The 72,089-nt window shown below is 37.6% G+C and overlaps 3 protein-coding genes and 2 long non-coding RNA genes across 5 annotated transcripts; 2 read left to right on the plus strand and 3 right to left on the minus strand.

Moving 5' to 3' along the window:
- Positions 1-2,552: 2,552 nt before the first annotated feature.
- On the minus strand, positions 2,553-4,005 carry LOC110918386 (malonyl-coenzyme A:anthocyanin 3-O-glucoside-6''-O-malonyltransferase). The gene has a single exon (XM_022162718.2). It carries the CDS (start codon positions 4,003-4,005, stop codon positions 2,650-2,652), a length of 1,356 nt encoding a protein of 451 aa, XP_022018410.1. The 3' UTR covers positions 2,553-2,649.
- A 22,215-nt stretch (positions 4,006-26,220) lies between these two features.
- Positions 26,221-28,671, plus strand: LOC110920436 (probable receptor-like protein kinase At2g23200). The gene is made up of 5 exons (XM_022164649.1): positions 26,221-27,444; positions 27,586-27,722; positions 27,861-27,996; positions 28,079-28,241; positions 28,406-28,671. Exons 1-5 carry the CDS (start codon positions 26,221-26,223, stop codon positions 28,669-28,671), a joined length of 1,926 nt encoding a protein of 641 aa, XP_022020341.1.
- Positions 28,672-30,614: 1,943 nt separating this feature from the next.
- Positions 30,615-38,395, minus strand: LOC110915702. The gene is made up of 4 exons (XM_022160433.2): positions 38,136-38,395; positions 37,885-38,043; positions 37,677-37,803; positions 30,615-30,837 (listed from the first exon to the last, which is right to left on the minus strand). Exons 1-4 carry the CDS (start codon positions 38,355-38,357, stop codon positions 30,662-30,664), a joined length of 684 nt encoding a protein of 227 aa, XP_022016125.1. The 5' UTR covers positions 38,358-38,395; the 3' UTR covers positions 30,615-30,661.
- LOC110915703 lies at positions 32,024-34,310 on the minus strand. Its single transcript, XR_002579176.2, has 4 exons — positions 32,746-34,310; positions 32,472-32,653; positions 32,355-32,389; positions 32,024-32,256 (listed from the first exon to the last, which is right to left on the minus strand). It is a non-coding gene; the product is annotated as an uncharacterized LOC110915703 (long non-coding RNA).
- A 3,153-nt stretch (positions 38,396-41,548) lies between the features above and the next one.
- On the plus strand, positions 41,549-44,348 carry LOC110915701. The gene is made up of 3 exons (XR_002579175.2): positions 41,549-41,683; positions 42,794-42,883; positions 44,122-44,348. It is a non-coding gene; the product is annotated as an uncharacterized LOC110915701 (long non-coding RNA).
- Positions 44,349-72,089: the final 27,741 nt, after the last annotated feature.

The following is a 72,089-nucleotide window of genomic DNA, read 5'->3' on the forward strand; positions in this document are numbered from 1 at the left end:
GCACGAATGAAAATAGCATTAGGAATAGCTCGATCAGGGCCTGTCTTTCTTCCATAAGAAGGGACATCCAGCGTATAAACACTTTGAGACCATTGACATAATGGTGGAAGCGGTAAATCTTCCAGCGTATAAACACCTTGTATTTCAAAGTAACATCACCTATACATTCTGTGTTGGAATTAATCTTGATGTTTTGGACCATTTACGGATCATGAATTACGGCCACGGGTTGCATGTTCTAAACGGGTTTATCTTATATGAAAAATGGATCCTCATGAGTCAAACGGGTTAGATGGTTTGTTATATGGTTGACCGAGTTTGTTGGAGATGGAGTTATGGAGAAGTGTACCTTGGGAGTTGTTGCTACAAAAGAGGAGTTCGTGGGTTTTTTATGCATGTGACTTTATTTGTATGTTTAATTATAAATAGGGAGTAGCATTAGGTTTTTATTTTGTATCCTTTGTTTATTGAATAAAGAGAGTTTCATAAACATATTTACGTGAGTGTGTGTAGTGTGAGTGTAGTGATCAAAGGGGCCTGAACCAACATTCTGTTTATATATACCTCTCCCAGGAATACAATGCTCGACTTCAGGATTGAAGGTGCACAACACCATGTCTGATGTTCATTCAAACTTGTGTAGAAGTTCTTCACATTATGCCGCACCTAGGGGTTCCATTACGAATTAGAAGTATTAGACAGTATGGACATAGGACTTCACTTCCAAGATGGTATGTTTTGCTTTGAAACTGGTTTTTTGATTATGTTCTCAAATTTATGATCATAGGTTACTCAACTCCTTATCAATTAATTCAATTGGGCCTCCATATGCTAAAAGTGCATGGAAGTTGTGCACGCGTCAATGATTGACCCATGAATGGCCAATTTGGCAGGTTTTATGTTGAAGGGTGAGATCTATTCTTTTGGAGTGGTACTGCTAGAAATACTAACAGGAATGGTGTTTGACCAGAACAGACCAAAAGGAAAAGAAAATTGGGAAAATTACCAAAAAATCAGTTGACCAAAACATTTTTCAAAAATGTCAGTCTCCTGTGTCGGTGGAGAGGTGCATCCAGCGTGGGATGCGTCTCTCAAGCACGGGATGCGTCTACGGAGCAAAACTCAATAAAAAATAGATACGTGGCCACGGGATGCGTTCTTAGAGATAGGCATGATGCACGGGATGCGTCCGGCGAGTTTCTGAAGCGTCCGGTGAGTTTTCCGGCGAGTTACAGGTTTCCGGCGAGTTACAGGTTTCCGGCGACTTTTCAGGCGACTTGCAGGTTTCCGGCGACAGTCCATAGATGCCGACACATATTTCACATGTTTCGTTTTACTTGTATGTCCTCATTTTGAAACTTTCATCAAACCTTGATTACATGTCAAAGAGAAAGAGAAGAGAGTGAGGAGACAGAAAGAGAGGAGAGAGTCTAGGTCCACCTGCAAAACGCTACGTGTCCAATTTCTATTGAGTGTTTAAAGGGTCGGCATATGGACGCATCAAGCCATGATGAGTCACTTCAAGGACGCATGAGGGTGACAAAACTGAAAATAGTTTTGGTCATCTGACATTTTCGTAATTTCCCCAAGAAAATTTGTTTGAATGGGCTACTCCATTACTAGCACATGAGGCAAATTTGGGAATGATTCTGGACCCACTGCTACAGGAGAATAATCATCCTCCAAAGGGAGCATCCATGTTGGCTCAACTTATTTCAAGCTGTCTGCAACAAGAACGAGCTAAACGCCCATCGATCGGCGCGGCATATTGTCGGTCTTGAGCGAATGTTATCAAGAAGCAATATTGACTCCTTAAGCAAACAAAATAGATAATTTGATTTACTAAAAAGTTTGGGTTTCCTTGGAGACCCGGGTTCGATCCCCACCTGTTGCATTTGGGGGTAAGGGCAATGAGGGCGAGGAGACCTGTGGACACAAAGGACCGCGGGCCTGAGCCTGAGCCCGCCCCCGGTTTTCATCCGGCTGTTACTCTAGCGAGGCTTCTCGTGTGGAGGCAAAACGGTTTCCGGGGGAAAGCTGTAACCAAGTCTGATAACCAGCGCGGGCCCGGTTAAGACAACGTAGTCTGGGCAGACTTGGCTAGGGCCCCCCGGTTTGGGGGGTGTGGGAGTTGCTCTCACAACCAAAGTAGACTCTCACCTTTCAAAAAAAAAAAAAAAAAAGGATGGTGTGAGCACCCATATATGCTCCTGGATGGGTTTATAAGACAAGCCAACCATCCTTTTGTTTCTCCCGACAGCTTTAATTCAATACGAGTGTTGCTTCATGTTTGATCGAGCTTCGAAGTATATTTCTTATAATGTTGTTTCATGATTTACAATCAACAGGCAGATCAGATGCAATATTTTTTATGTTATTTCTTATAATGTTTAGCGAATTTTTTTGCATTTACATTCTATAATGTGAGAATGTTGGGATAAAGCTGGTTGAAACTTTCAATATTGATGTACAATATTGTGGTTTGTGAAACAATTTGGTTTGATTTGTGTTTGTGTATATGTAATGAATTTGTATAATGAAAACCCAAAAAATAAAATAATATTTTCTAAATTCTCCCAACAGCAATAAAACCACGGTATTCTAACAAGAATAATACATAAAACAAAACGGAAACAGTTTGATGAAAATCTAAATGTAGGGTTCTAGTCCAAGGTTGAAGACACGAACAAAATCTTGCATCTGAGTAGCCGTAAGGCAAACGCCTATCTCCAAATCTTGGTCGGATTCTTTGCCCGCATCAATAGATATAGATGCACCATAATCCAGCGAAATCCTCTCGAGTTTTTTTGGTTTTCCCCATCCAAAATCAATGTCGTAAAGTTTGAGCTTTGGTGTTCCCGCAATCGATATTATTGCTGTTGGTATCCCGTCAGACAACATCACTTCCAACGGTAGTTTATCCTTCACCACCCCATCTTTATCCGTTAACATTTTGTGTAGGTTCTCCCCGATTAACTTAGCAGCCGTTATGAACCCTTCTTTATCTGTTAAAAGAGTTGTTTTTGCGATCACTACACACCCCCAAATACAATTGCCAAAGTAGGCAGCTGGAATGGGTTGATCCATACGCGTCCTACAATCAAGGGGGATCGCAAATGCTTGGCGATCATCGTTGCGAGATTTTGCGAGACAACACCATGTATAGGCACAAGCAACTGTAAAAGATGAAACATATGGTAATGTTGGTAGTTTGTTCGTAACGAATTTCTTTAACTGGTTGATGAAGGTTCGGTTTAAGACAAACGTAGCTCGGACTTTATCAGTTAGACCCGAAAGTTTTGGAAGTTGGTAGTCTTCGTTAAAAGCTTCAAGCTTCGCGCGCTTTAGATATATTTCATCTAGCTCCGGGTATTTTACTAGTCTTTCATAAATTGGAAAAGTTCCATTAGCTAAAAATGACTCATCTGTCCCACATCGAGCAATCGATGTCCATGCCTTCAAGAAACTAAACTGAGTCGTAGCATCGACGAGGCAATGGTGCAAACTCATTCCAATCGAAATACCACAATTGGGAAAAATCGTAACTTGTAGCGAGAAAACGGGGATTTTAACATAATTAGATATTTTAGAACAGTCTCCTAGTAAAGGTATAAGATGGTAAAACTTGTCACAATCTCGGGGATGGTATCCCGTGAGATCATGGAAATCAAGATTGCATTCTGCAAAAGTAACCTTGACAGAATCACCTTCGACATAACGAATTTCTGGTTTTCTAGTTCGGTCAGGAAACACAATCAAATTACTTGCGTAAGGGAAAAAGTGTTGAAGGGTGATTGATAGGGAGTGTTTAAGATTGGGAACAAGAGTATCAGTGAATTGAGTTGTACTAAGTGGCAGATCATAGAAGAAAAGAAAATGAATCGGAGGCGCGCGAAGGTAAAAAATGTCGAAGAAAGTAAGGGGCAACGAAGTGTCGCTTACCGTGGCAGGAGGTGGTGATACTAGAGGCTGGTCAAGAACGGTCAACACCGGAAGAGAAGCCATCTGATGCTGTAAACCAAGTTGAGTTGTAATGCAAGTTATCTATAAGGTATACTTATAGGAATAGAGTATATATAATTCTCGATTTTAATTTCAGTTTTCTGGTCCCGACATGTTTTCTTTATTAGCCAGGGGTTGTTTTATATGTCTAGCTCATGGCTAGTCTTGTTATCTTCTTGTTTGTATGCAATATAATGTTAAAAAAAGTGCGTTTAAAAGAAATGTTAATTAATATAATAATATGACAAGAAAGATTAATTTCTTAACTGCCGGCCATATATAATAAAGATCCATCGTAATCAACGTCACAATTAATGGTATCATTTTCAGCTAATAATATTACTTTTTTAACAGAACTTTTTTAATTAACAGACTGCCTATAAGCGTTTTTGTGTTCTTCTTTCTTTATGATAACAGGTTAATCAACATCTTGTATTGTGAGCATTGTGGCCAACTTGTGATCACCTTTGGCGCCCCAACACAACATACGAACTTAGAAGGGCCTTTAGCACGGGGTGTGGGGCGAAGTAGGGCACCATTTTATTTGTTTGTTTTTTTCGAAAGGTGACTATTATTCACAACGCCCACCCCTAAGCAGGGGCGGCAAACAACAACAGCCAATTAGATCACCTTAAAATTATATCAATCATCCCAACTGATGTGAGTCCAAGTGTGGAGGAGCGGACCATCTTGTATTTGGAGGCCCAATGATAGAGCAAAACAGAAAAACCAATCACAAATATTGCACAAACTCGGATGATTTATTGATAATACTTCAACACTTTATAAAGGAAATACATGCAACGGCTAGAAACGTAAACAAACAAAAAATAACAACTAATACGTAAAAAACTGGATCAAGCCATAATATCAGGAACAAGCTTGACTATGCAATTTATTCTCATCCGATAACAACTTCAAACGGCTACTAGATAACGGTTACTTTAAGATTGAATTACGTCCAATACCCTCCTTTAATTCAATCTTTCTGACTCCGAGAGCTTCCCTAAAATAACTGAACTGGTCCGGTCCAAGTGGATTTGTCAGTAAGTCAGCAATCTGATCTTCAGTCTTGCAGGGCTTTAGCTTTATCTGCTTTGAGTCTACCATACTTTTAATGTAGTGAAACTTGATATCAATGTGTTTACTTCGGCTATGAAATGCTGCATTCTTTGACATGAAGATGGTTGATTCATTGTCACAATAGATCTCAGTTGCCTCTTCTTGTTTATAGCCCAGTTCATTTAGTAGTTGCCTTATCCAGATTGCTTGACATGCTGCTCCAGTTGCTGAGATATACTCAGCTTCAGTTGATGAAAGAGCCACAACTTGTTGCTTCTTTGAGCTCCAGGACACCACACTACTACCAATTGAAAACACATAGGCCGATATACTCTTTCTATCATCATCAGACCTAGCCCAATCACTATCTGAATAACCAGTTAGCTTGACAGTTACACCCCATTCATACCATATACCGTAATCAAGTGTTGCGGCCACATACCTCAGAATTCTTCTTGCTACTCCATAGTGTTTTAAAGTTGGACATTGCATGTATCTTGCAATGAACCCAACTGCAAATGCCAATTCAGGCCTTGTGTGTGTCAAGTATAGAAATCCTCCCACTAAGCTTCTGAACTCAGTTCCATCAACCTTGCATGAATCATCTCCTTGTAATTTTTCACCTTTATTCATAGGTGTTACTACACCCTTGCATCCCCACATGCCAAATTTCTTAAGAAGATCTGTAGCATATTTCTTCTGTGACACGAAGACACCATTCAATGTTTGATTGATTTCCAACCCAAGGAAGTAAGCTAACTTCCATAAATCAGTCATATCAAACTCTTGAATCATTTTCATTCTGAATTCTTCTATCAAATGTTGAGAGGAGCTAGTATATATTATATCATCAACATAAATGCAAACGATAATAATATCACCCTCATCAGTTTTCTTTACGTAAATAGTAGGCTCACTTGTGAGTCTCAAATATGAATTATCATTTAGATAAGAGTTGATACATTCATACCAGGCCCTTGGCGATTGTTTGAGACCATAGAGAGCCTTGTGCAGCCTGTAAACCTTATGCTCTTCTCCTTTAACTTCAAATCCTGGTGGTTGTGTCACATAAACTTCCTCTTGTAAAGGCCCGTTCAAAAATGCAGACTTGACATCAAGTTGAAAGATAGCCAACTTTTGTTGAGCCGCCAATGAGTGAATCATTCTAATTGTTTCGAATCTTGCTACAGGAGCAAAAGTCTCCTCATAGTTGATACCATATTCCTGGGCATATCCCTTTGTCACAATCCTGGCTTTATACTTCTTGATTTCACCACTTGCATCCATTTTTACTCTAAACACCCACTAGAGACCAATGACCTGTTGATCATGAGGCAGTTCAACCAGAGACCAGGTCTTATGTTCTTCTAAAGACCTTAATTCTTGTATCATAGCCATTCTCCACTGCTGATTCTTAGCAGCTTCCACATATGATCTTGGCTCCATTGATGACAGAACCAATTGACATTCATACAGCTGTTGCACTTGATCACTATTAAGAGGAAATGTTTCTTGATAAACCTGGTTCAATGACTTGATTCTAGGATTGTTGTTGATGCTGCTAGAGTAGGTCTCACTTTGATCATTGGTGATTTCACCTTCTTCATTGACTGAATTGTTACTGCCACTTTCATTAGTATCTCCACTGTCTTCAAGCTCCCAAATGGTAACCAATTCAGCAGGCAGTCCATGCTTATCTTCTTGATTATCGGTCCACTTTGCATGTTCATCAAATACTACATTTCTGCTGGTCACAACTCTTCTTTTTACTGGATCATACAGTCTGTAGGCTTTAGAGTTTGGTGAATAACCAATGAAAATACATTTGCATGCCTTTTCTTCCATCTTTCTTCTTTGCTGCTTGGGAATGTGGCTGTATGCAACACACCCAAAAACCTTTAAGTGATGAACTGAAGGAATGCGATTATACCATACCTGAAAAGGTGTAGCATCATCAAGAGCCTTTGTAGGTGACAAGTTTCTGAGATAAACAGCTGTGGCAACGGCTTCGCTCCAGAATACATTACTCAGATTCTTTTCATAGAACATGCTCAGGGCCATTTCTCCTATAGTTCTGTTCTTTCTCTCAGAAACTCCATTATGTTCAGGTGTATAGGGAGGTGTCAAATCCCTCCTTATTCCTTCTTGCTCCCAAAATGCCATGAACTCATTTGAACAGAATTCTCCACCTCTATCACTTCGAAATGCCTTAATCTTCCGATTTGTTTCATTTTCAACTTTGGCCTTAAAGACTTTAAACTTATCAAACACTTCATCTTTTCTATGCAAAAAGTAAACCCAAGTCATCCTGCTTACATCGTCAATGAATAATAAGAAGTACCTGCTTCCACCCAAGGATTTTATTGACATAGGCCCACATACATCAGCATGAATTAAGTCAAGAACTTCAGAGGTTCTAGTTCCTTGTGACAGAAAGGGAGCTCTTGTTATCTTTCCACTGACACAACTTTCACAAACATTCCAATTTCTGATTTTGGGCAATCCATAAACCAGTTGGCTGCTACTCAAGCTTTGCAAGCTTCGTTCATTAAGATGCCCAAATCTTAGATGCCACATGTAAGACTCATCAACAATAGTGGCAAAGGCTACATTATTAGCATTAGAAACATCAAGGGGAAAAGTATTATTACTGGCAACAGGGATCATGCACACCGTTTCACCAGTTTGCTTCTTAATAATTGTGCATGCACCTTCATCAAGAACCAACCTATGACTCGTTTTCATTAGTTGCCCAACACTCAGCAGGTTATAACCAAGATCAGGTGCATAATAAATATCATCTAATGTCTTAAACTTGCCACCTGCTACTTCAAGTCTTATAGTGCCTTTCCCTTCAACCATAATTATCTTACCATTTCCCATTCTCACGGCTACAGTTTTAGTCTTATCTAGTTTCTTAAATAATGATAACTGACCTGTCATATGGTTTGAGCAACCACTATCAAGAAACCAGATGTGAGAAGGATTGACATCATCTTTTGTTGTCACCAATACAACTTCTTCATCATCTTCCACAGCCATAAACAATTGCCCTTCTTCTTCATCATTATCATCTCCTATGGCAGGGGATGCTTGTGGTTCATTCCAGCAATCTCTACTGAAATGACCAAATTTGTTGCAGTTATAGCATTGAATACCTGCTTTTCCTCATCCATTTGTTCTTCCTCGACCACGACTCTACCTCTTGGAGGTCCTCTTCCTCTACTTCTCATAAACAGGCCAGCATCTTCTTCTTTGGCTTGTAACACTTGCTCTTCAGCAACATTTTCGTTTCCTCTGTTAATTCTTGCTTCATGTGACTGCAACGACCCCATCAATTGATCAAAGGTTAACACACTTAGATCTTTTGATTCTTCAATGTCAGCCACAGTATGATCCCACTTAATAGGCAAACTCCTCAATACTTTCTCCACAACCTTCTGATCAGATACGTCTTCACCATAAGCCCTTTGTTGATTAACAGTCTTCATTACTTTTGACAGAAACTCTCCCACTGGTTCCCCTTCTTTCAAATGTATGGTTTCAGAATCTCCACAGACCTTGCAACTTCACCATTTGAACCTTTGTGTCTCCTTCATACTCATTTTGCAAGAGAGTCCATGCCTGTTTGGATGTTGTTGCACCTGCAATACGGGAGAATAATTCATCACGGACACCAGATTGAATAAGAAAAAGTGTACGAGCATCTTTTCTCTTATTATCTCGGAGTCTCATTCGATCAGTGTCTGCTGCGTTGAAACCGTTCTCCACAAAATCCCAAAGATCTTGTGACATGAGGATGGTCTTCATTCGGATCTTCCAAAATTCATAACCTTCACCTTTGAAGATTGGAAGTGTTGCGTTCACGGAACTAGGGTTCATGTTATTCCAGGCCATTGAATGAGAAAACAGATTGAAAGTGAGAAAGATTATTGAGAGATTGATCAGAACCTAGTTTGCTCTGATACCAAATGATAGAGCAAAACAGAAAAACCAATCACAAATATTGCACAAACTCGGATGATTTATTGATAATACTTCAACACTTAATAAAGGAAATACATGCAACGCCTAGAAACGTAAACAAACAAAAAATAACAACTAATACGTAAAAACTGGATCAAGCCATAATATCAGGAACAAGCTTGACTATGCAATTTATTCTCATCCGATAACAACTTCAAACGGCTACTAGATAACGGTTACTTTAAGATTGAATTACGTCCAATATCCAAGATCGTGTAACAAAAGGGGCCTCACTAAAAAGGCTCTAACTTGGGCTACGGTGGTCCGTTTTGGGCGTGCAGGCGAAACGAACGTGAGAACGAGCTCCTTCTTGCTGCAAACGCCTACGGCGGTTGGGGTCATCGTCCGGGCCAAAAAAAAACTTATCTCTATTAGTTATTAACGTTTTTATGTTTTTTGAAGTGTTTTGGGCATTTTGTTTTTGGGCTTGTGTTTGGCCCATGGTTTTTTTAAGTCCCATTTTGAATTCTGTCTCTATTTACGTCTTTCTCTTGTAATTTGGATGGTCAGACTTGAATTTCGAATTTACTCAAATTTCACTTCAAATTATGTGTCGTTTGAGTTTAATTTTGGGGGTTAGCGAAGATCAACACGAGTATTCACAGAATCAACGTGTTTTGTTCTTTGTTGTCGTAACACACGCTACATCAGTTGGTATCAGAGTCGAATTCCTGGCTCAAAATGCCTCCGAGGAGAAACAACAACAGGCATCTCGATGAAGTGTATGAACGGGAATTAGAGCAACGACTTATGGCGAGAGTGGATCAACGTTTGGATCAAGTGGTCAATCAGTTGACTGAACAGATGGCTGACTTGATCAATCGTAGGAGGCAAGGACCCAATGATAGGTATGATTCTGATTTTAGTAACCCATTTGGTGATGGTTCGGATTCCGAAGACGAACAGGAAGAGCGACCAAGGAGAGAATGTGGAGGGGCGATAGGCGTTGGGATTCTGGGATAAGAGTTGATATTCCAGAAATTGATGGGAGTAGTTTGAATCCGGGGGGTTCATCGATTGGTTGGCTACCATGGAGGAGGTGTTTGAGTACAAGGAGGTTCCTGAAAATAAGCGGGTGGCTTTGATCGCTACCAGGCTACGTGGTAGGGCCTCTGCATGGTGGCAATAATTGAAGTTAACACGAAATAGGCTCGGGATGTCAAGGATCGTGACATGGGCCAAGATGAGAAATTGCTTGCGATCCAATTTTTTGCCTCACAACTTTCAAAGGTTGATGTACCAATGCCTGCAAAATTTAAAACAGGGGGCTAATCGGTTGATGATTATACCAAAGAGTTTTACCAGTTAATTGCTAGGAACGATATTCAAGAACCGGAGGAACAACTTGTTTCTCCGTATATTAGGGGTCTGAGGGTTCTAATCCTGGAGTCCGTGAATCTCTTTAACCCGTTAACCATTCCAAAGGCACACCAACGGGCGTTGGCCTTCGAGAAACAAAACCGTCGGGTGATCAGTTCATTTTCCCCTGCCGGAGGGAACGTTGGGTCGGGCAGTAGGGCACCTCGTGGTGGGCCTAGCCAGCAAAGGCTGGGGGTTAGCAATACAGGGCCTACTTCTAAGGGGGCTAGTAGTAGTGGTCCGAGATGTTTCAATTGTGGTGAAACGGGCCATCGTCAAGCTGAGTGTAAAATGGCTGGCAAAAAGCAATTGTTTGTTGAGACAGAGGATGATCACTATGAAGACTACGAAAAGAACCCAGTGTACGATGAAGAAACTGAATACGAAGAGGAGGTTGTGACCGGTGATGTTGGTATGAACTTGGTAGTCAGACGCTCTTGCTATACACCAAAGGCGGATGGGGATGACTGGCTTAAGCATAACATCTTCCACTCCACATGTACCATTTTGGGAAAGGTTTGCATGTTTGTTATTGATTCGGGGAGTTGTGATAATTTGATATCTGAAAAGGCGGTTCAAAAGTTGGCCTTGAAGACAGAGAGTCACCCCAAGCCTTATAAGCTTCAATGGCTTAAAAAGGGATGTGAAGTGACGGTATCTAAAAGAGCCCTTGTTTCTATTTCTATTGGGTCCACATATAAAGATGATGTTGTGTGTGATGTGGTCCCTATGGACGCCAGCCACTTATTGTTGGGTAGACCTTGGGAGTATGAGTGTAATATAGAGCATCATGGGTGGTCCAATACTTATAGCTTTCTGTTTGGTGGTGTGAAGATAACTCTTGTTCCTAGCAAGCCTAAGCAGTTAGCCACAAAATATTCGGGTACTTTGTTGACCATTAGTTAGTTTCAAGATGAGCTGAAGGAAACAGACAATGTGTTTATTTTGATAGGGAAGCCAGTGCTCGAGGAAGTTGAAATTCCTGAATGTATGGTTCCGTTATTTGAGGAGTTTGTTGACGTTTTCCCTGATGATTTACCTGCCGGATTGCCACCCTTACGAGACATCAAACATCACATTGATTAGGTACCGGGGGCCCAGCTACCCAATAAGCCCCATTACAAATGAGCCCAAAAGAACATGAGGAATTGCGTCGGCAGGTTGAAGACTTAATTTCAAAAGGGTACGTTCGGGAAAGCATGAGTCCTTGTGTTGTTCCTGCTCTGTTGACTCCAAAGAAGGATGGGACATGGCGTATGTGTGTTGACAGTCATGCAGTCAACAAGATCACTGTGAGGTACAAATTTTTGATTCCCCGACTTGATGATTTACTTGACCAAATTAGCGGTACCACTATTTTCACAAAACTAGACTTGAAGAGTGGGTACTACCAGATTCGACTCAGGCCTGGTGATGAGTGGAAAACCACCTTCAAGACTCGTGAGGGGTTGTATGAATGGTTAGTGATGCCTTTTGGCATATCCAATGCCCCTAGTACGTTTATGCGGGTCATGAACCAGTTGTTTATGCCCTTTATTGGTAAATTTGTGGTGGTCTATTTTGATGATGTTCTTATTTATAGCCCTAATTTTGATGAGCATGTGAAGCATGTACGGCAGGTTTTGACCTTGCTCCATAGGGATAACTTGTATGCAGCAAAAAAGAAGTGTGTCTTTATGGTCCCTAAGGTCCTATTTTTGGGGTATGTTGTTTCTGCTGACGGCATACAGGTGGATGAATCAAAGGTAGTGGTTGTTAAGCAATGGCCAACTCCAACTACGATAACTGAAGTACGTAGTTTCCATGGTCTTGCTTCATTTTATAGACGGTTCATTCGAAATTTCCGTTCTTTTATGGCGCCAGTGACTGACTGCATGAAAGGGAAGACTTTTATATGGACCGAGGAGGCAGAAGCAACTTTTCAGTTAATCAAGGAAAAGCTTACAACAGTTCTAGTATTGGCAGATTTCTCTCGAGTTTTTGAGTTGCATACAGATGCCTCGCAGGGTGGTATTGGGGCAGTCCTATGTCAAGGGGGGCGTCTAGTTTCCTATTTCAGTGAGAAGTTGACGGGGCCAAAGTTGCGTTATAGCACTTACGATCTTGAATTTTATGCAGTGGTCCAGGCTGTGAAACATTGGCATCATTATTTGTTTCACAAGGAGTTTGTTTTATTTACAGACCATGATTCGTTGAGGAATATCCGCAGTCAAGATAAAGTATCACATAAGCATGCCCGATGGATGGCTTTCTTGGAAAAGTTTTCTTTTGTTGTGAAGCATAAGTCTGGAATTTCGAATCGGGTGGCAGATGCCTTAAGTAGAAGGAGTAAGCTGCTTGTCTCTATGAGAGTTGTTGTACACGGGCAAGACAGTCTCATGGAACAACTCACAACAGATCCATATTTTTCTGTTATTTTGCAGGACGTGCAATTTGGGAAGAGGACAGATTTTCTTGTGCATGACGGTATTCTTTTTAAGGAAAATCAATTATGTATTGCTTATTCCAGCCTCCGCCTTCAAATAATTGAAGAACTGCATGGCGAAGGGCATGTGGGGAGAGACCGTATGTAACGCCCTGCTTTTTCATACTTTCCATAATTAGAAAGCTCGCCTTGTAATGCTATTTTTGGAAATCTTGTATTATTGTAGTCGTCTTTTCGTTGTAAAATCCGAGACTTGGATCATAAATAAAATTCGTATTTCTTTAAATTCACCATCTACATATTCATACATGTTCATACGTTCGAATTCATTGTACATCGAATCCTTATTTGTAATTCATACTTATACTTATTCACGATGCATGTCCATGCTTGTCCTTATATTGTTGATACCTAAAAACCCCTAATAATATGCTTATTTATACAACGGTTAATCATCTAATATGTGACATATACTTGTCACTTACAAACATGTTACATACTTGTACATTACACTTTTTACCTAGTTAAATCATGTTTTATTTCATATTTCACCTTGTTACAAGTTAGGGGAAACATTGTTGCATATTATTACACAACTTAATTAACAAAATTACTCATTATAATGTTTTAAAAAATAAAAAAAATAAACAAATATGGCAGCCCCAATTCAGCAAAATTCAGCCCCATATAGTTGGGTTTTGTGGGCTAGTTTCAAGGTGTAACCCCTTCTAAACACTTCCAAAGCCCAACCCATTGAAACCCTAATCCTTCCCCCTATAAATACCACTTATAACCAGCCTCCCTACCACTTTTGCAACACTAAAAACTCTCAAAACATCCTCCAAACCGTAGCTGAAAGCAAAGGTTCGAGCAGATTGACACCCCTTCACGAAAATGAGCATAACTCACTCAATTCTTATTCGATTCACTTGATTCTTTTTCCTACTTGCTTGGATAATCATGGGGTTCGATTCCTAGACTTCTCCTTGGAGAAATCAGACCTGGAAATGCCCCGAAATAGTCCATAAACTTTCTGTTTAATTTTTATGTTCTTCAAAACTTGTTTAAACCTATGCAACTTGTGTCTAACACATCTCATGCCTATGTCCTAATGCTTACAACTTATCCCATGGTTGGTTAAGCTTAAAAACAAGGTTGAGACATTTGAAATCAGAGGATTAAACCTCATAAACTTGGTGTTTTGTCTAGGGTTTCAACCCACAAATCATGTCAAACATAGTCTTTGATACATGAGTGATTATGGAACAACTTGGGTTGTCCAAACATACAATCCTCACATGATTTGATGATTTCTATTAGTTAGTTTACTTTACATACATGTAAAGACCTTAGTTCATGACCCTCCTTGGTTGTTTTTACATCAAGTGTAGTGGTGAACATCAAAGGGGTACCTAAATGGAAGCCTTGTCTTCCTACCCCATCCATGACACCCATGACTCAACTTGAGGTACCTAAATGAAGATGTAATCTTCTACCTCTTACTTGAATACTTGAACATTTGGACTTAATAATATGTGTATAATATACGACCTACATACTATCTATGTACACTCGAATCTTTGATGTTGAAATCATATTCATTTGTCAAAGTAGTAGGTTATCATCTAAGGACCTAAACCTTGTTATGATTCTTATGGGTGTTCAACTCATAAAATCATTATAACCCATGAGGTTACCAAGTGTCATACAAGTGTTATGTGTGAAGATGAATATTTTGATATAATATTTTCATGTCACTTTCATTCCAAATCTCGACTCTAAACATGCTTGAACTTAAACCCTTACGCATTCAACCTTCCAACCTCGGCAACTTTGTCACATTGGATAATCGGAAAACATATGCAAACTTTGTGAGTATACTCGTATTCCCCTTTTACTTTTATCACTTTTGGGGTGTAACATGTTTTATCTATCAACAAACTTACACGCGAACATTTTGCTTAAACACATGAACATTCCTATAACATGCTTGTATACGTGATGGCTTGATACTTTAAACTTGGGTGATTCTTATGTGTTGAACTTATCATTAACTTCGTACGAGCCAAACCGTGACATATGTAGCGCTATAGGATTAACCACCCACCCTTTATCATCGGTTATGTCATGAGCATATTGCGTTTTCTTGGTTTGATATGTTAGACACATGCCATGTTTAAATGTTTATCTTGAATCACATGCTTGCTATGAGGAATTGTTCAAACTTATCTTTTGCTATGTACGTATCAAACTTGTATACTCGCCTTTGCTTTTGCATTGAACTTTATTTTAAACATGTTACAGGTTGAGGACGATGATGCTATGAAATGAAGTAGCGTTGATGCCTAGATACACATATAGACGTTTAGGTTTAATCGTTGTATCAATGTTGATTATGTTGTATTGTATTTCCTTTGAACTTGATGTTATTTGATTTCTTTGTAATGTTGACAAAAGAATTATGAAATGAAATCGGTTTATTAAATATTGTCACAAATAGCGTTATGATGACTCTAGCAATCTTCACACTTCGTCTCATCCCGATGTTTCCGCCATTGGTTGGGGTGCGACAGATTGGTATCAGAGCCATAACTATAGGGAATTAGGAAAAGTAGGAATGCTTTAACCTAGTCTATAGTTCTAGAGCTTTATTCGTATGTTTTACTTGAAATTACTAGCATGCTATCTTATTTGCTTTTATTTATTCTCTTTTGATCTTGTAAGCATATGTGTCACTTGTGGGTTAACACTTAACATGCTATACTTGATTTTATTATGTGTTAATACTTGTTTCTTCATTTTATCCTTTATGTGTGTTCTTGACATACTTTTTATGCGTTAATATTCGTTTCATCATTTCACTTTTATTGTGATGTTCTTGACATGTTATACTTGTTTGTTTAATCTTTAATATACACTTTTCCTCACGCGTTTTACTCGATTATTCTAAATCCGACAACACACATATTACACAAACGAGACGAGTTCACCAAAATAGGCGTGAAACCCATAATTTGGTGAACAACTCTCAATCCATCCACTTTCCTTTCTTTTTACACGAAATTCACCATCAAGTTAGGAGTGAAATCCTCACCTTGATGGAGAAGTTCAAATTTCAAATTCTAGTGGACCCTCGTCAAAGTGTTGAAATTAAATTTTGACCCGACGAGTACCAACCACACTTAGGATATGAAACCGTCAAGTTAGGGGTGAAACCCGCACCTTGGCGACTAGTTCCACTCCTTGATTTTTTTCATAAATCCCGCCAAGTCTCGAAATTTCGATTGATTTGGGACATGTAGTAACCGGAAGGGTAAATACCATTAACGGACTTGTCGGCGAGAGTATTTTACCTATTAGGCCAAAGCATGCTCCTCAAATTCAAAAGACTTTTCGACCACTTTGGTTAGTCAAAGTTCTGTTTGGAACACTCCAAACTTTGGTCAAACATGTGTTTCTATTATTTATTTATACGATGCAATCTTTCAAACTCGAGTTTACGTTCGATTTCTCTTTTCACACACACAACATATTGAACCTTTTCCATACATTTATACATATGCATGATTTCATATAATTTAAATTCGTTTTCCTTGTAACGACAAGTGGAGAAATATCATCGAGATGGGAGTGACTTCCTTACCTTGACGATTAGCTCCACTCCCTTTTCCTTAAAACGACCTCACCAACGAGTTAGGGGTGATTCCCTAACTTAGGTGACCGTTACCAAAACTTCTCTTTCGAAACATCTTATTATGCAAACTTGATCATACTTTATACCCAAATTGTTTAATGTTATTTAAAAATACCCACTCATACAGATTTCGAAATACATTGTTTTATCAAACGTACTTTTTATTCTACAATCTATTTTCACTCAACTCATATACGCGAAATTCATAATTATGTCTTAAAACGTTTTATTGCTCGAACTTCAAAACCTTACGAAATGCTACCTATCAATTTAATCGGTTCAATGAAACTCTTGCCCATGAACTTCATATTCGACTTAATCACTAAAACACGCCCACCTTCTACTTTTAATCAAAATCCAACCAACCTTTCCCGAATACTTATAAAATCTTATAGAAGTTATATGATTGTTTTACCAAATACCCTTTCCAACACCAACAAATCAATTGTTATTTTATTTTTATTTCTAAGTCCTTTTGCTAAATTTCCCTTCTAAAGATCCTAGTTTTCACAAGGACCTCCTAAATTCATAATTTCTTATTTGATGAAACGAACTTACTTTTTAACGAAAACCTTTTTCCTACACCAATTTACAAAACACGCGGGCAAGAAGTCTTCATGGGAACCGACAATCTTTGACTTACATGAAAAAAAATTTTTTTAACAAAAGTAGCATTTCAATCATTACAAAAATACATTATGCTTAACCAATTAGTACTTTATATCCTCTTACATACACAACTATATTCTACCCTTTCAACCAAGGTCAACCTAATTTTGATTCGATAAACTCAATGTTTCATTTAAACAACTATACATGCATATCATCGTACACATTTTGGTCGATACCTCGCGATAACATCATTTATATCATTCGTATTTACATACTCGACCTTTTGAATGTTTTATACACTTAGATCCGTGGTGTCCCAACAAACACTATTTACGCAATATTTATTTTTCATACATACACCTATGTTCATACGTCTTATGCTTGTACTTATACGCATACTACTTATACGTTTTACGCTTCTACTTGTACACATACTACTTACACGTTTTATGTTTATGCTCATACATACATGCGTATTCATACTTAAACTTATGCTCATACTTTCATCCTTACTCATGATTCATACATTCGTACCTATACGCGAGCGCAACCCGAGGGATTCGCTTGCGTGGGTCCCACACATACTTAAACATGGACTTGCTTATATACTACATTCTTGTACGTACACATTCTAAATTTTTTTTATGTATACCCCGATTCATACACAACTAGTACAAGCTATGCGGATCATGCGACGATCAAAATAATCACGGGTGCACACGGGATTATAGTGATAGGCGTATGAGAACCATAGAGTGTGCTACTGCGTATGGTAATACACGGAACGTAACATGACACCGAAGACGAAACGGACGTAACATGGTCAAAACATGGTGGATACGCCGCTGGTACTTCCTATATATAAGTGTTTTCACCATGTTACCAAACTTTCATAAAACGTGCCATGAGAAATTCAGTGTTTTACAGACCTTTTGGACCTAATACAAGCTTTAAACAACTCACAAACGCATCATATCCGATTATCCATGCCGAGACTTCATCTTTAACACGCTACTTTCGTCTATCTAATACTTATATCATTCATATACTTGCATTCATTTAGTGTCAATTGTTCACCCCATACTCCTATTATTCTCCATTATCCTTTCTTTCATATGAACCCCGTTCACATTCAAACTTATTTAAACTCCTTTGCCTATGCGCACGCATACCCGTTTTACCTATGCTTAAACGCCTCAACCCATTTTAGTCAAACAAATTCCTATCCTATCGTTCTTCAAAATTTCGTACTTTTCTAAACGTTTCAAAACTCCCAAGTCTCGATTCTTTTAGCCAAAATGCTTTTTCTCCAAGGTCTTCCTCTTGAATAAATTTCGGGACGAAATTTCCTAAAGGAGGGGAGACTGTAACGCCCTGCTTTTTCATACTTTCCATAATTAGAAAGCTCGCCTTGTAATGCTATTTTTGGAAATCTTGTATTATTGTAGTCGTCTTTTCGTTGTAAAATCCGAGACTTGGATCATAAACAAAATTCGTATTTCTTTAAATTCACCATCTACATATTCATACATGTTCATACGTTCGAATTCATTGTACATCGAATCCTTATTTGTAATTCATACTTATACTTATTCACGATGCATGTCCATGCTTGTCCTTATATTGTTGATACCTAAAAACCCCTAATAATATGCTTATTTATACAACGGTTAATCATCTAATATGTGACATATACTTGTCACTTACAAACATGTTACATACTTGTACATTACACTTTTTACCTAGTTAAATCATGTTTTATTTCATATTTCACCTTGTTACAAGTTAGGGGAAACATTGTTGCATATTATTACACAACTTAATTAACAAAATTACTCATTATAATGTTTTAAAAAATAAAAAAAAATAAAGAAATATGGCAGCCCCAATTCAGCAAAATTCAGCCCCATATAGTTGGGTTTTGTGGGCTAATTTCAAGGTGTAACCCCTTCTAAACACTTCCAAAGCCCAACCCATTGAAACCCTAATCTTCCCCCTATAAATACCACTTATAACCAGCCTCCCTACCACTTTTGCAACACTAAAAACTCTCAAAACATCCTCCAAACCGTAGCTGAAAGCATCACTCAATTCTTATCTGATTCACTTGATTCTTTTTCCTACTTGGAGAAATCAGACCTGGATAATCATGGGGTTCGATTCCTAGACTTCTCCTTGGAGAAATCAGACCTGGAAATGCCCCGAAATAGTCCATAAACTTTCTGTTTGATTTTTATGTTCTTCAAAACTTGTTTAAACCTATGCAACTTGTGTCTAACACATCTCATGCCTATGTCCTAATGCTTACAACTTATCCCATGGTTGGTTAAGCTTAAAAACAAGGTTGAGACATTTGAAATCAGAGGATTAAACCTCATAAACTTGGTGTTTTGTCTAGGGTTTCAACCCACAAATCATGTCAAACATAGTCTTTGATACATGAGTGATTATGGAACAACTTGGGTTGTCCAAACATACAATCCTCACATGATTTGATGATTTCTATTAGTTAGTTTACTTTACATACATGTAAAGACCTTAGTTCATGACCCTCCTTGGTTGTTTTTACATCAAGTGTAGTGGTGAACATCAAAGGGGTACCTAAATGGAAGCCTTGTCTTCCTACCCCATCCATGACACCCATGACTCAACTTAAGGTACCTAAATGAAGATGTAATCTTCTACCTCTTACTTGAATACTTGAACATTTGGACTTAATAATATGTGTATAATATACGACCTACATACTATCTATGTACACTCGAATCTTTGATGTTGAAATCATATTCATTTGTCAAAGTAGTAGGTTATCATCTAAGGACCTAAACCTTGTTATGATTCTTACGGGTGTTCAACTCATAAAATCATTATAACCCATGAGGTTACCAAGTGTCATACAAGTGTTATGTGTGAAGATGAATATTTTGATATAATATTTTCATGTCACTTTCATTCCAAATCTCGACTCTAAACATGCTTGAACTTAAACCCTTACGCATTCAACCTTCCAACCTCGGAAACTTTGTCACATTGGATAATCGGAAAACATATGCAAACTTTGTGAGTATACTCGTATTCCCCTTTTACTTTTATCACTTTTGGGGTGTAACATGTTTTATCTATCAACAAACTTACACGCGAACATTTTCCTTAAACACATGAACATTCCTATAACATGCTTGTATACGTGATGGCTTGATACTTTAAACTTGGGTGATTCTTATGTGTTGAACTTATCATTAACTTCGTACGAGCCAAACCGTGACATATGTAGCGCTATAGGATTAACGACCCGCCCTTTATCATCGGTTATGTCATGAGCATATTGCGTTTTCTTGGTTTGATATGTTAGACACATGCCATGTTTAAATGTTTATCTTGAATCACGTGCTTGCTATGAGGAATTGTTCAAACTTATCTTTTGCTATGTACGTATCAAACTTGTATACTCGCCTTTGCTTTTGCATTGAACTTTATTTTAAACATGTTACAGGTTGAGGACGATGATGTTATGAAATGAAGTAGCGTTGATGCCTAGATACACATATAGACATTTAGGTTTAATCGTTGTATCAATGTTGATTATGTTGTATTGTATTTCCTTTGAACTTGATGTTATTTGATTTCTTTGTAATGTTGACAAAAGAATTATGAAATGAAATCGGTTTATTAAATATTGTCACAAATAGCGTTATGATGACTCTAGCAATCTTCACACTTCGTCTCATCCCGATGTTTCCGCCATTGGTTGGGGTGTGACACCGTACTTTACGATTGGTGCAGTCTTCTTACTTTCGCCTACTATGCGCAGGGATGTTGATCGGTTTGTTAGACGTTGCAGGATCTGTCAAGTTTCAAAAGGCACAGCTACCAATGCGGGGCTTTATATGCCTCTACCCATTCCTCAGCAGCCGTGGGTAGATATTAGCATGGATTTTGTGTTGGGATCACCCCATACTCAGCATGGTAATGATTCGATCTTTGTAGTAGTGTACCGGTTTTCGAAAATGGTGCACTTTATTCCTTGCAACAAGACGACAGATGCAGTTAATGTGGCTCAATTGTTCTTTCGGGATATCTATCATTTGCATGGTTTGCCATCCTCTATTGTTTCTGATCGGGTCACTCGTTTCTCGAGCCATTTTTGGCGCAATCTATGGAAAATGGTGAACACTCAACTCAATTTCAGTGGTGCCTACCACCCACAAACTGATGGGCAGATGGAGGTTGTTAATCGGTCACTTGGTAACCTTTTGTGGTGTCTTGTGGGTGATCCTGTGAAGTCTTAGGATCAAAAGTCGTGTCAGACTGAGTTTGCTCATAATCATGCTGTTAATCGGAGTACTGGGTTTAGCCCGTTTGAGGTGGTCTGTTCTGCTAAGCCTCGGGGTCCTCTTGATTTGATGTCACTTCCTACCCTAGGTTCTGTCCCCAAGAAGGTGCAAGATTTTGTGGTTGGGTTACATGAAGTTCATAAAGCTATGCAGGATCCCTTGGCCCATGCTAATTCAAAGTACAAGCAAGGTGCAGACCAAAAGCGTAGGCAAGTTGATTTTGAAGAGGGTGACTTTGTTTGGGCCATTTTGACTAAGGATCGTTTTTCAGTTAGTGAGTACAATAAGTTGTCAGCCAAGAAGATTGGGCCAGTGGAGATTGTGCAGAAGATAAATTCTAATGCCTATCGTCTGAAGTTACCCAGTCACATTCGTTGTTCTGATGTTTTCAATGTCAAGCATTTGCTGCCTTTTCATGGGGATTCGTCTGATGATGAGATTGCTACAGATTTGAGGTCGAATTTTGTCTACCCAGGAGGGAATGATGCAGGTCCAAGTGTGGAGGAGCGGGCCATCTTGTATTTGGAGGCCCAAGATCGTGTAACAAAAGAGGTCTCACTAAATGGCTCTAACTTGGGTTACGGGGGTCCGTTTTTGGCGTTCGACCAGGCGAAACGAACGTGAGAACGAGCTCCATCTTGCTACAAATGGACTATGGCGGTTTGGGTCATCATCCGGGCCAAAAAACGCTTATTTCTATTAGTTATTTACGTTTTTATGTTTTTTGAAGTGTTTTGGGCATTTTGTTTTTCGGCTTGTGTTTGGCCCTTGGTCTTTTTGAGGCCCATTTCGAATTTCTGTCTCTATTTATGTCTTTCTCTGGTAATTTTGGATGGTCAGACTTGAATTTCGAATTTACTCAAATTTCACTTCAAATTCTATGCCCTTTGGGTTGAATTTTGGGGGTTGGGGAAGATCAACACGGGTATTCACAGAATCAACGTGTTTTGCTCTTCATTATCGTAACATACGCTACATCACCAACTAATAGTTCTATGCAAGATCTGGTTCTAACCATAAGTACCCAATAGACTTAATATTTTCAATGATCTTTTCCGCTTCGACTGGTATGTTAGAAAACCTCCTCTCATTCCTCGCCTTCAGATGCACCAACACGCTACCATAATAATCCCTTTAATCGCCTCCTTCTGCTTTCCTTCGCTAATATGCTCATCGAACTCAATGAAGTCTTTAACCGAATATGCGTAAATCGAACTCACTTTACACCACCCGCTTATATAATTCCAAACAATCGAAGCAACAAAACAACCACACAACACAACAGGGGGTCTGCAGATTCCTCCCCATCATGGCACATCATAAACCTTGGGTCACCATCAAAACAGATCCTAGCTTGGAAAGCCAAAAGCGATGGAATGCGATTTCTGACCGCCTGCCACATAAATATAATAATCTTTTTTGGAAACCACTTTGTCCACTTGAAAACATACCTGGAACTATGATCTTTGTTGCTCCAAATAAACTCCTTAGCAGCCTTAACCGAAAACACATTCTGATTACCAACGCTCTAAACCCACTTGTCGCGCCCACTTTATTTAGACACTCTATCCAGCATTTCAATGAAAAAATTCCATTCACTAATTTCTTCAGTCGTGCTTGGATTTCTCGCCCATCGCCATCGACCCATAAAACACTCGTCCATCGAATTGAAACGATTATCCACCAAACATCTTTTTGCAGTCTCTAGTGTGAATAAAAGGGGGAAACCATCTTTAAGAGGCTTAGCGAAACCCAGGGATCGAGCCAAAAACGGATACTTGACCCGTCCCCGAAAACGCCTCTACACATGTGATTAAACCCAAGCCCCGCAACTTTCACCTTGTCGATAACATTTACTAAAGACTTCCACACACCCTTTTGAGATTATCAAGCATAACAACTCCTGTTTTGTATCAAGCCTCCAAGCTAAACATTGGATATTTATTCGGGTCCTAAAAGTATAATGAAATATCATGTTTAATCTTTTTAAGAAAACTATTAACAAAATGAACCTTTTCCTTTATCCGCTATTGGAACATACAATGATAAAATGAAGTTTATAGTTAGTAGTGCTAAGATAACCATCACTAGTACTCTAGTGGTGGCCACGGGTATTTAAGTTTCACCTATGGTGAGCCCGGATGAGTTTTCCCCTCCAGGTCTCAAGTTCTAGTCTAGGTGATAGGGGTTTCTCATTGAGTGGTTTAAATTGAGGATCTATTGTGCGAGGGGCTCTCTTGTTGGATATTGAATACATGTGCAGCGGAAGTTGTTTGAATGTGAGGCTTCATCGTGTTTGTGATGTGAGTGTGCAATGAACAAAGATTTGCAGGCAAGAATGGAGAGGACAATTTCGGTTGTGAAATGTCTTGGTGCCGGTTATCTTTGCCGGCAAACTATATATATAATGGTGGTTGTTAACAGTTGGTTTTGGAGGGAATGATAACCGTTTGAAACGGTGCCAACCAAAACAACATAACCTTTCACATAATACATCGTTACATATACATATACTTATATCATTCGAATATTAATTACATATATATATAACATAAATTAAGTTTATATTTACTAATAGACTCCCCATAAACTTAATATTTCTTCCGAGAGTGCATTATCACGCTATCATTAGCTTCATTAACCGCTTTGTCAGCTCTCTTGAAATCGAACCTCTTCCTTCGTTGCAGCCTTTTAAGTCCGTACCAGTCATTTCCAGCAAAGAAGGCATAGTGTTCCTCGGCTGCTCCTTCTTGTTCTGCACCAGACCACCTGCTTGATCCTTCATTCTCGTCCAAGCTTTTGCTCCTTCTTGCTTCTGCAACATCTACCTTAATCTCCTTTTCGGCTACTACTTGTTGAGTAGATTTGAACTTATAATACTAAACCAGTACATCTAAGTACATAGCATACATAAGTCTCGTAAATTCTCCTTCATTGTAATCGAATCCCATGTCTTTAGAGATCACATCCCACATATTATTTTTAGTCACTCTCCGGTGACCACCTTCCCTTTTAATAGACATGTATAGATCCAATAAACTCACTTTCCTATTGTTTTCAGCATATACAGGAAGTGGTCTTGTAGTGATCTCTAATTTGCCTTTTAGAAACCAATCAACCATCTCCTCAAACTTCTTTTCTATATAAAACTTGTATTTGCCGACATAACTGTCATCCTCTAACATGTCTAAAAGAGCCTTTCAGTCTTGGAAGTCTTTGAATGACATTGTTTGAATTATCAAGACATTCTAATCAGGCTCATTCGATGATATATTCAGGCTTTCGAAATATTGGTTTAAATATTCAGTTTTGAAGGTTTCATACTCCGGTTCGGATTTTAACACCGTTTCTTTCTCTCTATTACCAATCTCATCTTCCTTAGAGAAACCAGATATATCATTCTTCTTATTCATAACAGGAACATTAAATGTAGGGAAAATCTTGCATGAATCCCCGGTAAACTTAACCGTGTACCCTTGGGTGATCAATTGATCCAAACTAAGTATGTTCCTATCAATGTCAAGAGTAAAGAAGACACTTTGAATTCGAATTCTTTCAGATCCTCTCATTTATTCAACAATCCCTATTCCTTTTATGAAATAGAAATTATTCTCACCGGTTTGTGTTTCCTCATCAAACATACTTTTAATTCTTTTGAACATGTCTAAGTTTCTGGAGTAGTGCCTTTTGAAAGATTTACTAACGTACCATATTTCGGACCAGAATCCGCCAACAGTTCCGGTCACTATGTACTCCACTCTCTGATCATTTCGTTCACCATCATTTGATTCTTTCTGTTGTTGCGTCCCTGTGTTAATCGCTAGACGTATGAGTTGTGTAGCCTCATTGTTTTCTTTCTCCTTGCATGATGCAATCTAATGCCCCGGTTTGTTGCAATAATAAAATTTCCTCTGCAACCATCTTCTTTCCTTCTTCTCGTCGGAGCAATGTTTACACGGCAGGGTCGTTGATTTCGTCCTAGGATTCTCATCATTTTCGGTAGTGGCTCTGATACCACTTTGTTGGATATTGAATACATGTGCAGCAGAAGTTGTTTGAATGTGAGGCTTCATCGTGTTTGTGATGTGAGTGTGCAGTGAACAAAGATTTGCAGGCAAGAATAGAGAGGACAATTTCGATTGTGAAATGTCTTGGTGCCGGTTATCTTTGCCGGCAAACTATATATATAATGGTGGTTGTTAACAGTTGGTTTTGGAGGGAATGATAACCGTAGCGGTGCCAACCAAAACAACATAACCGTTCACATAATACATCGTTACATATACATATACTTATATCATTCGAATATTAATTACATATATATATATAACATAAATTAAGTTTACATTTACTAATATCTCTAGCGCGGACCCGAAGACAACGTATGCTAGACCTCCCGACATTCGCGAATAATTCACACCTTTCAAAAAAAAGTAGTGCTAAGATAATAAACGATAAAAGAATATCAGTTATAATATATAAAACTAAGAAAATGAATATACATTAAACTAAAAGTAATAACATTTTGGGTGGCTTCCATCTAGCCCACCAGAAAAGAAAAGAAAAGAAACAAGGAGAAGATCAAAAAATCAACGCTTGCCAACTATAGCAATGAAGACTTGAAGTTGAACAAATACATTTGTTGGCAAGCAATTCTAAAGTACCATTAATTCATTACTCACTGAACAAATACAGATCGAGGAACGATGTTACCTGCACTTATCAAGCATAACAACTACTGTTTTGTACTGCCAGATCAAACATGTCAACGTCTTACACTTGCACAGATTAAACTGGCGACAAACAACTTTGACGAGGCATTAGTCATCGGTCATAGAGGATTCGGCGAGGTTTATATATCTCTGGAAAAGTTTGATTCAGTAAACGATATTGCAATTAAGCGGTTGGATTCTACATCCAACCAAGGAGTGACTGAATTTGAGGCCGAAGTTAAGCTCCTTTCTAAACTGCGGCATGGTAATATGGTGCCGCTGGTTGGTTATTGCAACGAAGGAAACGAGATGGTCTTAGCTTATGAGTTTATGCCCAATGGGACCCTTGAAGATCATCTCCATAAAGGTGATACAGAGTTATCTTGGTTACAACGGCTAACAATATGTATAGGCGCTGCCCATGGATTAGACTACTTACACACGGGTACGTCAACTCAACATGGGGTGATACACCGAGATGTGAAGACCTCCAATATTTTGTTGGATTCTAACCTTGCTGCAAGAGTTTCTGATTTTGGATTGGCAAAAGTAGGCCCAATAAATCAGACACGAACTCATTTGAGCACTTTAGTCAAAGAGACATTTGGATATATGGATCCATGCTACTTCCAAAGTGGAAAATTGACAAGAAAGTCTGACGTTTACGCCTTTGGGGTTGTCCTTTTTGAGGAATGTGGGAAGCAAGTGGTAGATCCATCACTTGGTGACGATGAATGGAGTTTAGCAGATTGGGCTAAACACCACTACAAAGAGGGAAGACTCAACGAAATTATTGAACATAGACTGATTGGACAAATATCAAAAAAATGCTTGAAGGAATTTGCAGGCATAGATGCCCATTGCTTACATGATCAACCAAAACAACGCCCTACAATGGCGGAGGTTGTGGTCAAGCTGGAGTCTATAATGTCACGAGAAAGAGAAAGAGTTCGTTCTGGTGTTGATGATGGAAGATTCATTAACAAGGTAAGATATATTTTCACAGGCAAAGCTGACTTGATGCAGACTCGTGCAAAGGGAAGCAAATCTGAAATCAGGGCTTGGTATACTCAGAAATCAACTGATCGAGTAACTAGAACTTTCACATATGGTGAATTTGTAAGGGTAAGAACTAAATGGGATTACCACAAGTTCTTCACGGAATCTGGTGTTGGCTTGGCTATGTACGTTAGGGAGAGGGATGTTGGAACTTCTGAGGTAATTTCAGATAGACACCTCTTTACAATTTAAGAAACGATCATCTTTGCTAGCATAATGAATGAATTTCAACATAATTGTTTGCATTTTGGCCTTTCAAATAGTGCAAGCATATTTAATTTACTGAATTTTGATATGCAGCTGGGTCTCAAACCTGAAGAACTTAATCATCCCAACCTTGTTAAACTCTTAGGATATTGGTTAGATGAGCAAGTACTGTCTTGTGTTTACGAGGAAATTCCTGGCGTGAGTTTAGATAAGCTTCCTTTTGGAGGCCGGTAAAAAAAATCGGCATAGTCTTCTTTATGTGTCCAAACATAGTTGACTCTATTTTTGGGTCATTATGTCATAGTCTTGTGCAAATATCGGTTGCCTTTGAGTCGTTCAGGCATAAAGTATATGCTCTAAATATGCAGAGCCAGGTACGGCTTCACTCTCTTAGGTTGCACGGCTGAAAATAGTAGGAGCAGCTCAGGGGCTTTCTTTCTTGCATATAAGAAGGGGCATCCAGCGTATAGCCAAATTAAGACCTCTTGTATAATGGTAGACGAGGTAAATAAGATTGTCGTTGACATGCTTAATTTATTTCAACTTAACATCAATTTTACATTCTTTATATACATATACCTCCCAGGATTACAATGCTCGACTATGGGATTTTGAGGTGGACAACTCATTTGTGGCTCTTGGTTCATACGCGTTCCAAATGGATGCACCTTATGTCGCGCCTGAGTGGTTTCGTTACCAAGCAGATGTGAAATTTGAGGGTACTATCATAGCACATCAATGCGAAGACGGTATTTTTTACTTTGAACCTGGTCATTTAGTTACAATCTCAAAACTAATGTTCATAGGTTACTCAATTCCTTATCAATCAATTAACTCGTTTCCTCTTTGCTAAAAGGTACTAAGCTAGTTGTGCACGCAACAATGGCTAACCAATGAATGACCACTTTGGCAGGTTTTGGAGTGAAGAGTGAGATCTATTCCTTTGGAGTGGTATTGCTTGAAATACTAACAGGAATGAAGGTGTATGATTATGACAGACCAGTAGGAAAGCAAAATTTGGTAAAATGGGCTACTCCATTGCTAGCACATGAGGTAAATTTGGAAATGATTCTGGACCCGCAGCTTCAGGATAATAATCATCCTCTAAAGGGAGCATTCATGTTGGCTGAACTTGTTTCAAAATGTCTACAACCAACACAAGATGAACGCCGTCAATGAAAAATATTTTGCAGGTTTTGAAAGAGTGTTATATAGAACAGTTTGACTCCTAAAAGACAAACAAAATAGATATTTATTTATGTATTTGGTTGTAACTTTTTTGTATGATAACTTTCTTATATAAAACCAATCATTTTGACTTACAACAGTCAAGTATGAAAAAAAAAAAAAAAAACAATGTTGTATGTTTTACCAATAATGTTCAGAGGTGATTGCACGTCAACCATATTACCATTCTCAATGGTTCCACGGGAACGTTAAACATGCTCTTCCAAGCTAGATGATTCAGAAAACAGTAAACCTTTTCAGGGACGGTTATTTCATGAGTAAAATTTCAATCAGTTGAAAAAATTTCTAATCTAACAGGTGAAGCGTTTACTTGGTCATGTTGATCGATGGGTGAATATGGTTTTTGAATCCGACTTTGAGAAGAGATGCCTACATTGGGAGAGAAGTGAGATTAAGATATTAACAAAAGTTTAACCTTTGTGTATTTTGTCAATATACATATCCCAATAAGTATGCCAATGACTCATTACAAAGGTTGAATGTAAGAACAATAAGTAATAAAATTTGGGAAGGAAAGAAACACAGTGCCATAAGTTGTTCATCACAGACAATGCCTCTATGTCCTTTCAACGTCTTTATTTATAAACTTTGACGTATCCACCTCTATGATCCAATCTTGGATCTCATTCACCTCTGTGCTCAGTTGTCGTATATTGAACCTTGAAAAAAATAGCCTGGATAATCAAAGACTATAATTACATGATTTAAAAACGTGTAACGAGCTGAGTATGGAAATTTGTTCTAACAACGTGCGTACAAGAAATAACCAAAGACGTGTCACAAAGTTTTTTTGAAACAACACAACTCTTCGTGAAAAAATAAGTCAGTTGGCGACTAAAACCATTAGCTGTTATTCAATTACATCAGCCGGAAAAACTTTAGTGGTAACTAAACTCAGTGACGGATCAAGGATTTTTCGTCTGTGGCCCCTGTCACATCACCCCCATATTTTCCCACACACCGCTGGATTTGATCAAAATATGCTTGTTGACCAGATGTGTAAAAATTAGGAATTCCTCTTTCACTTCTCCAGTCAAATAACGAGCGTTAAAGGTAGCGCATTTGGGGGGGCCACATGAATGATATCCAATCAGATTTCATTTATTAAGTAAAATTTTTTTTCTTTTATATTTTATATAGTTAAAGGGACTTTAAATTTCACACTGGGGGCGTCATTGTTACTCTAAATCTATATGGCGTGATAAAGCCCCTAGGGACTTGATACCACACCATGCAGTCTAATCAATCGTCCGAACAAAGAATTCAAAGTCCCCCCGCTTCTATGTAGAAATTAAGCCATACGTAACACTTTTAGATTTTACCTTATTGTCACTCTATGTATGGCGCAAGAAGAAGAAATGAGAATAAATGTGTCTAAAACATTTTTGGATGTAGAAATATTTTTTTTAAACCATTGAAATTTGTCAATGAATTTTTGGATGTAAGTAGAAATTGTAATTTTGTGTTTCATATCATAAAAAAAAATATTTTTAAATTACATATAACTTATTTCTTAATCCTCTTTTTAAATATTTTTTTTCTAAATATCAAATAGAATTCGGTTTCTTTTTAAACCTACTGTTCTATTAAATCGTGTTATATCAGTTAAGGGACGGGTGGCGGATCTAGAAAAAAAAATGTTAAGGGGTAACGTTTCAAAATTTCTTTTCTATAGGGTAGTGAAATAGAAAAAACGTCAATTTTTTCCAAACTTTACACTACCGCCGGAGCTACCCCTTGTTATATGGTTTGTCCGCCGTTGTGCAATGTGGTTATTTTACCTTGCTGATCAGACTCAAAATCATAGGATTATTTTTTAATATTATAATATCTATTTTAGCCATTATTATATATTGTAATTGTTCCTAATCATATAGGAAATGGCCATACATATAAGTTTTATTTTTTTAACATAAGTTAATTAGTATGTCCATTCTGCAGGTAAAAGCAGTTCTATAGGAATCTCTTCCATATCCTTACGACCATCCTTCTTCGCAACATCACCAGCCACAAAAGGTTTTGCGACAATGTCTTCTTGCATCATTTGTCCACCACGACGTTTCAAACCATCACCACGACGACCACGAACATGCATACCTATCACAAAAAGAATAGCTTTGGATATAAAGTTTGATAACATATATCGTATACTAGTAGCCATAATATATTCATTTATATTTTTTTGTTAATTGTATTTATTTAAGGTGTTTAAGGTATCATTGATTTAGTGTATATGAGATGTTCAATCAAAGTGATAAGAAGATGACTTTTGACCAACAAAAATAAGTTTATCGAACACATGTAAATGTTACACCAAAAATAGAGAAAATGTGAAGAATAAAGTTTCCATGAGTACAAGTTAAAATTTTGGAAATATTCACGAACCTTTATACACTTAGTTTATTATTTTGAGAAATTATCTAAATCCACACACTTTTTAATAGAATTTTTTTATTTACCAGAAGAAAAGAGAATACATTTTATTAACTTTCAAAAACACTCTCAGGACTGCCAGCAGCTAGAAAATTAGTTACATTTCAAAATGTGAAATTTTCCATTTGAAGGTGAAAATATTTTACAAACTTATAAGTATAAAGTAAAAAAAAAAAAAAAAAAAAAAAAAAAACTTATTATTTTTACATGTTCACACACTACTACAGAAATAGGTATTTGCTATGGCCAAATTCGTAGCAAATCCGTAGCAAACACCCATTTTGCTACGGATTTGCTACTGATTTCGTTCGTAGCTACAAGTCTCGTCGCTAATTGATTTGCTATGAACTTTAGCTATGGAAATTATATTTGCAACGATTTTAGCTACAAAAAGGGGCGTTGGTATTTTAGCCACGGATTTGCTACGAAAAAGTTTGCTACGGAATTTCGCTATGACTTTTTAGCTACGGAGATTTTTAGCTACGAACTTTTTAGCTACAGAGATTTTTAGCTACGTAATTTTGCGACTGATTTTTTGTTACGAAGAAGTTTTTGCTACAAAATTTTGCTATTAAAGAGTCATCGCTCTTTGATCTTTTAATTATGAATTTGCTACGAAAAAGTTTGCTACGGATTTTGCTACACTCTTTTAGCTACAAATTGGACTATGAAATTTGGCTACAAAATTCACCATAGCTTTGGCTAAAATTCTTTTTGCAAAATATAAAAATAAAATTGTTACCTATTTCTGCAAAAGCTATAAAATTATATAATTTAATCGTAAATATACATATACACATAATTCAACCCAAAAATATATATAATTCAATTTTATATAAACCAACAAAACTGTACACATTATTCAAATGAAATACAAAATTATACAAATTATGTAAGTACGATACAAATTGTATTCTCTAATCACAAGTTTGTGTTCATAAATTCTGTAACGTCTAGCAGATCCACATCATACAAAATTACACACCACCCAATTGATGGGTAAAGTTTATGGATATTGATATCTCTTGAACTTTGAGCACAAGTTCCATATGCATCCATCGTTGCCATGCTCATCTAATGAAACTATTTTTACATATAAAAAGTAGCAAATTCATTAGTACTTAACATGTAAATTCTAAATGTAGGAAGAAAAGGATTTGATAAATTTTAATAAGGTGTACCACTATTTTGTGCGAGGCATACGTCCATCGTTGCCCTGCATAATCATTAAAAACCATTAAAAATAACACTTTTAATAATCTAAATACATGCCAAGAAATTTTGTTAAAAAAATAAACCATTGCCAAGGCTTCTTTTCCAAGACATTAATAAACTACTTTGATGTACATCTCAATCAAACAAAAGAAAGTTGAAGCAGACATGAACGGTTGTCTCCTTGTGTATCCCCAACATCAACATCTAGTTGGGGCAAATTATCAAACAGTTGATGTGCCTGTTGTTCATAAAGGTTTTAGTACTCCTACAAACCAAAGTAGATAGATCAAATAGAAGTAAAGTATAATGAAATTAACATAATAGAAATACTTATCATATATCAAAAGACATATATACCTGTTGTTCGGTGACCCGGCGACCCGGCCCTAAAGAGGGATCGGTATTAGTGAGAGGGAAGGGAAGAGGATTTCAGGGAGGCACGAATCTAAAGACATGATAGTAACATTATTGATTGAAATAGGGGTAATATATGGGGGGAATTACTGAATTGTGTTTGAAATTAGGAGGGAACTAAAGTAGTTTTAGGGGAAAGTGGGTTAGTGGAGGAAAAAGTGGTTCTACCGAGGTAAAATGAATTTATAGGAGGTTATAAAATATTTTTGTATTTTATTAACAATTAAAGTAACCAATCACAAAATATTTTATAAAATATTTTATTAACAATAAAAAGTTGAAACCCAAATAATATTTTTTAACAATAATACATAGCAAAATTTGCGACCAGTTTTATTTCATGACAAAACTTCATAGCAGGTGCCTCTTTTTGTAGTAGTGAAACCGAAACAAAAAACGAAACCAAACCGAAACCCGTCCCGAACCGAAGCTCGTCTCGTGCGAAAATTCATGTCGGCCTAAAACCTGTTGCGATCCAAAACCCGTCTCGTGCAGAAACCCGTGTCGGCCCGAACCCGATCCTAACCGACCCGTTCCGATCCAAAACCCGTCTCGGTCCGAAATTCAATTCGAACTGAAACCGTTCCGAACCAAAACCTGTTTCGTGCCATAACCCCTCTTGTGTGTATACTTGTGCCGACCCGAAACCCATTCTGATCCAAAACTTGTCTCGTTTCTTTAAGGTGCTAACCCACATCGACCAATTTCTTTAAAGTTGTCGACCCGCTTTGACCCGAAAATAACAAGATGAAATTTCAATTGACCCGTTGTGACCCGTTTAGTTAAAATATCTTACCCAAACTAACCATATAATTTTAAAAGCAACCCAAACTAACCCACCTGAAAGCCTTTAGGTCAGGATTGCCACCTCTAATTAAACATGATTAAGTGTTAATTGCATATAGCTAAATCGATATTATATATGTAAATGAACTAGTTTTATGTCCTGCCCGTTTTGCGGGATGCTAGACCGAATATTTGTTTACCAATTAAACAAAACAGTATCGTAGCTTTGCTAGATAAAAAAAACTAAAACAATGGCAAAGCTATAACTTTTAGCTGGGGGCAAAACTGAAATTTGTCAAAACAATGAGCGAGTACAAGGCAGCTGGCTGACACGAATATAAATTATATCGAGTCAACCAATTAAAATAAAACACAACCATAGTTTTGCTTAAAAAAACTAAAACGGTGGGTAGAACGTAATTTCGAACTGGGGGCAAAATCATAATTTTTAACTGGGGTAAAATCATAATTTGTCAAAAGCTAAAAGAGTGGCAAGAATGTAAATTAGAATGAGGGACAAAATCATAATTTTGAAAAGGGGGAAAATCGTAATTTTAAATTGTGGGTAAAATCGTAACTTGTCCGGGGCAATGTGGGAGTGACGGGCAGTTGTTTGGCACTGTTCCCCCTCATGGTCTTTGTAGTATACTAGTTGACGCCCCGCCCGCGTTGCGGGGCGATGGCCGAATAATGAGCGAGTGTTAGGCAGTTCATTGACACGAAAAACAAATAAATCGAGTCAACCAATTAAAACAAAACACTTTTATAGTTTTAAAAAAAACTAAAACAATGGCAATATTAAAATTTTTAACTGAGTGAAAGTTGTAATTTTTTACCGGGTAAAATCGTAATTTGTCAAAAGCTACAGTAATGGGAGTACTATAAATTTAAACCAGGAGCACAGTTGTAAATTTTCACAGGGGCAAATTCGTAATTTTGAACGTGGGGTAACAGCGTAATATAAATTTGAACTAAGGGTACAATCGTAATTTTAAGCTGGAGGCAAAAGCACAATTTTATTTTGAACCGATGGCAAAATCGTAATTTTGAGTTGGGGTCAAAAACATAATTTTATTTTGAACTGGGGAAAAAACGTAATTTTGAATTGAGGGCGAAATCACAATTTTTTAAACGGGGAAAATCACATTTTTGAACAGATGACAAAATCGAAATTTTTAGCTGGGGAAAAAACAAAATTTATTTTGAACTGGGGGCGAAAAGGTAATTCTGAGTTGAGGGCAAAACCACAATTTTATTTTAAATAGAGGGAAAATCGTAATTTTGAGCTGGGGACAGAATCATAATTTTATTTTGAGCTGGGAACAAAACCGTAATTTCAAATAGGGGCAAAAACGTAATTTTAGAATGGATATAAAATAATAAACTGGTTGGTCCAATGGGGGAGTGCCAGGCAAAGTCGTAATTTTGAATTTAGGGCAAGATCGTAATTTTGAGATGGGGACAAAAAGCGTAATTTTATTTTGAGTTGGGGGCAAAGACGTAATTTTAAAATGGATATAAAATAACAAAACGTGTTGGTCCAATGGGGGAGTGCCAGGCAGCTGCCTAGCACTATTCCCCCATCTTGAAAATGTATAAGAAGTAAACTAGTTTATGTCCCACCCGCGTTGTGGGGCGCTCGGCCAAATATTTCTCTACCAATTAAAACAAAACACTATCAAAGTTTTGCTAGAAAAAAAAACGAAACCGATGAAAAGACTGTAATTCTGAATTGGGGATAAATCGTAAGTTCAACTGGGGTATAATCCAATGTTTTAAAAACCGGTTCAGACCGGCCAGTTATATCGATTGAACGATCCAGTAAAACGGTTAAACTGCCCGGTACACCCGATTAAACCGCTCTATACACTCGGTTAAACCGTTTTTGAGCCAAATCCGGTATGGTATAAAAACCGGATTTTAAAACATTGGTATAATCATAATTTGTCAAAAGCTACAACGGTGGCAACGTTGTAATTTTAAATTGGGGGCAAAATCGTAAATTTGACTGGGGTAAAATCGTAATTTGTCGAAATCTTCAACGATGGTAAGACTGGAATTTTGAATTGGCGTCAAATCGTAATTCTAAGCTGGGGTAAAATCGTAATTTGTTCGGGCCAGTGAGGAAGTGCTAGGAAGCTAGCTGCCTGATTACTCCCCTCCATGGATTTTGTATATTGACTAGGGTCCAAATCATAATTCTAAGCTGGGGTAAAATCATAATTTATTCGGGTCAACGGAGAAATGTCAAGTAGATGTCTGGCACTATTCCCCTCCATGGATTTTGTATATTTATATATGAGTGCAAATAATATGAAAACGTTATAAAAACCAATTACCAGAATGATCTAATATGTTTAACTAGGGATGAGTTCGGTGTCAACTGGTACTGAAAATCCCACGAATGGGCATCGGTACTGAAAATACCTGGTACGGTACTTGTATTTGAGTGGTAAAACTGATAAATACCGATATCGTACCAAACCGGTACCAAAAACGTCAAAAGTCGGTAACGAATATATTCAGTACCAGTACCCAACACCATTTGCTCATCCCTATGCTTAATTTAGTACGTATTATTTATATTATTTGTATGAGATAGCTATATTAAATGTATTTATGTTCACACGAGTGCGTGTAAAATTGACTTTTTTTAACTATTTTTAACTAATTAATATTTTTACTTTTGAATTTTCTGTTGTTAATATTATTAATTATTTTTTAGTATTTCTTTTGTTCATTTTTGCTTATGGATTTTGTTACGCGTCTTTTTTATTGTTTTTTTTTTTTTTGAATATTTATTTTGTTAGTTTTGCTATGGATTTTGCTACCACTATTATTAATTAATTTTTTTTTTTGTTTTCGCAACGTATTTTGCTATGGATGTTGTGATGGATGTTAGTAAATTATTTTTTTAATACTTTCTTTTTCTTATTTTGCAATGATTTTTTTATGGATTTGCTACAGATTTTGCTACGTTAGTTTTTAAGAATTTTTCTAGATTTTGCTAACAATTTCTCTACGGACTCTATTTACTTACCGTTTTCGCTACCGTTTTTTTAAACCTCAGTTTGTTAGTTTTTAAATATTTATTTTTATGATTTAGCTAAGGACTTTGCTACCAATTTTACTAAGTTTTTTTATTATATTTATTTTCACAATTTTGCTATCGATTTTGCTACAGATTCTATTTTACTTTTTTTTAGTTTATTTCTAAATACTTATTTTCATGGTTTTGCGACGGATTTTGCTACCGGTTTTGCTACATTATATGTTTTATATTAATTTCGTCAATTTTGCTACGGATTTGCTATGAGTTTTGCTACGGAATTCCTTTGCGACGGAAGTTCGTAGCTAATCCGTAGCTAATTCGTAGCAAAATTTGTTCCTAGCTAATCCATAGCTAACTCGTAGCAAATTTTGCCACCAATTTTTTCTGTAGCAAAATTTCATAGCAAATGCCTCTTTTTGTAGTAGTGACATAAACCATGAAAACAAAAACTTTAGTTATTACTTACAAACTTATATGTATAAAAAAAACTTATTTATTTATGTCATCCCTAATACGCGTATTTGCATTTAACGCATACGTCAAAAAAGTAGATATGTAACGTATGTAATACGACATGAATAATTTATTCTGAAATACATAATAAATCAATTATGATGTACACAATTTATTAATCATGTGAAATTCATAAGAGAGAAATCAGCAAAAAAAAATATGTTTTATAAAACTCACATAGTTTGTCTTAGTTTTTATGTCTTATTTTTATCTTACATGGGTTATAGTTGTGAAAAAAAAAAGTTGTGATGTATAACACAGTTTGTATTTGTTCAACAATACAACCGTACACTGCTACTAGCATAAAAGTAAACACAAAAAATGTGAGATAGTATTTATTTCTTTCATTTTAGAAAGAAGTCTTTCAAATTCAAAATAACACATTAATTATTAGCAGTATTACTTCTAAATTCGTTTTAATGATTTATAATTTTGTATAGATTTTATGGGTTTTATTAAGAATAAAGAGTAGATTATTGTCAACTAGATTTATTATAACAAATATTGTTGTTCACACCATCACCTTTTCTACCACGGATCCTCTTCGGATACGCCGGTAAGAACACACCGGTTCCATTACTTGCCTCCTCCGGCAGACATGATGGTCCGATCATCGGAATGTTCACAAAACCACCATGATCAGTTGTCATCTAAAACAAATGAAAGAGAAATGATTGTATCTTTTATAAAATAAAAAAAACTAAATTTAGTACAGAAATTAATAAAGAGACCTGAATGTTGATCGGATCCAAAGCATCAAACAGTTGTAGCGGACGAGCCGCGGTGTAGTCTACAGTATTGCGAAAAGCCAATCCACAACATCCGTCGCCAATTCCACCGTGAAAACGGTAGTAGGCCTTCAAACCACCGCGCCTCCATGTCCCAACACGCTGGTTGATCAAAAAATAATTAATGATCAACCCATGCACAATTTTCTAAAAGAAACGAATAAATTAATTAAAGAACAATAAAAAAATTATACCAGATTGTTGGTGGATGGTAGTGCGGCAAAACTAGCAAAATTGTTGCCAGACTGGTAACGATGGTGGGGGAGGTATCCTCCACCATCGTTAACAGCGAAAAGGTTTGGGTAGTAAAAGAAGCTGTTGAAAGCATAAGGCATGCTAGGTACAACATTTCGGTCGGACCAGTGACCGAGCCATGGTAGTTGGTGGTAGCGACGGCCAGAGAAGTAATCAGACATTTTCAGGGTAATTGTGATGTTGAAAGCACGAGGAGTTCATTTTATAGGGAGGGAGCAAAGAGAAGTGTGTGATCAAGGGGATTATAGTGGGATGATGGAAGTCACGTGACTGATTGCTCACATGCCACGTAGGATATTGTTGACTTGTAGGACCATCTCACTTGTTTCCCCATTATGACAACTCAGCTTAATGAAAAAGGAAGGAGACATGAGTTTGACTATCTTTAATTTTTAATATCATATGTCACAGAAAGAATAAAAAAAATGCAGAAATAATTGAAAATCTTATTTAAGAAAGTAACCACCACTTGGTTGGCGGACTAATGTAAACCTTTAAATGCGTGGGGTATGGTGGGGCGAAGGTTTTGGGTATGAGTTGACACGTGGACTTCGAGGGGCACCGTTGGTCAGTTGCATGCTGGGTCGGTATGGCGGGACGTGGTTAGCCCGTGTGGGTTGGCCACGTGGTATAATTTTTTTTTCAATTATTATAAAAATACACACATAATTAAAAAAAAAATCTAGCCACCTATAGCCTAGTCAACCCAGCCAATGAGAGCCGGCCACGGAAGACCGCTAGGCCTGCGCAAAGCCCGGGCTGAAACCTCCGCCCAAGGGGCCAAGCCCACCCGGGGTGGTGACTTGGGCGTTTGTACCCAACCTCTGCCCCAACCCCCGCCCCATACCCCATAGTCTAAGTGTAAAGTTTTGGGTTCAAGTGTCACGAGAAGAAAAAATTCGTCGTTAAAAAAATTAAGAAACTAACCAAAAGTTTAATTAGAAAACCATATTCTAAAGGGTACATGTGTTATTTAATACTAATAATATCTGTTAAAAATAAATAAAGATATAATTTTTTTAACGGTAAATTTAGATCACTGACGAACCACTGGAGTATCATGATGCCACAATCAGATCAACCTGATCATATTCATCTCCACTAGACATAATGCCTATACACCAATTCAAGAAAAAAACCAATAAATATGAGAAAAACACCGCTTGTGAGAATCAAACCCATGACCTCTTCATCCCAAAGCCTTACCCCACCCATATAAATATATAATAAGTTTCATATGAACATATTTATCGGTTGTCTAGATATGTGAAATTTGTGAAATATATTTTTCTTGTATGTTGTGTCTATATGTGATATGTGAACGCCTAATATGTTTGATTTATATTTCATGTAATGGGCTAATGGGTCTGAAACGGTTTATGTGGTCCACTTAACCTATTTAAAAATTAGAAATTCTAAATTAGAACTAATTTTGGTACACAACAAATTTACCCATATCAATAGTGTAACTATAGAAGAAACAAATTTTAGTTTGTAAATTGATCAAATAAAAATGTGTGTTTCCTTCTAGGATATTAGATACGATTTCACACAAACAGATATCTGTGTGTTTAGATTTTTATCTTACTTTTTATGTTTTAATTTATTTTATATGCATTGCATCGTATGTTTGTACTGAGTGCCAGAATATATGATATTATATTATACGGCATAACTTTATAATAAATGTGTTAGGACAAAAATAGCGAATTTGATCTAGTATTAGGCATATTCACCAATAAATTTTCTTATAACATCATAGGGCTGTAAACGAGCCGAGCTCGACCTGTCTCGAGCTCGGCTCGAACTCAATTCGAGCTGGCTTGGCTCGAGCTCGAATTTCAAATCGAGCAGAGATTTGAGGCTCGAGCTCGACTCGATTAAAATTCGAGCTAGCTCGGCTAGGCTCGATCTAGCTCGAACTAACAAATAACCGCAAAATTTACTACTTAAAAGCCCTAAAAATAAATCTTTTCATAGACTAAGGGCCATAATTACAATTATGTTTAACCAAATGGCTAAATATACAAGTATAATAGTTAACTCACTTTGTACACTTTATTTACCTTCTTTTATAGGGGAGATACTCCCTTAGCTTTTGTCTTATGAGCGATGTGAGACAAAAAAATGAAGGATGTAAAACTTATCGAGCTGGCTCACGAGCTCGCGAGCCGAGCTGGCTCGTTTACAGCCAAGCCAATTTTGAGCCGAGCTCTTTTCGAACTTTTTTCGAACGAGCTGCAAGCCACGAGTTTTTTAAACACCCCTATAACATCACAGCTGACTGAAATTTTCAAAATAAGTTAAATTTAGTTTTATCTCGTCACTACAGTTTTATTCATTTAATTTTCACCATTCTAGGCATTAAATACGTGTACGTCAGCTTGATCGGAATTATTTTATACGAGTAATAAATACATTATCGGAGTTTATCGTGTTTGTCGGCCACCGATAAACTCAATTCGATGTGATAAAAGCATGCAATCAAAATAGATATAGCACCTTTGAGAATTCTCTATGACAATCAAATCCGTATTAAGTAAATTTCTTTACAAGACATGATATTAAATTAAGAGTAAATTACAAGTTTTGTCCTTTATGTTTACACCAAATTGCAGGCGGTGTCCTTTGCCTTTAAAATTGATAGGTTTTGTACTTTATGTTTCAAAATCCTACACATTATATCCTTTATGCCTAACCCAATTTATTTTTTCAGTTAAATAAGAACATGTGCAGGTCACATGAGGATAGAAATGTCATTTGCTAATCTTATCTTTTCCCCCAATATAACCATCCTAAACCCTAGTCTTTCACATTTCCCTCCAAACTGAAATCAACCTGCCAATTGGGGGAGAAAATTAGGGTTATGTTTACAGAAGTTGGATGAGGCTGGTGAGCTTGGTTTCTGAGGGTGGTTGCCGTTCTCCGGCCGGTGATTACCATCAACAACCCTCCTTTATTTTCAGATAGAAACGAGAAGCGGAACTGATTTATTCATCTAGAAACCTTGATGTAAAAGTGTTTAAAAAGATTCAAGTATTTGTTAACAACCTCTTTGGAGAACCAGTTCGACGGTGACTGATCATGACTGTTATCTCTGTTGAGCAGAGAGCTAATAGTGTTACACCCCAAAACTCGAATTATTAAATTCGTAGGAATGTCACCATGTGTAATTAAATAAAATACAATAACTAAGTTATTAAACTTAGTTAAATGCCTAATAAACAAGTTAAGGAATGAAACTTGTGGCAACTATAATGGAATGTTAAACTTGAGGGACTTAGATTGCCAAAAAGGAAATATAATTTATTAAAACAAAAACAAAAAAAAATCACACACACAGGGTGTGTCTGCGTACGATCACAGGAGAAGGGGGAAAAGGGGGTGTAAACTCTAACCACAAGAAATCATCAATTGAAAAGGAAATCGCGGGCTGATTGTGTGCATGAACCAAGAATGATGATCCCTTAAGCGTTTCTCACATCAAGTAAGTCAAATTTCATGATTTGGTGATGATTGATGAAACGGGTTGTGTGTAATCCATGATTAAATGTGTGATTAAACCTGAATGTTACATGATATGCTCATATAGAAGTTGTATTATGTGCAATTTTGATTATATTGATAGTTTGAAGCAAAACCCACTTGTATGTCAAAAGATGAATGGATATTGTGAAACCCTAGATGCTAATTAGTATGGTATCAATGATTTAAACAATGTGTTGATGAAATATTGATAAGTAATTGATGTTACAACCATATGTTCATAGTTAGGATGAAAGATTGTTATGAATTTGATTGATTGTTAATAAGTTATGTGAAGAATTAGTAGGAATCATGCTTTAAAAGCTTGTACATAATGTTTTACAAATGCGAAACCCGCCAAGTGTTCGATGAAATGCTTAAGAAAACAAATTAGATGAAAACTAAATCTATCAAGAAAGTTACAGCCGAATGTAATCGGCTGTAACGGGGTCAAATCTTATCAAAAACTGATGTTTATTGAGTTTGTGATGAACTTCCAGGAAATATCTTTGAAACCCCACTGGAATCGCATTTTTTGACGAAAATTGAGCATTTTATGAGTTTTTCCGTATCAAAGGTTCAAGCTGCGTTTTCTGGCAGAATTTGCAGCCCATTATGAATGTCATAACTCAATTTAGGAATTTAGTTATGATCTCAAATTTTTACTGTAGATAGTTTTAAGCGATTAAAAGAATTGCCAATTGGAATTTCGTCAATCGGGTAAATAAGGAATTTTTAATGAATTTTTCCGTAAGCTGCAGTCAGAAGTGACGAATCTGATTGCAGCTTAGTAAATGAATATTTATAAATTTTTGATAGAGAGTTAGACTCTAAAAATTTAACACAAGGATAACCCCTCCGAGGGGCACGTCGCATAAAAAGATTGTAATTTTTGCAAGCTCGTAAATACAGTAAACGGACGTCCCCAAACAGCCTATTTTCAGTGAAATAAGCTATACATGTTAGTGAATGAATGATTAATGCAAGTTGAATATGAAATTATGCAAATGTATGCTCGTTATCAAGTACAATGATGTATGCTAACAAGAATGTGTTGATGATAACCTGAAAGCGTAGGAGCCATGTCAACATGGACACGAGCATGGAAGGGCAATGGGTCAAAGGTAAATACGGAAGCTATGCACGAACTCGGACACACGAGGTAAGTGATTTTCGTAATCACTTCTTATTTTGTTTAAGTAAGGTAGCGTTAGTTTATCGAGCATGATGATGATTGAGGTTTGATATGGTTTTGGTTGTATAAAATCGGTAACTTTTACTACGTAGACCAAACGGATTAAAACAATGTAGTAATGTTATGTCGGAATAATGCTTAAGTAATGGCTACAGTTTTGTAACCGGGTAATGGGTAGAATTTCATATAAGAATTTTAATCGAGAAATGGGGACGCTAATGTAGACAGAAGACTCGGTTGTGAGTACTTGAATGTGTTTGGAGTCGTGTTGATTTAAATAGTCTTATTGTTGATCCTAAGTTCTTTTTACAGTTAAGGTGGTTTGATACAAATTATTGAATATGGTTCAACTTAATAATAGCGAATTGTCTTGACGGTGTTTTGGGGGTTTAAACCCATGAAAAAAGGAGTGCAAATTGTTATGGGTCGAGATACCCAAGTGCAGAAAATTCAGCTTATTTCCAGATTTTTGCTAGTCTTCAAAAATTCATAGAAAATCAACCGAATGTCCGTTCGGGGCGTGTTTTATATCCACGGAAAGGTCTCGGAGTCACCGTTACTAATAATTTTAGTTTGAAGTGAAATACTCAATGTAAACAGGGGAAAATACTGAATTACTACAGCTGCATAAAGCTGAGTGAAAAACATAAATTTTCTGGTACTTGCATAATCTTAAGGAATTTTTAAGGAAACAATCGGATGTGATTATGTTGTTATTTTAAAACTCAATGTAGTTATGTATATTTACATGAGTTAAAGTGAGTGATTCCTTGAATATGGAATTCTTATGCTAAATAAAAAAAAGAAAATCATGTAGGTATGGCTCGTTAATTTCAAACAGCGCGAGAGCTTGTATGTATGTGCGCATGTATGAATGCATGCGTATATGTGTAGAGGTATATGATTATATGCATGTGGGAATTTAGGAATGTGAACATGTGTGAATGCGAGATGTCATTTATGTATGAAGGAGTGGTTCATTATGCTTGGTTATTAACGAATACTAATGATTTGTCTTGAGATTGGAATGTAATACAGGTATGAGAACATCAGGTTCAAGAAGTATTGAAGTCAAACACGGAACAAGAGATATCAAATGGATTAAGTTTATATTGTTGAATGTTATACGGATTTTTAATTGTATGATAATAATGTTATATGATGTTGACGATGATTAATGGTTATGTTGTGAATGATGTCCACAGGTTTATACGGATTTCTTCTACCACGAATGAAGAGAAGCGGGCATGGATCGAGTTGATAGCGAGGATTGTACGGGAAAGAACGGTCACCTAGCTTGGATTATGTAACACTTGTAGAATTGTTTTCCATGAATGTTGTTAAATCAGTTAGTAAGTGTTAAACGTTTTGTGACTAAATCTATACGTAAGCAATGTATTTAGCAAAGTAAGAAAAAAAATTAAGGATCGTTTTTCCGCTGCGTCGTTTTTATGTTATTACGTGTTAGGGTGTTTCAAATGGTGACCTCTTCGATTTCACATTTCATCTCCTCCTTGTCTGATTTTGGTTTATGGTTATGAAACCCACCAATGAATACTCGAAAGGGAGACCTGGGGGTGTTTGTATGGGTGGTTGAGTCTAGTAGTAATATTTTCCTTTATTGTTGAAAACAAGGGGAGGAGAATAAATGTGATTTGACTTTAAATCAGTGCCATCCAAGTTTGAAGATTGGTGATTAGTGGTGACTGTGAAAGCCACTAATCACGTTGACTGTTGGGTGTGTGAAGACTAAATCGAAGAAGGAATTTTCATCTTCGAAGTCGCCGCTGTGGTTATGGGGTCTCCGTCTCCGGCGTTTCGCCAGAATTTGAGAAGGCTCAAGACAAGGATGTTTATATTGGGGGAAAAGATAAATGGATTAACAAATGACATTTCTACCCTCATGTGACCTGCACATGTTCTTATTTAACTGAAAAAAATAAACTGAGTTAGGTCTAATGGACATAACGTGTAGGATTTTAAAACATAAAGTACAAAACCTATCAATTTTAAAGGCAAAGGACACCGTCTGCAATTTGGTGTAAACATAAAGGACAAAACTTGTAATTTACTCTTAAATTAATGGTACAAACCCTAAAGTCCTAAACTCATATATTCTTTTATGAGTGATTACTGATTATCCATTTAACAAAGTATCATGCATTGAGTAGTTTTTAATGTACAACATTAAGCCCATAAAATCATAAACAGGTGGCCCATTAGCCTGTGGCATACTGGCATTTATCTAAAATTTGTTGTTTACGTTTCCGGTATACATCTTAATTTTTTTAACAACAAACTTTTACCCATTAATATCATCGATTTTGTATGCAGGAAATTATACACATATCATTTTTATAGAGATACGTATGATACCACTAGATCACTAAGGTAGTGTTTGTTTTTTCTAAAAAAATATGCACATACTCTTCTGTTTGCGCCACGCAGACCACTCACAGACATTTTACGAAGATGTGCGAGCTCTTCTTGGTGCAGACTTAGGTCAACCACTTTTAAGATTTTCTAAGGTCTGCACAGGGTTAAACACCACCACCGTCCATCACCACCGCCACCACCACCGTCCACCACCCCTGTCCATCACCACCACCCACCGTCCACGTCCACCACCCACCGTCACCCTTTGTACACCGCCACCAGTTTATTTTAGAAGTCTACATACATTAAAAAACAAACAATATTCACAATAAAAGTTAATGGGAATTTCGTTGAAGTCACTACACACTCGTGAAATAATGGTTTAATTAAAGCTCTATTGCCTATGTAGTAATGACATGACATTACGTTATTCACTTTTTAATGAAACCATAATTTAGTCTAAGAGCATTCATAATGAAGACCTTAAAAATATGTGAGTGAGTTTAGTTATATTATAAGAAATGATTGTTAGTGTTTTTGAATGGAAGAAATAGAAAATATATGATGTTAGTGTTCATCTGTAAATATATGCGGGAAAAAAAAGGAGAGAGAAAACCTTATAAATTTTTTAATATTTTTAGAAACGGTTGTGAGTGGATGAGAAAGAAAATATGATGATAAAGGTATAACAAATATTATTTAATTGAAAGGGATAGAGAAAAAGTATGGATACGGATACATAATTCATTGTGAATGCTATAAGTGTTTATTAAATGAAACCAACACACCCTTTTTTGAACGACGAATTTCTTTAACCCTGTTGTTTATAAGATTTGAACACGGAATCTCTACCTTCCAAATCCAGGTGTGCTTTTCCTTTACCGGTAGAGAAACCAAAACACACTTAGTATAAGGGTGTACGAGGCACTAGCGGGGATGGGGATCGGTGACCCCATTCCCCGATCGGGAACACCGCCGCCATCACCGCGGGGACCCAAATGGGGGGGGGAGACACCGCATATGAAAGCACAAGGATCGATGAGGAGAGACGTTGGGCAACGGTCATTTTTTTTAAAAAAAAAAATCAATTTTAACAATATAAATAACCAACTTAATCTAATTTTTTACCACACCCATTCTCAAACTCACTCTAAAAATCTATCAAATACAACATAAAATGGATTCCAAGTTCCCGTTTTTTTCTCCCCTACCCGACTTTCCCGACGATGAAGATTCATCGTCAAGCGATGGTAGCTTAATTTTCTTCCAAAATCTCATCCAACAAGCGGAGCTACTAGACACGGCATCGTCTAGTAAAAAAAATTGTCCGTCGAGATCGTGTGGGAGGCCATGAGACACTCATGGCCGATTATTTTGTCGAAAATCCAAAATTTAATGCCGATTTTTTCGTCAGAGGTTTCGTATGTCCAAGTCTTTGTTCCTAAAAATTGTTAGTGACGTGGAAGCGAATAACGAGTGGTTTCAAGAGGGCTTGGACGGGAGAATGAAGAAAAGTTTCACGCCGTTGCAAAAGGTTACTTCTGCGATTAAACAACTTGCAACTGGTAACCCACCAGACGAAAACGACGAGTATTTAAATATGGCTGAAAGGACCTCTTGTGAATGCCTTGAATATTTCTGCGAGACGGTTTGTACAATGTATGCCGGTGAACTTTTACGTAGACCAACGAGCCACGACGTTGCGCTATTGTATCAGGCTCATGAGGAGAGACATCACCTATCTGGTATGTTGGGTAGTCTGGATTGTACACACTTCGTCTGGAGAATGTGCCCCACAGAATTGCGTGGACAATATATGAGAGGCGATCATCAATACCCGACGGTGATCGGAGTGTCGCGCTCCGGTCAAAGATAATATTTATAAGCCCAAATTACCCTTAACAATGTGTTAGTGGTAGTAAGGGGTCGATCCACGAAGAGTATGTGGTTTGTGTATGGATTTGACTGAATTATAAAGAATTGTCACGATTATGAAGCTTGCCAGATATTTTTGTACTTTTGTTTAGTAGAAAGATGTGAATTTGAACTACTGGAATTGGATTAATTAATTAACAACTGCTAATTATCGATTGCAAGAAAATTGGATACTAGAACAATAATGATAAAAAGGAATCACACCCGGTTTCAGTAATTGCTAACCTAGGATTTCTACAAGTTTTAGTTTCAACTCAAATGCATTTGATTAACGGATTTAGTGTACCGTGACTTAGGTGCTACTAACTATCAACGCCCCGAAGAACGGACAAAAAGACACTTTGTAATCAACACAAGTAAATCCTAACAATGACAATGTACAATTACATATCACCGTTTCGCAAAGTCATAACTTTTAACATCGCTCGACAATTCACGAATTCGTAACAAATGTAATACTATTGTCAAGAGTTTCAAAAACCAAATACAAATTGTCACTAAGATGAAACAAGAACAAATTGAAACCCTAAAATTAACAACTACCTACACCGGGGTGAAACCGAGATGATTAGCCGCTCATGGTTGATGCAACTTGATCACCGGATGTTTGGAATGCGGATGGAGTCATCTTGAAGCTTGATTGGAGGATTGGTGAATGATGAAGGTTGTTATTGGATGATGATGGGTGGATGGATAAATGGATTGATGGCTAGGGTTAGGAATCAAGATTGTGCTGAATGATGGTGGTTGATTCTTGATTCGGGTTGGAGATGTAGTGATAGATGGAATTGGAGAAGGAATAGTGGGTGAATTAGGCTCCAAGAACAAGATTCAAACTCAATTTTTAGTGTAACCCCCGTATTCAATGAAAGAACACCAATCAAAATCGATCTTAGCCTTCAAATTAACAACATTTGCGTTTTGAAAATCCACTACCCGTCGCCGACGGGCCTGACCCCGTCGCCGACGGGTCCCCAAAACTGCATGTTTAGCCGACGGTTTAATTGACTGGATACGGGTGTTTTTGGCTTAGGGGCATTTCCCGAACCCGTCGGGGACGGCCTATACCCGTCGCCGACGGCTTGTCCAACTCCGTTTCTCCAATTTTCGCTTCTTGAACTCCTGGTTGACCCGTTTAATGTCCCGGTGATCCGTTTTTCGCTCCGGTGATCCGTAAAGCTCCCGAAAAGCTCCTTAAACTTCATTAAACCTGCAAAACACAAATCTAATTAAAAGTAGGCTATTCAAGATTAAAAGTCAAGTAAAAACATCAACTTAAGCATTAACGAACACCGGTTTTCAACCACACATCACATCCCCACACTTGTCTTTTGCTTGCCCTCAAGCAAATCTGTTTTTCACTTTCACATGGGTCGAACAACGAATACAAATCCCATTCCCGAGACAAAGGTTAAGGTCTATTGTCATACAAAAGTTCACATTCGTTACAATCTCCACATATTTACCGGTAAAGTGAATAATCACCTATAATAATGGTTATCCAAGATTAACCCGCCCGTAAAACTAACAAATCATGCATATCCCTCACAATGTTCTCTCCACTCGGCTTAAAATTTGGCTAATATGTATAATGTATTAGCTCTTCAACAATTAATCGCTCAAAACCGATTAGAACACGTACCCGCATAGGCTTGCAACTCAATCATTCTCCACCACCAAACACAAACACTAAGCACAAGTCAAAAGGTCTTTAAAGGGTTGTAACGGGGCTAGGCTAAGGGTAGGAAGTAGGATATTTTTAAAGTGGCTATGGCAATGAAAATTCGATTTTTATTACAAAAGATTATTCTAAACAAAAGTAGACTATAAACATCACTACAAGGCAACAACTTAAGCCTTTTATTCAACAACTACTAACACTTCTTTTTGTGTTTTTCTCAAAGCTTTTTCAATCTTTTTCGCAACTTTTTTTTTTTTACGAATCATAACAACTATACAAACTTAAGCTCCTATAATCGAATTTTCATCACACGGGTTTAAAAAGAAAAGGTTTAAGGTTTATGGGCTATAGGGTGGTCAAACGAAAGGTTTAGGCTCAAAATGGGCGACTAGGGGATTTGTTCGGGTAAGGATAGAAAAATGGTTTTAAGAGAAAAGGTTTACCTAATGCCTTAATCATTCTCGTGCTTGTATTTGGTCTATAGTCTCAAACGTATCAAAAGTTGCAAGTTCTACAATACGCGACTAATGGTCCACTCAACAAAGAAACATGTAAATGTAACTCTATGATGTAAAAATGGCTCAAACCTCACGTATAAGGGTATGATATGTGATATGCATGATATACTAGTTTCTTAGGCGGATTATTCCCAAATAACCACCCGCTAAATACCTGTCATGTTATTAATTTGAACTTGACCATGACAAAAGACCAAATGGGTTGTGTCATCCCTCGTTGACTTGGTTGCTTGTGCTTTTGAGATCGCTTTGAAAACAAGACATTTTTGAAAAATTTTTGAAATTTTCCCCCATCCCCACACTTGAGGTAAACATTGTCCTCAATGTGTAGTGTTTAAATGAATGGGTCAAAACCGAAAATTTTTACTACTCCCCCATCCCCACACTTGAAGTACATATTGTCATCAATGTGTAAGAACTAGAGTTTTTAAAAATGCACAAGGGATGTGACACGACTAACCTTCCCAACTTTTCACCCCGGAAATTAAAATACACATTACAATCCACTTATTCTAAACTACCAATCAAAGTAAAAAGAAACACATGCACCTGATTTTTATCACTTGATGCTCATATCCTTCGTCTCTTCATAAAAATGGTTGTCCCGCGAACCCGTTGTACCTACAAATTCTAATCCTTGTGTAGAAGCATGCTTCTCACAACCATCAAAATTTGTTAGTTACTTAGTTCTACCCTTTTTTATGAACACATTACCAAGCCATGCATTATCTCACTTCGATTTTATGTGGAAAATATTTTACAACAACAACAAGCCTAACTCACTTTCGTAGGAATCACGGTTGCATTTAGCGTATGCAACAAGCCCTTTTAAACCCCCCAATAGCTTGGGAGGACGAGTAGGTCTCGTGAGGGTTATATAAGGAACACACCCACAAAGTTCATCTATCTAGGCATAAATTAAATAAAAACGGCAAGAAATAAAGGAACAAAATATACAACAACATAAAATATACCATACCTCTACCGCTGATATCGCTCGTTTGGATCCATTGGCGGGTTGGGTTGGTAAGGATAACTAGTGAGGGCCTCGAACATCTCCCTATAGTTATCGAGGGGACTTTGCTCCCCTTGAGGCGGTGGTTGGTACGGGATCGAGACAAAGCTAGACCCTACCGCTTCGGGCCAATGCGGAGTCGGGTCGGATGGGCCTTGCGGGTGAGGAAGTTCGGAGTAATTTGTCCACCCCGAGTGCTCAGCATAGGGGAGGCCAGCTTGGTAGTCTCTTTGGTGTCGCTCCTGATCATGGAGCACCTTGGTGTTATTAATCGCCATTTGTTGAGAGACGTACAAAGCACTCCAACGGCGTCGGTTCAATTCTCTTTCTTCTTGTTGACGCGCTGCCGCTGCTTCTTCCCATGCCCGTCTTCGGGCAGCCTCATCCTCCTGCCTCTTTGCCAGCTGTTCCATGTGTGATCTTTGCATCGCCTGGAACAGTTCTTGTTCTTCCATAAACTTGTTCATTCTTTCCCTCTGGGCTTCTTGAGCTGCCCAATATTCTTGCATTGAAGATCCATGCGACCCCTCCCAAGTTTCCCTTCTTCGATTGTACTCCCTTCCTTCACCTATACAACCGGAGACATTGTCATATAGCTCCTGTTGCCCCCGATCAAAATTCTTGTAGGAAGGCACCCGTCTCATGGTCACAAAACCCGCCACATCTGCGTTAATTTCCCTATGTGGCCGCATGTACCGTTGCCTTGGTCTTTGTGCACCGGAGGGTTCAACTTCCTCTTCTTCATCCCCCATTTCTTCATCTTCTTCCTCTACTGGTGGTGCTCCAGAAGTACGGATCTCAAACTTGTTGCCCAAATCATCGATCACAACGTACCTATTTCCCGAGAACTTAACTTCTATCTTCCAATTCTTCCTCATGTACGCCAAATTAAATTCCTCCACCGGCTTAGAAACCCATAGTGATTCCAGATGTAAACAATTTTGTTGCACAATCATGGCGCTAATGAGGCGTGCGTACGGAATAAAACGCCTCTGGGATGACTCCCTAGTAGCCCACGTGTTCATCATTACTATATGGCGCCATGACAACGTTGGGGTTCCATAAAGCAAGGCGTGCACCACCCTACAGTCACTCACTCTAACACCTCCACGATCACCAAACCTCGCCAAGATGTTCTCAACAGAAATCCCTTGAAGAATCTTTCCCTCAAGCGACAATTGTTTTCTTTTCAATTCTCCCCCTTTGTTGAACGGTAAGATAATATCTAACAATTGCTCGGCATCGTTGTTGTTCAAATGATTATCCAAAAAATGTTCGATGGATGGGTAATCATATGCTTGTATTCCCAAGGAGTCGAAACGAGCAATACGATTCATCGTCTCGAAGGACATTGTCATGTTCCCTCGAGTAGTCTTTCCCACCAACTTCCACTGTGATGGAGATTCATTCTTGTTCACGAGCTTCAAGGTAGATAACCATTCACATACTTCCGATAAGTATATCCTGGAGGTATTATCTTCACACTAATCAAGGACACTTTCCCATCCTAGACGTTCAAACATATACACAATCCCGATCTTACGAAATTCTTCTACGTTCACAACCCGTTCACATATTATCCTTGTTGGAACTGAAGTGTTCACACCGTTCACCATCTTCCATTTCCACAACTTAGCCTCTAACTTCCTGTCTTGATAACCCGACAACGGTTTGTTCTTCTCGTCATCCCAAATTTTAGCACTTTGGCTATCCTTAAACTTCACCCACTCCCAATCCTGTCTGTATAATCTTGCATCGTTCTCCTCTACGGAGCTTAGTTGCTCCCACTTCTTCGGTATTAAACCGGAAGAAGAACCGACCCCTGATGATGAAGCTTGGCCTGTAGTCTTTTGTCTCTTGCCACCCGCCATAACTACAATCACAAACAAGCAATCATCAATATAAATTCAACCTTCATTAAACTCCCAAACTTTGAACATGAGGTGTGATGTTGAAGTTTTTAATTAACAAGTGAAAGTAAAATCGCATTTTTAAACTTTCAAAGTCGCAAATTTTATCATGAACTTATTAATTTCCTTGTTAATCTTACAACATCTTATAATTTCAACAATGTATTCAACATCACTTTCATGTTCATTCATGTGCATAACAAGTGTAATTACTTCACTATAGTTAAAACATGCTCAAATTCCATCAACAACAACTAATCTTACTCAAAATCATGCTAGAACAACATACATTGTTTAAACAACCTACTCTTAAACGAACAAGTTTAAAATTTCGGAAGAAAAACACTAGATATATGAAAATCAAGCATAAGATTAAAGAGAATCCATACCTTGTGTTGTTGAAGCAAGAAAAACAGTGAAAAGATGTAAAACAAGTAAATTGATGAACACCCCGTCAAAAACCCTAACTAACACGCCCATAAATCTTGCAAAATAGCAAGAATTGATGAAAACCGTGTTGGGGGTTTTGTTCCTCTTGAAAAATTACCCAAGATGGACTCAAAAATCAGTTGATTTGGTGAGGAATAGAGAAAGTTATAAAAGCTTGAAGGTTTTAGGGTTCTTTGAATGAGAGATGGAGAAGATGAAGAGAGAGGGTGAGTTAGGCGAGAGAGAGAGCAGGGATTTAGAGGTTCTAAGTAGTAGGTAAGGAATATGGGGCGACTATGTGGTCAAAATTGAAGTTGGGATATGTTGTAATGAAGTTTGGAGAGGGTTTGGTCGAATTTAGATGGGTTATAACGATCCAGCATCGGAGGCAAAATGGTGACCCGTCGCCGACGGATCCCACCCCGTCGCCGACGGGCAAGGGAAAATGCAAGTGGGGGCGACGGCTTATACATCTGGATACGGGGAAAAGGTGCCGACGGCTTGTTTCCGGTGCCCGTCCCGGACGGGCTTACTCCCGTCGCCGACGGGTTCTTCATTAAATAATATATATATATATATATATATATATATATATATATATATATATATATATATATATATATATATATATATATATATATATTTGAAAAATATGAGGAAATTTGTGCACTTTTTCTAAAAGGGCTATATACACTAAAAAAATCCTAAAAATTATTAAAAATCTTTTTGTGAGTTTTTACAAGTAAAAACAAAATTTAAACATGGCATGGACATCGTTAACGGCCGTACCACCCCCCAAAAAAATCGTGTATTGTCCTCAATACACATTAACAAGTCTAAAAACATACCTTGTATCTTCATGACCCGTTCAGGATGTCTGGACTTCACACAATCAAGAGAGATTAGTAGGAATTGAAAACGATTACCCTCGAAACACACAAACAATTAAAAAATTGTACATAACTTTACACAAAGTATTACCGGTCCTTTTCATTCGACCTCGTAAACCGGTAAACTTGCCACGAAGCTTACCGATTCCTTGTTTTCATCCATTTTCTCGTTACCTTCGAGAAACGGTTTTAGTCGATGACCATTTACCGTTTGCCGTACCCCGTCCTTCGGGTCCTCGATAGTAACATCACCCAATTGTCCGACCCGGGTGACAACATAGGGTCCCATCCATTTGCTTCGGAGCTTTCCGGGAAAGAATTTGAGCTTCGAATTGTAGAGCCACACCTTTTGACCCACTTCAAACTCTTTCTTTCTCAACTTGGCATCATGCACTCTTTTCATCCCATCCTTATACTTAGACGCGCATTCATATGCCATCTCCCGTAGCTCCTCCAACTCACATAATTTGAGCTTCCGTTCTTTGCCTGCATCATCATATTGCACATTAACCTCTTTAATAGCCCATAACGATTTGTGTACAAGTTCAACCGGTAAATGGCAGTTTTTACCATAGACCAACCTGTAAGGTGTAGTGCCTATGGGTGTCTTATGTGTCGTACGGTAGGCCCACAAAGCATCGTTCAATTTAATTGACCAATCCTTACGGTCCGCCCGCACGGTCTTTTGCAAAATCTCTTTGATTTGCCTATTTGACACCTCAACTTGCCCGCTTGTTTGCGGGTGATAGGGGGTAGCAATCCTATGGTCAACACCAAACCGTTTTAGGAGTTTTCCAAACCGAAAATTTTTAAAATGAGATCCTCCATCACTTATGATGACACGAGGAATCCCAAACCTTGAGAAAATATTGGTTTGGACAAAGTTGCATACTACGGAATGGTCGTTTGTCTTGGTGGCTATTGCTTCGACCCATTTTGACACATAGTCAACGGCCACCAAGATATACAAATTGCCATAGGAATTGGGGAATGGGCCCATGAAATCAATACCCCATACATCGAAAACATCGACTACAAGGATTGGTTGCATGGGCATCTCATCCCTTTTTGAGATACCCCCTAATTTTTGACACTCTATGCAATTTTTGGCAAACTCATTTGCATCTTTGAAAATAGTAGGCCAATAAAGGCCACTATTCAACACTTTGTGACCCGTTTTGTGACCACTAAAGTGACCACCACATGCAAACGAGTGTAGATGCTGCAACACGCTCGGAATCTCTTCGTCATCAATGCATCTCCTTATAACTTGATCCGCACACTCCTTCCACAGATGCGGTTCTTCCAACCGATAGTACTTGATTTGGGACATGAAGTGTTGCCTTTTCCGTCTATCCCAATGTGCCGGCATATCACCTGTAACAAGATAATTGACAATGTTAGCATACCATGGCAATTTATCTAATTTCATTATATGCTCATCTGGGAAAGACTCATTGATTTCTAAGGCTTTCGGATCATCTTCCACCATCAACCGGGACAAGTGGTCCGCTACCACATTCTCAATACCCTTCTTGTCCCGTATCTCCAAATCAAACTCTTGGAGCAACAACACCCATCGGATTAACCTCGGCTTCGCATCTTTCTTCTCCATGAGGTACCTAACTGCAGTGTGATCAGAATAAATAATCACTTTACTACCCCATATGTAAGACCGAAATTTATCCAATGCATATACCACCGTAAGTAGCTCTTTTTCGGTGGTTGTGTAGTTCAATTGCGCATCCGAAAGAGTCTTACTTGCGTAGTATATAGCAACGGGTTTCTTGTTAACCCGTTGTCCCAACACGGCCCCCATCGCATAATCACTTGCATCACACATTATTTCAAAAGGTAAAGACCAATTTGGCGATTGCAAGATTGGGGCCTCCACTAATTTCGCTTTCAAATTGTTAAAAGCATTTTGGCAATTTTCATTGAAATCAAACGGTTGGTCTTTTAAAAACAAGTTACATAGAGGCTTTGTTATATCACTAAAACCCTTAATAAACAGCCGATAAAACCCCGCATGACCTAAAAACGACCTAACACCTTTAACAGTCGTGGGATATGGTAAAGTAGATATGACTTGTACTTTAGCACGATCAACCTCTATCCCACGACTTGACACCACGTGCCCCAACACAATTCCCTCTTGAACCATAAAATGGCTCTTTTCCCAACTTAGGACCAAACTAGTTTCAACACATCTTTTTAACACTTTATCTAGTTGGTCCAAACAAGTCTCAAAGGATGATCCCAAAATTGAGAAATCATCCATGAAGATTTCCAAAGACTTTCCCACCATATCGGAGAAGATACTCATCATGCACCTTTGGAAGGTGGCGGGAGCATTACACAATCCAAACGGCATCCGCCTAAATGCGAAGGTACCGTAGGGACATGTAAACGTAGTCTTTGATTGATCTTCCGGATGGATGGCAATTTGGTTATAACCGGAATAACCATCTAAGAAGCAATAAAATTTTTGCCCCGACAATTTCTCAACTATTTGGTCTATGAAAGGTAAAGGAAAATGATCTTTGGAAGTTGCGGTATTCAACTTCCTATAATCAATACAAATTCGCCACCCGGTTACCGGCCGAGTGGCTACCTCTTCACCTGCGTCATTTTTGACGACTTGTATACCCGCTTTCTTGGGAACCGTCTGTGTTGGGCTCACCCATTGGCTATCCGAGATCGGGTAAATGATACCCGTATCAAGCCACTTCAACACTTCTTTCTTCACGACCTCCCGCATGTTCGGATTTAACCGCCTTTGTGCATCTCGAACGGGAGTCACATTCTCTTTCGTGATGATTTTGTGCATCACCACCGAGGGACTAATACCCTTCAAGTCCGCAATGGTCCATCCAATCGCCGCCCGATTGGTGACCAACACCTCCATCAACTTTTTCTCTTGCTCCACGGTTAAATTCGATGCAATAATAACCGGGAGGGTATTGCCTTCTCCAACATAAGCATACTTGAGATACTTTGGCAATGCCTTCAACTCAACTTCCGGAGGCTATACTAATGACGGCTTCAGTTTAGTGTCAATGCTCTCCGGTAAGCTTTCAACTTGGTGTGTCCATGTCGGTTTTCCTTCTCTAACCGCAAGCACCTCCAAACTCCTTACTTCCTCGTCCATGCTTTGCTCCACCTCCACCTGTGACCTGTCAAACATATAACAATCCTCCATTGTGTTTTCCCCATAAACGACTGTGTCGCAAAGAGGTATACACGTGTCAACAATGTCTGCCATATAGCATTCATCATCAACTGGAGGGCTCATAAGTCCGAAAAAAACATGCAACCTCAACCTTCGGTTTCCAAATGTCATGTCAACCGTTCCTGTTCTGCAGTCAATTTGAGCATTTGCAGTTGCTAAGAACGGTCGACCCAAAATCACTGTAGGTTGTTTTGTTGGGTCCTTGGCCACATAATCAAGTACTAGAAAGTCCACCGGATAGTAAAAATCCTCGATTTTCACTATCACATCCGAAACAACTCCACGGGGTAGCTTGGGTGTCAAATCGGCTAACACCACGGTGGTGTTTGACGATTGAAGTGAACCAAATTCATATTGGTCATACAAGCTACCCGGTAGAATGCTTACGCTAGCTCCAAGATCTAGAAGTGCCCGGTTGATTTTAAAATCGCCTACTTGAATTGAAATGATAGGCGCACCCGGATCTTGGAGCTTGGGTGGTAGTGCACCCGAAAGAATCGAACTCACATTTTCGGTTAAATCTAATTTTTTTGGAAATTTGTGAGTGCGTTTTTGGATACACAAATCTTTCAAGTATTTAGCATACGACGGTACTTGCTTAATTGCATCCAAAAGAGGTAAATTGATTTTGACTTGTTTGAAAATTTCCAACAACTCTTCTTGTTGTGGACCTCTTTTGTTTACAACTTTTTTCATAGGTCCCTTCAATGCTTCGGGATAAGGGGCGGTATTAGCCTCCACACCCTTTTCCTTAGCCTTGGGGACAGGGATGGTCGCAACGGGAGTAACATTATTCTTTTTCACATCATTTTTGTTTTGACCCGTTTGACCATCCTCAAGCTCATCATCACTAGCATCTTCCACCACCCCTTCAACAAATTGGGGTGGTGTTGTTTTGACACCATTATCAACAACTCGACCACTACGTAAAGTAATTTTATTAATTGGTACCTCACGTGTGTTCCTCGAGCTCGACCCTTGATGCTTAGGGTTTATGGTGGTGTCGCTTGGAAGCTTCCCCATGCTTCCCTTTATTTGGGCCACTTCTTCCGCTAGTTGGCCCACTTGTTTCGCCAATGCCTCATGCGCTTTGTCTCGAATCTCGTTTGTCTTCTTTATCTCTTTGACATCATTATGAGTCTCTTTTATGTTGTTTTGAGATTCTTTTTGCATGTTTAGCAAAGCATCCATCTTGGCACTCAAGTCATCGCCACCGGTTTGATTGTTCGACCCATTCCCGTTACCGCCTTGATTGTTGTAATTCTTTTGGTACCCACCTTGGTACCCTTGGTTGTAATTTCGTTGGTAACCTCCTTGATTACCACCTTGACGGTTTTGATATGATGACCCACTTCCTCCTTGATTACCCGATTGGAAATTCGGGTTCATTTGATTTGAATCGTTGCCATACCGAAAATTGGGATGATTTCTCAAACCCGGATGGTAAGTATTGGAGTTCATGTCGTACTATTTCCTATCTCCATATACTTGATTGACTTCTTCATTGTAACCACTCGACCCCGTTGGGCATTGATCGGTTGTATGCCCAATATCTCCACATTCTTCACAAGCCGCAAACTGAACCGCATTTACCTCTTTCTTCTTTAGACGAGCCATTTCCCGCTCTAGAGAAGAGATTCGATCCTTGGAATCAAGATCGGGAAGTGACCGGGAAACTGGATGTCTCTTTGCTCTATCGGCCGATTCTTTTTCTTTAGACCGCTTGCTCATCCTATCCAAGAATTCCCAATCATCGTCTTCATGATTGCTCAAGAGTGTTCCATTGCTTGTTAACTCGAGACGATTCCAAGTGGTGTCATCTAAACCCCGTACAAAACATTTCACCAACTCCCACTTTTCTATTTGGTGATGTGGGCATCTCCTCATCAACTCCTTGAATCGGGTAAATGCTTCATGTAAAGGCTCACTCGAAAGTTGACGAAACGACCGAATTTCATCTCTAGCATCGTCGGTCTTTGCCATAGAATAGTATTCATCCAAAAATGCTTGTTGCATTTGCTCCCAAGTTCGAATACTGTTGGTCGGAAGTGTGAGGAACCACTGTTTTGCCTTGTCTTTCAACGAAAATTGAAATAACCGAAGCTTAACTTCCTCTAGTGCGAAATTGTGCCCCCCAATAGTATCACAAATGGAAGAGAACTCCGTTAAATGTGTGTATGGTTCATCATTGGATCTCCCATTGAAGTGAGGAAGTATGTTGATGTAATGCGGTTTACAATCAAACATCCTCCTTTCGCACACTATCGGAGAATTATTCTCGGTCACTATCGGTCGGAAACGGCCATTCACTCCCCGTGGAGGTTGTTGACGACGTTGTGGACCGTTAACTTCTTGATCGACCGGTCTTCTATTATCCCGTCTTTCACCTCTTCGATCATCTCTTCGATCTTCCCTTCAATTATCCCTTGGGTTACCACCTCCCACGAAACGAGGAATCCGGTTAGGGTTTGCATTGTGGTTATTATAAAACCCATTATTCAGGTTCCGTTGGTTATTGTTTCGTGGTTGACGGTTGTTCCCATAACCATCATTTCTTCCACCTCCGTAACCGTATTCATCGTCCCCAACGTAATTGGCATTTTGGTAGCCAAATTCCTCATCATCATACCTTCTAACGTTGTAGACGTTTCCCCTATTCACGTAGCCCCAATCTTCATCATCGTTAACCCGATCATCGTAGTACCCCCCATCGTCCGAATTTTCCGTATGAATGCTTACATGTTCCGGCGATTGATAACCGGGAACACTATACGATTCATCATCGGGGATTGCATTCCTTAAATCGTCGATGTTGAAAAACGGGTCTTCATTTGCGGGATTGCCGCGATCACGGTTACCTCTACGATCGGAATTGACATTCCGATCATCAAGGTTGATAGGTAACGATGCTTGTCAGTGAAGGGTTTGTTGCTGAGGTGTTCGTTGGGTGTTGTTGAGATTTTGGTTTCGAAAAGGTGGAGTGGGTGGTCTAGCGTTGGTGTTACCACCCGGTTGTTCTTGAGGTATAGGTTGGGTGTTTTGAGCGGGATTAAAGTTGCTCCGGTATTGGAATTGGTTCTGGTTTTGATTGGAGTTTTGATTCGCCATTGAATCGGTTTCAATGGTCGGCGTGAGTGGTGGTGTTTGGTTGATTTGATTAGAAGCAAGAGTTGCTTCTAACCGGCTTGCTAGGTTCCTTCTTGCGAGTCTTTCGATTTCCGGTTCGTAGACTAAAGGTGAAGTCCTCCCGGAGTTCCGCGTATGCATGCACTACCTGTAACCTGCACAAGTAACACACCCCTCGTATCAAGGAAAAAGACAAGTACAAAAAGAAAGCTAAAGAAATTAAACAGTTAATCACAAAAATTCAAACAATATCCAAACACAAAGCGCACGCACTCCCCGGCAACGGCGCCAAAATTTGATCGGAGTGTCGCGCTCCGGTCAAAGATAATATTTATAAGCCCAAATTACCCTTAACAATGTGTTAGTGGTAGTAAGGGGTCGATCCACGAAGAGTATGTGGTTTGTGTATGGATTTGACTGAATTATAAAGAATTGTCACGATTATGAAGCTTGCCAGATATTTTTGTATTTTTGTTTAGTAGAAAGATGTGAATTTGAACTACTGGAATTGGATTAATTAATTAACAACTGCTAATTATCGATTGCAAGAAAATTGGATACTAGAACAATAATGATAAAAAGGAATCACACCCGGTTTCAGTAATTGCTAACCTAGGATTTCTACAAGTTTTAGTTTCAACTCAAATGCATTTGATTAACGGATTTAGTGTACCGTGACTTAGGTGCTACTAACTATCAACGCCTCGAAGAACGGACAAAAAGACACTTTGTAATCAACACAAGTAAATCCTAACAATGACAATGTACAATTACATATCACCGTTTCGCAAAGTCATAACTTTTAACATCGCTCGACAATTCACGAATTCGTAACAAATGTAATACTATTGTCAAGAGTTTCAAAAACCAAATACAAATTGTCACTAAGATGAAACAAGAACAAATTGAAACCCTAAAATTAACAACTACCTACACCGGGGTGAAACCGAGATGATTAGCCGCTCATGGTTGATGCAACTTGATCACCGGATGTTTGGAATGCGGATGGAGTCATCTTGAAGCTTGATTGGAGGATTGGTGAATGATGAAGGTTGTTATTGGATGATGATGGGTGGATGGATAAATGGATTGATGGCTAGGGTTAGGAATCAAGATTGTGCTGAATGATGGTGGTTGATTCTTGATTCGGGTTGGAGATGTAGTGATAGATGGAATTGGAGAAGGAATAGTGGGTGAATTAGGCTCCAAGAACAAGATTCAAACTCAATTTTTAGTGTAACCCCCGTATTGAATGAAGGAACACCAATCAAAATCGATCTTAGCCTTCAAATTAGCAACATTTGCGTCTTGAAAATCCACTACCCGTCGCCGACGGGCCTGACCCCGTCGCCGACGGGCCTGACCCCGTCGCCGACGGGTCCCCAAAACTGCATGTTTAGCCGACGGTTTAATTGACTGGATACGGGTGTTTTTGGCTTAGGGGCATTTCCCGAACCCGTCGGGGACGGCCTATACCCGTCGCCGACGGCTTGTCCAACTCCGTTTCTCCAATTTTCGCTTCTTGAACTCCTGGTTGACCCGTTTAATGTCCCGGTGATCCGTTTTTCGCTCCGGTGATCCGTAAAGCTCCCGAAAAGCTCCTTAAACTTTATTAAACCTGCAAAACACAAATCTAATTAAAAGTAGGCTATTCAAGATTAAAAGTCAAGTAAAAACATCAACTTAAGCATTAACGAACACCGGTTTTCAACCACGCATCAGACGGTTATGTTAGAAGCGGCGGCGTCTCAAGATTTGTGGATTTGGCATGCTTTTTGTGGCCCGTCGGGTTCACAAAACGACATCAACGTGCTGCAACAATCTCCTTTATTTCTTACTCAACGAAACGGAACGGCGCCAAATTGTCCATTTCAGGTGAACGACCACTTATACAAACGCGGGTATTATCTTACTGATGGGATCTACCCTAGCTGGTCCGTGTTTGTGAAGTCTTTTCCATATCCTCACATCCCGAATGAAAAAAAGTTCAAGAGGCAACACGAGGCAGCAAGAAAAGATGTGGAACAGGCGTTTGGTGTGTTAAAGGCGAAGTGGGGAATACTAAATCGTCCAATGCGTTCCAAAACGGTGAAAAAGATAAAGTCCATCGTGGATACGTGCTTTATGTTACATAACATGATTATAAAAGACGACGGAAGGGCGATAGCACCGGTACACATTCAAGATCCTCCAGTCGAACCCGTCTTCGATGATACAGCTTATAGCGAGCTCATTGACGAAGAAACGCATTGGAGACTAAAACACGATCTCGTTGAGCATCTCGGACGTTTAGATCTACCTCACCTTGAAGTGAGTTCCGACGACGAGTAGTTTGTTTTTATATTTTTCTAGTTTGAATGTAATTTTTATTTTTCTAGTTTGAATGTAATTTTTATTTTTCTAGTTTGAATGTAATTTTATTTTTAATTTAATGAAATGTCTTTTATTAAATTTTATTTAATTTTTATTAATATTTTTTTTAATTTATAAACATGAATAATTACAACAAATAAAAAAACAAAAAATAAATAAAAAAGTAAGTCCCCTAAGAGAGGAGTGCCGCCATCAAATTGGGGTGTGAAGGGAGTTTAAGAGGTGAGTTGACGTGACATAACCTGATTGAGTGTGCGTAAGAGAGTGGACTCCCCTAAAAGAGGAGTGCCCCTCTCACCCTAAGTATTTATTACTCGGGTAGACAAAACTAGCGGGTTCTGTTGACCGATTAACCTTTTACAAAAGAGTAAATTGCCATTTTAGTCCCTGAGTTTTGTCCAAATTTGCCATTTTAGTCCAAATAGTTTTTTTTAGCCTCTGGTTCCCTGACTTTTACATTTTGTTGCCATTTTGATCATTTTGTTTAACTCCATCCAAAAACCCAGTTTGTAACAGAGGTATTTTGGGGATTTCCTTAAAAAATGTTTTTAGTTGCCATTTTGATCCAATTCCAAAAAATCAAAAAAAAATCAAAAAAATCTAAAAATCGTAAAAATTCTAAATCATAAAAATTCTAAAAAATTCAAAAAAATCTAAAAATCATAAAAATTCTAAAAAATCCAAAAATCATTAAATGTTTCGGCGCGAACCGTTTCGACCCGTACCGTTTCGAACCCGAACCGTTTCGAGCCGAACCGTTTCGACGCGAAGCATTTCGACCCGTACCGTTTCGAACCGTACCGTTTCGACGCGAACCGTTTCGAACCGAACCGTTTCGACTTGTACCGTATCGAACCGAACCGTTTCGAAACGGTTCGGCTCGAAACGGTTCGCGTCGAAACGGTTCGGTTCGATACAGTACAGGTCGAAACGGTACGGTTCGAAACGGTTCGCGTCGAAACGGTTCGGTTCGACACGGTACAGGTCGAAACGGTTCGCGTCGAAACGGTTCGCGTCGAAACGGTTCGGTTCGAAATGGTACCGGTCGAAACGGTTCGTGTCGAAACAGTCGAGCTCGAAACGGTTCGCGTCGAAACGGTTCGGTTCGATACGGTACGGGTCGAAACGGTACGGTTCGAAACGGTTCGCGTCGAAACGGTACGATTCGATACGGTACGGGTTCGAAACGGTTCGCGTCGAAACGGTTCGGTTCGATACGGTACGGGTCGAAACGGTTCGGTTCGAAACGGTACGGGTTTAAAACGGTTCACGTCGAAACGGTTCGGTTCGATACGGTACGGGTCGAAACGGTTCGGTTCGAAACGGTACAGGTCGAAACGGTTCGTGCCGAAACATTTAATGATTTTTGGATTTTTTATAATTTTTTTTATTTTTTGGAATTTTATGATTTTTTAGAATTTTTTTTTATTTTTAGATTTTTTTGAATTTTTTAGAATTTTTATGATTTTTTAGATTTTTTTTTATTTTTAGATTTTTTTTGTTTTTAGATTTTTTTTATTTTATTATTTTTTTTATTTTTTTGATTTTTTGGAATTGTTTTGGTTTTTTGGAATTGGATCAAAATGGCAACTGAAAACATTTTTTAAGGAAATCTCCAAAATACCCCTGTTACAAACTGGGTTTTTGGATGGAGTTAGACAAAATGATCAAAATGGCAACAAAATGTAAAAGTCAGGAACCTAGAGGCAAAAAAAACTATTTGGACTAAAATGGTAAATTTAGACAAAACTTAGGGATTAAAATGACAATTTACTCTTTACAAAAACTTGGAAATTCTAAAATAAAATTTGGTACGCAACAAATTTACTCATATCAATAATTTATAATGATACAATAAATGAACTTTGGTTTGTCAATTGCTCAAACAAAAATGACATGATTAGATACTAGGAAATTAGATATGGTCTAACATATTATATGAGTTTAAATATGTTATCTTACTTTTTTATATTTTAAGTGAATTTATATGCATTTCACTATACGTTTGCACTTTATATCACAACTAGGGAGGTTCCCCGCGCTTCCAGGCGGGTGCCACTTTCGTACTAAATTGAATTGAAATCGACTGAACAATATATCGGTACGATACTCACACTCGTTATAGCAATCGAAAGGCAAAACCAAAAATAAAGTCATTATATGCCCAAAAGGATATCGACGCATATTTTACATAATCGAAAAGCATAAAAACGATTATCAACAATGTCTTCCGAAAGGAATATCAATATTCATTCCATTTCGATGGTACCGATACCGGTACTGATATTGTTCGGTTGGAATTGACGTGGTACCAAAAATCGCTATAGTTTATGATAATTAAAAAAAACTCTATACTACCATCGAAGTTCTTCGCACGGTATCAGTTCACTTTGTCATGGTAAAGAATAGACAGTATAAGTTTGGTCCGTCAAGGTACCAGTATGGTATTCATACTCGCTGTAGTTTATAACATAAAAAGATATTGTATATTGTTATCCAAGTTTCGTATGGTATCTGTTCAGTTGATCACGGTAAAGAACAAATAAAGATCAATTATATTGATCCGTTTGATTTTGAACAAAACTTTTAGCGGAATGAAGACAAAAATAAACATGTCGCTTATGTCTAGAACCTTATAAAGTATTACGCTATATTATTAGAATAATGAAAAAGGTAATATTAATTTATATGTAAAAACTAAATGTGAGTTCGGTTTGATAACATGTACGTTTGTGCTTGGATTACTTAAGCTTTACCACTCACAACTCAGTTGCGAGAAAAAAAAATGTATCAATACAGAAAAAAATTTAGACACGTCGAAACAATATACTCAAAATTATATAAAATATGGTATCTAAATAGTTATAGGTAAAGGGTACTGTACAAATTCCCTTATCGTACATTACGTACGCTACAATCTCAGCCGTCCGATCATCTCCCCGCAATGAAAATCGCATGTTGTTTTTTTTTTGTAATAATTTCGCATGTGATAAATTTGATGAAATAGCAGGTGTTTTTTTGTAACAATTTCGCATGTGTTAATTCAATTTCGCATGTGATAATTTTGATGAAATGAAAGGTTGTTTTTTTGTAACAATTTCGCATGTGGTAATTCAATTTCGCATGTGATAATTTTGATGAAATAGCAGGTTGTTTTTTTGTAACAATTTCGCATGTGGTAATTCAATTTCGCATGTGATAATTTTGATGAAATAGCATGTTGTTTTTTGTAACAATTTCGCATGTGTAATTTTTGATGAAATCGCATGTTAAAAAACCAACATGCGAAATTGTTACAAAAAAATAACATGCGAATTTCATTGCGGGAAGATGATCGGACGGCTGAGATTGTAGCGTACGTAATGTACGATAAGCGCATTTGTACGTTAACCAGCCCCAATAGTTATAAAAGGAAAAAACATGCAAAATCAATTAAATTAAAAATATATTAATAAAATAATTAAGTATTAAAAACAAACAATATTAAAATAATTTTAAAACACTATTCACGGTGACTTTTTATTAATATATATAACTATAATTAAGTAGGAGATAAAGATGAGAAAACTAAAAAATAGATGGCTTCAATGAATGACATGTGTCCCTCCATTGCTTTCTTTTATTATATAGTACTAGCGGTAAGACCCGTGTGCAAACACAGGTGTTTCCTAGAAAACCATGCATAACACATATTAATAGAACATATAGATACGTGTATAGATATTGTATCAAAACTTATTATCTATTATAGATAATAGACAACTATAAACATGCATCATCAGTTAATATATAAGATACATATGAGTATTTCCATTGTCCTATCAAAAAAAGGAGCACCCACCCATTGACAATGAAACCTGTTTATAGACATAACTACATATAGAACATGTCTAAGAACCAAAATTAGTACCACCGACGAACCAAATGTACAACCACAAACAATCATGACATGAAACGTTGTCTATAAATCTTCAATCAACGCAAGACAAACTAAGAGGACTTTATCTTTGTCACGAAATGCACAACTTTTTTTAACTTCAGCAATTGAGTAGACTTGTGAAACTCTAACGAAAGTTCATCACCAAAAGCAATATTGCAAGATCTCAAATAAGAAGACCATCCAACAATAGCGTAGTTGAATCTAGTATTGGGTTTTTGAGATGTTGTAAACAGTTCTTGGACTTCACATTTGAGTTTTTGGATCTTGATAGGTTTAGGATTATCAGTATGCAGATCCAACGCAGAAAATACATCTGATTAGGGGTTAGCAGAAAACCGAAATAACCGAACCGTAACGGAAATAACCGAACGGTTTTCTGATTTTTAATAACCAAAAATTTCGGTTCGGTTTTTGGATAATCATTTTCAATAACCGAAAATAATTGAACCGAACCGATAAACTTTAATAGTATACCAAATCTATATATTTTTATATTTAAGTTGTTTAAGTGTTTACCCATGCTACTAAGAATTATTAATTTTATTCTTATTTGTTAGATATTTATAATAAGAATATTACCATGTTTATTTATCATTAGATTTATCTATTGTTTACTGGAACTAACAAAATTTAATATAAAAATTAAATGGTTTTCAAAGTATTATAAAAGAAAACGTCTTAACAAAAACTTTAGTGAAATATTAAAATAGATTAGAAAGTTGGGTTTATGTGAATAATATTAATTTAAAAGACTAAATATATTAACAAGATTCTTAAACTTTGAATTATACTTTTAGGCTTTGAATCTTACATAATTTGTTTCAAAAACCGAAAAAACCGAAAAACCGAACCGAACCGTTGCTAAAACCGAAATCGAAAAAACCGAAACCGAACGGTTTTTAAAATCCAAAAACCGAACTTTCGGTTACGGTTTTGATTTTACCCAAAAACCGAACTGAACCGTACACCCCTACATCTGATGGCAGATGCTAAAAAAACAGAAAATTGAATAGTGAATTTTATAAATATTGATATATAACTGAAATTGTTGAAATAACGAAACAAAGTAACGACTGCAAAAACTTACAAGCCTGTCTTCAGCATGTGTGGTGAAGTGTAAGACTGATTCTGAAGTGGATGATACTAAACGAACCTTTTGAACTTTACACGGTCTATCAACAGCTTAGTTATCCTCTACAATTGTCTTGCCACGAAGATTCTGCATCTTTTCAACCTAAGTAAATTAATTTAGAATATAACAACTCTAAATTCTTGAAATTTTGTTACTTTCTATATCAACACAAATTATCTTCTCAACTCAGTTTTGAAGTTTAAGACTCAATCGTATAGAAGAATATCAATATATTGAGACAATAATAAAATGGACAGTATAAAACTGATAAACGCTTACATTAAATACAACACTTGAAGAGGCAGAAATGTCACGAACAGGAAAATCTTTAGACTGAAGTTGAGGATCATTAACATCATCAGCTATTTTTACAGAATGATCTTCAGGCTACAACAAAATTTTAAAAAAAAAAACTTGTTATACTTATTATACAATTAAATATATGCGTGGGAAATTATAAATTTACAGCATTTTTAACATCTGACTCATCAACCAGACTCATCAACCAAACGCGCAATCTTTGAATCAAATAGCCCATCATCAGCAAACTATATTTATAAGAATGATCATATATAAGAAACCATATTTTAAATCTTAATAATAAATCAATATTACATGTGTATATATATAGTATAGATATGTGATATTATATTGTACGGTATAACTATATAATAGATATGTTAAGAAAAAAATAAATAGCAGATTTGATCTAATGATTGGCGTATTCACCAACTAGAGAGGTTCCGTATAATGGTTGGGAACACAGACATTATTAATCATGTAACATGTCATTTTTTTAAAAATTAAAGAAAATTATAGCATTACTATGCTAAAATTTAAAAGAGTAAATCTTTTTTATTATGGTGTAATTTTTTTTAATAAATATTAACGTAAAGTTATAGCCGTTTAAAATCTTGAAGGGAAGTTGGTTTAAAACAACAATATGTATTAAAGGATTAGGGATACCAGGTTTAGTATCCAATGAAAATAACTAAAAGTGAGAGAATGATAGGCAATTCCGCGCGTTGCATTATAATACAACTAGTGGGGAACCCGCGCGTTGATGCGGGAGCGACAATTTGCTTATTTTTTAGTTGAATTGATAGACAATTCCGCTACTAACTACCAGTGTGGGACTTACATAAAAATAATAAGAAGTAAAAAAAATCATGAAATTAAACTTTCAAAAAGATCAATCTATTCTAATAAATTTGTTGTTGTGACATACATGACAACTTGATCTCAATTGATGCATCATCTGTGGAAGAGACATATGCTTAGTGAGCTCATCAGCTATATTCTTCTAAATATTATGTTTTTTTCTTCATAAAACTCAAACAATTCAATATCTTTCTAGGTTTTACCCCTTTCAATCAAAACAAATGTAATTAAAAGGGTGTGCAGTTCGGATCCTTACCTTTTAGGATTTGGCCAATTTTCCTTTTCAAGACAAGAAACGGCAAATTGATTTTAAAGTTTGAAAGTCTTAAAAGTCAAACCCCAAAGTCATTTTTACTTTGTTGTTTGCTAAAGAATTAGAACTGTCCATTTTTACCTAAACCCAACCCAACTCGAATCCAAAGCCACCCAAACCCGACCAACCCGAACCTTATATGGATCGGCTTTGGGTCACTTTTCCCAGCCAAAACCCCAAACAACCTGCCCCGAATAACTCAAAACACGAAAAAAAATCCAAACTTTTATTGTTTTTTATAAATGTGAATTACCATTGATTTGATTATACCATTCGATAGCAGATGAGATTCATTAAGACGACCCAAAACCATCTCCTTCTGCTGCAACCCATTAAACAAGGTTCCCAACATTCAATGTTCAAAGTATTTGGAATGCTCAATCCATATTGTGACAGGAAAAATTGCAAAGCCAGATTCCATATATCTACAAAAGCAACAATATAAGTTACTACTTGAAACAAATTTCTAAAACACTTACGCCTACCGATGGCGTTTCAGAGTTGCATTGCATGACATTTGCTCACAAAAACCCTTCAATTATTCTTCATAATTTTTATCCAAAACTCATTTTAATTTGTACTTAATTCCTCAAGAAATTCATAATCTTTATTTGTGTTTAGTCTAGCTATTTTACTTTTCAATGACTTAAAGAGTAATGGTATCGCAAGAGCAACCAAAAAATAAATAAAACTCAATTTAATTACAGATCGGAGAGAATGACAAACCTCATAATCTTGGGTGTAAACTTTGAGATTGTTTCTTTCCCGATTGGTAGCATAACTGGTTGCAAAAACTCTTGGTTTCCTACTTTCCTCTTGATATTAGGTTGCAAAACCTCATGTATTCCAACTTTGGCTGCAACATAATCAAACAATTTATATTCCATAGAGATTTCTAGCATTAGTTATTGTGATGGTGATCTTGAAATTTTCCAAATGTCTATAGATGAGTGGAAGGATAGAACTTTCAAATTACCGTCGTTAATTTCACAATCTATTTAATTAATTTTTCTTCTTCAATTTAATTATATAGAAAGACCACTTTACCCTCAACTAACCTCATTTAATATTTGTACTGTAAGCATAAAAATTTATACTTTTGCAGTCATCCTTGTGAAATGTATTATAGTGAAATGTATTATAATATAGTATAGATATTATAGTCCATATAAGTTTATTTATTATATTTATACATACTATTAAGTCATGAAAATCCCAAAGGTTGCATGTCTAACCTTTTATTTAATCAATTAATTCCTTTAATTTAATCAGTTAGTTAATTCAATTGAATGCATTATTTACAAGAACTTAAAGTTCCTTATAATTAATTTATGAAGATAATTAGTATTATTCTTAAGAATTTTATTTAATTCCTTAATATAGCCAATGATCTCTAGATCAAGTGGTGGAATGTTTGTATTTCTCTTGAGAGATGCAGGTTCAGCTCTCACTTGGTGCAGAGTGAGGCACTGATAGGCAATGTTAGGAGACCCAGGGAAACCTGGGTTGGATCCTTGACCCAAACGGGTTTTACCGGTAATTTCATTGTCATGCCTACAGGCGGGTGGGTTACCGGGTTGTCCCCAGAATTGGTGGTGGACTCGGGTTACTCTCTCAGAGTATTTCGTTTGTCCAGTGGGTGCCGAGAGTGCTGGGGATTGATTCTTTTGGCCGTTCAAAAAAAATTTCCTTAATTTAATTCAATTACGGAAAACATAAGCGAGCATGGATTCCATGGATCACATGTCTAGATTGCCCTCAAAGTGTCTTAAAACTTTGGACAATTTCCAAGTTTACCCATCTAAAATGGTTTGCTTTATTTATACATGTGGCTTTAAAACTTGTACACATGGTAAAATAACAAAAAGGGTAAAAAGAACCCAGTTTACTTAATAAGGTATATAGATATAGATCTATATACAGAATTAGGGTGTTTCTTACATACACCGGTATAATTGTGTTGTGTCAACCTTTTAACCATTAACATGATATTTAAATGGAATACGTGGGCTGAACATGTTTAAACACATAATCCATTTAGATATCATGTTAATGAGTAAAAAAGTCGACACGGCTAAACTCGTGTGTAAACAGGTTAAACACTTGCTAACTTGTTACTAACATGTTTGAACATGTATATACTTGTTAACTTGTTAGTAAGCCTAAAGTTCTAAGCCCTAGCCTATTGAATCTTTGGCAGACGACTCTTCACAACTTCATCTCTTAAACCCCCTCTCCTCGGAACCGCCATCCATAGTCGCACGCCTCCCATCCGCTCGCCGCAACCAACTTCCAACAACATTAACTATTACTAACAGGTGGAAAACTGTAAAGAGTTCTTTAGATCGGATCCTGATTTCGAGGATTTAGTTTTGACTGAAATCAATATAACAATGTCATATCGCCTATATCATTAAACACTGTAAAGAAGGTGTGAGGAATTGATTATGTTGAAGATTAAGGCCACCTGTAACCGTTCAATTTTCGTCCTCTAGTTCTCCGATTGAATCTTCAGCGGACAACATCAGCCTACGCCTCCGACCATCCACGGTGAGGCAAAGAAGCGCAAGAAGAAGACCACAAACCTTAACCCTAGGTGTGATATTTATTGTCTCTAAACATGTCGTATTGTGGTATTGAGTAACATGTTTACAAACAAGTTCGTGTTCATGTCCCACACCTCTGAAAATCATGTCGTGTCTAACCTGTTATGCCAGCCCTACGGTCATGTTAATCACCCAAACCCTTATACCTAAAAGGCTCAAACCCACAAGCTCTTATTGAGTGATGTCATATTATTAGGTCGTAACATCAATTCAACTCTGGTCTAAATTGATATATAGGTAATTGGATCATCTAAATAAGTAAATCTAAGATTGGCTTGGGTTGGGGCGTGGGTTGGGGGAAAACGCCCAAGCCACCACCCTGGGTGGGCTTGGGTTGGGGCGTGGCCCTTGGGGCTTGGGTTTGAAGCCGGGCGTGGTGCGGGCTAGCGGTCCGATGTGGCGGCCTCCTATTCGCTTTGTTGGCCATGTCATAGCGGGTGTTTGAATTTTAAATTCTAACCGTTTGGCCAAGCTAAGCGGTCACCCCAACCCCCAACAGTCAACATCCCCTATAAATGAGTTTCGAGGCAAGGGGC

The sequence above is a fragment of the Helianthus annuus genome, chromosome 11 (genome assembly GCF_002127325.2).
Source record: "Helianthus annuus cultivar XRQ/B chromosome 11, HanXRQr2.0-SUNRISE, whole genome shotgun sequence".
NCBI lineage: Eukaryota > Viridiplantae > Streptophyta > Magnoliopsida > Asterales > Asteraceae > Helianthus > Helianthus annuus.

Bases quoted from the DNA above. Each gene is read 5' to 3' on its own strand.
- LOC110918386 (XM_022162718.2), bottom strand. From the start codon at position 4,005: ATGGCTTCTCTTCCGGTGTTGACCGTTCTTGACCAGCCTCTAGTATCA.
- LOC110920436 (XM_022164649.1), top strand. From the start codon at position 26,221: ATGTTACCTGCACTTATCAAGCATAACAACTACTGTTTTGTACTGCCA. The intron at 27,723-27,860 runs GTAAAAAAAATC...CTAAATATGCAG, and splicing joins AAGCTTCCTTTTGGAGGCCG to AGCCAGGTACGGCTTCACTC. The intron at 27,997-28,078 runs GTAAATAAGATT...TATACCTCCCAG, and splicing joins CTTGTATAATGGTAGACGAG to GATTACAATGCTCGACTATG.
- LOC110915702 (XM_022160433.2), bottom strand. From the start codon at position 38,357: ATGTCTGATTACTTCTCTGGCCGTCGCTACCACCAACTACCATGGCTC. The intron at 38,044-38,135 runs GTATAATTTTTT...TTGATCAACCAG, and splicing joins TACCATCCACCAACAATCTG to CGTGTTGGGACATGGAGGCG. The intron at 30,838-37,676 runs GTGATGGTGTGA...TTTTTGTGATAG, and splicing joins GAGGATCCGTGGTAGAAAAG to GTATGCATGTTCGTGGTCGT.